The sequence below is a fragment of the Oncorhynchus masou genome, chromosome 11 (genome assembly GCF_036934945.1).
Source record: "Oncorhynchus masou masou isolate Uvic2021 chromosome 11, UVic_Omas_1.1, whole genome shotgun sequence".
Taxonomy (NCBI): Eukaryota; Metazoa; Chordata; class Actinopteri; order Salmoniformes; family Salmonidae; genus Oncorhynchus; species Oncorhynchus masou.
In genome coordinates this window covers 11,709,275-11,781,363 of record NC_088222.1, presented here as the reverse complement: position 1 = coordinate 11,781,363, position 72,089 = coordinate 11,709,275, and the positions used below count along the sequence as shown (strand labels likewise).

Below are 72,089 nucleotides of genomic sequence, written 5' to 3'. Positions count from 1 at the left end.
TACTCATTCTCCAAACCCTCTCTACTCCTTCCCCAAATACAACCAGTCACCCCTCCCATCCCTTTCCCCAAACCCACCCTACCGCTTCCCCAAACCCACTCTACTCATTCTCCAAACCCTCTCTACTCCTTCCCCAAATATACCCAGCCACCCTATCCATCCCTTTCCCCAAACCCACCCTTCCCCAAACCATCAAAACCCCTTCCCAAAACCCTCCCACCCCCTTCCCAAAACCCTCCCACCCCCTTCCCCAAACCCTCCCATCCCCTTCCCCAAACCCTCCCTACCCCTTCCCCAAACCAACCCACCCCAGCACCTAACTCCATGGCCTCATCAGTGGTGGTGTGTGGGCATTGAGTATGAAGGCTAGCTGAGTGAAGTGGAGGGGTACAGGACAGGCAGGCAGATGCTCTGCAGTGGAGGGGTACAGGACAGGCAGGTAGACCCTCTGCAGTGGAGGGGTACAGGACAGGCAGGTAGACCCTCTACAGTGGAGGGGTACAGGACAGGCAGCAGACCCTCTACAGTGGAGGGGTACAGGACAGGCAGGTAGACACTGCAGTGGAGGGGTACAGGACAGGCAGGCAGACACTGCAGTGGAGGGGTACAGGACAGGCAGGTAGACCCTCTACAGTGGAGGGATACAGGACAGGCAGGTAGACACTGCAGTGGAGGGGTACAGGACAGGCAGGTAGACACTACAGTGGAGGGGTACAGGACAGGCAGCAGACCCTCTACAGTGGAGGGGTACAGGACAGGCAGGTAGACACTGCAGTGGAGGGGTACAGGACAGGCAGGTAGACACTGCAGTGGAGGGGTACAGGACAGGCAGCAGACACTCTACAGTGGAGGGGTACAGGACAGGCAGCAGACACTCTACAGTGGAGGGGTACAGGACAGGCAGGTAGACCCTCTACAGTGGAGGGGTACAGGACAGGCAGGCAGAACCTCTGCAGTGGAGGGGTACAGGACAGGCAGGCAGACGCTCTGCAGTGGAGGGGTACAGGACAGGACAGGCAGGTAGACCCTCTACAGTGGAGGGGTACAGGACAGGCAGGTAGACCCTCTACAGTGGAGGGGTACAGGACAGGCAGGTAGACCCTCTGCAGTGGAGGGGTACAGGACAGGCAGCAGACCCTCTACAGTGGAGGGGTACAGGACAGGCAGGTAGACCCTCTACAGTGGAGGGGTACAGGACAGGCAGCAGACACTCTACAGTGGAGGGGTACAGGACAGGCAGCAGACCCTCTACAGTGGAGGGGTACAGGACAGGCAGGTAGACACTGCAGTGGAGGGGTACAGGACAGGCAGGTAGACCCTCTACAGTGAAGGGGTACAGGACAGGCAGGCAGACGCTCTGCAGTGGAGGGGTACAGGACAGGCAGGTAGACCCTCTGCAGTGGAGGGGTACAGGACAGGCAGCAGACCCTCTACAGTGGAGGGGTACAGGACAGGCAGCAGACACTCTACAGTGGAGGGGTACAGGACAGGCAGCAGACACTCTACAGTGGAGGGGTACAGGACAGGCAGCAGACCCTCTACAGTGGAGGGGTACAGGACAGGCAGGTAGACCCTCTACAGTGGAGGGGTACAGGACAGGCAGGTAGACCCTCTACAGTGGAGGGGTACAGGACAGGCAGGTAGACACTCTACAGTGGAGGGGTACAGGACAGGCAGCAGACACTCTACAGTGGAGGGGTACAGGACAGGCAGCAGACCCTCTACAGTGGAGGGGTACAGGACAGGCAGGTAGACCCTCTACAGTGGAGGGGTACAGGACAGGCAGGTAGACCCTCTACAGTGGAGGGGTACAGGACAGGCAGGTAGACCCTCTACAGTGGAGGGGTACAGGACAGGCAGCAGACCCTCTACAGTGGAGGGGTACAGGACAGGCAGGTAGACCCTCTGCAGTGGAGGGGTACAGGACAGGCAGCAGACACTCTACAGTGGAGGGGTACAGGACAGGCAGCAGACCCTCTACAGTGGAGGGGTACAGGACAGGCAGGTAGACCCTCTGCAGTGGAGGGGTACAGGACAGGCAGGTAGACCCTCTGCAGTGGAGGGGTACAGGACAGGCAGGTAGACCCTCTACAGTGGAGGGATACAGGACAGGCAGGTAGACCCTCTACAGTGGAGGGGTACAGGACAGGCAGCAGACACTCTACAGTGGAGGGGTCCAGGACAGGCAGGTAGACCCTCTACAGTGGAGGGGTACAGGACAGGCAGCAGACCCTCTACAGTGGAGGGGTACAGGACAGGCAGCAGACCCTCTACAGTGGAGGGGTACAGGACAGGCAGCAGACACTCTACAGTGGAGGGGTACAGGACAGGCAGCAGACCCTCTACAGTGGAGGGGTACAGGACAGGCAGGCAGAACCTCTGCAGTGGAGGGGTACAGGACAGGCAGGTAGACCCTCTACAGTGGAGGGGTACAGGACAGGCAGCAGACCCTCTACAGTGGAGGGGTACAGGACAGGCAGGTAGACCCTCTACAGTGGAGGGGTAAAGGACAGGCAGGTAGACCCTCTACAGTGGAGGGGTACAGGACAGGCAGGCAGAACCTCTGCAGTGGAGGGGTACAGGACAGGCAGGTAGACCCTCTACAGTGGAGGGGTACAGGACAGGCAGGTAGACCCTCTGCAGTGGCTGGATAAGACTCAGCGTGAAGGGTGGGATGGGCTCTCAGATCCTCAAAAAGTTTATAAAGATGCACCATTGAAAGCATCTTTGACTGGCTGCATCGGTGTAGCAAATGCACCACCCTCGACCGCAAAGCGCTACAGAGGGTGGTGCGGATGGGCCAGTACATCACTGGGGCCTAGCTGCCTTCCATCCAGAAGCTCTATATCATGCAGTGTTAGAGGAAGGCCCGAAAAATTGCCAAAGACTTCAGCCACCCAAGCCGAGTTCACCCAAGTTCACTCGCTACCATTCGGCAAATGGTACCAGAGCATCGGCTCTCAGACCAACAGGCTCCGAGACAGCTTCCAACTGACCATATCTTGCACACACACAAGACTATATATACACACTATATACACACACACACTCAATCACACACACACACGACACCGACACTCTCACACAAAACCCAGACACATTCACGACACACACACACACACACACACACACACACACACACACACACACACACACACACACACACACACACACACACACCCCACACACACACACACACACACACACACACACACACACACACACACACACACACACACACACACGCACACACGCACACACACACTCTCTCTCATGGTAGACGTGATGAAGGCAACACGTAGACCAGGGAAACCATGGTGAGTTGTGGTGAGGCGAGATACTCTGGTGGTCTACACCATGGAACCACAGAGAGACAGCCAACTTTGAAACAGTCCCCCAACACCAACCCCACTGTTTGACTGGGGAAAACACACACAGCTTCAGTTTGTCTTGGAGACAAAACCACTAATGTCACTCGGTTTGTGTGAACAATAAGTCCTGCTGCTATTCTGTTGTTTATTTTATTCTTATTCTTATCTATACTGTTGCGTAGTCACTAAACCATGGCTTCATGTACATATCTACTTCAAATACCTTATTATTATCTATCCTGATGTCTAGTCACTTTACCCTGCCTTCATGTACATATCTACCTCAAATACCTTATTATTATCTATCCTGATTCCTAGTCACTTTACCCTGCCTTCATGTACATATCTACTTCAAATACCTTATTATTATCTATCCTGATTCCTAGTCACTATACCATGGCTTCATGTACATATCTACCTCAAATACCTTATTATTATCTATCCTGTTGCCTAGTCACTTTACCCTGCCTTCATGTACATATCTACTTCAAATACCTTATTATTATCTATCCTGATGTCTAGTCACTTTACCCTGCCTTCATGTACATATCTACCTCAAATACCTTATTATTATCTATCCTGTTGCCTAGTCACTTTACCCTGCCTTCATGTACATATCTACTTCAAATACCTTATTACTATCTATCCTGATGCCTAGTCACTTTACCCTGCCTTCATGTACATATCTACTTCAAATACCTTATTATTATCTATCCTGATGCCTAGTCACTTTACCCTGCCTTCATGTACATATCTACCTCAAATACCTTATTACTATCTATCCTGATACCTAGTCACTTTACCCTGCCTTCATGTACATATCTACTTCAAATACCTTATTATTATCTATCCTGATGCCTAGTCACTTTACCCTGCCTTCATGTACATATCTACTTCAAATACCTTATTATTATCTATCCTGATGCCTAGTCACTTTACCCTGTCTTCATGTACATATCTACTTCAAATACCTTATTATTATCTATCCTGATGCCTAGTCACTTTACCCTGCCTTCATGTACATATCTACTTCAAATACCTTATTATTATCTATCCTGATGTCTAGTCACTTTACCCTGCCTTCATGTACATATCTACTTCAAATACCTTATTATTATCTATCCTGATTCCTAGTCACTATACCCTGCCTTCATGTACATATCTACTTCAAATACCTTATTACTATCTATCCTGATGCCTAGTCACTTTGCCCTGCCTTCATGTACATATCTACTTCAAATACCTTATTACTATCTATCCTGATGTCTAGTCACTTTACCCTGCCTTCATGTACATATCTACTTCAAATACCTTATTACTATCTATCCTGATGCCTAGTCACTTTGCCCTGCCTTCATGTACATATCTACTTCAAATACCTTATTACTATCTATCCTGATGCCTAGTCACTTTACCCTGCCTTCATGTACATATCTACTTCAAATACCTTATTATTATCTATCCTGATGTCTAGTCACTTTACCCTGCCTTCATGTACATATCTACTTCAAATACCTTATTATTATCTATCCTGATGCCGAGTCACTATACCCTGGCTTTATGTACAGTACTTGTCTACCTCAAATACCTTATTATTATCTATCCTGATTCCTAGTCACTAAACCATGGCTTCATGTACATATCTACCTCAAATACCTTATCATTATCTATCCTGATGCCTAATCACTATCCTGATGGCTAATCACTGTACCCTGGCTTTATGTACAGTACTTGTCTACCTCAAATATCTTGTACCCCTGCACATTGATCTGGTACTGGTACTCCCTGTATATAGCCCCACATTGATCCGGTACTGGTACTCCCTGTATATAGCTCCACATTGATCTGATACTCCCTGTATATAGCTCCACATTGATCTGGTACTGGTACTCCCTGTATATAGCTCCACATTGATCTGGTACTGGTACTCCCTGTATATAACTCCACATTGATCTGGTACTGGTACTCCCTGTATATAGCTCCAAATTGATCTGGTACTGGTTCTCCCTGTATATAGCTCCACATTGATCTGGTACTCCCTGAATATAGCTCCACATTGATCTGGTACTGGTACTCCCTGTATATAGCTTCATTCTTGTGTATTTCATTCCTTGTGTATATTGTTTAACTCTGCGACATTGGGAATGGCTCGTAAGAAAGCATTTCACAGTAAAGTCTACACCCATTGTATTTGGAGCATGTGACAAACACAATTTTATAAGTATGTAGAGACGTTTTCACAGGTAATGAATGTCATTCCACATGGCAGTAAATCCAATATGACAGAATTATTCCCAGAGACTATGTTTATAACCCTAGGTTTAATTAGAGAGAGACAAGCGTAAGCCCGGGTGGAATCCGCAATAGCTCGAATGCTTTCAGATGAAAGCAATTTTGTTAATCAAAAAAGGTCCTATAAAATGTGCCTACTGTCTTTCACTCTATATACTACATTCTGTAATGTGAATTGGAAACTTTAGTTATGTAATGTACGTTACAAATATATAGCTGTATGGTTATAGTTCAATTGCAATGCTTGAAAATCCCACTGAACTACTAACGGTGCTTTCGGAAAGTATTCAGACCCCTTGACTCTTTCTACATTTTGTTACGTTACAGCCTTTTTCTAAAAATTGATTAAAAAAATATTGTTTTCACTCATCAGTCTACAACCAATACACCATAATGACAAAGCAAAAACAAGCTTTTAGACATTTTTGCTAATTTATAAAATAAGAAAAAACAAAAATTTACATATACATAATTATTTAGACCCTTTACTCAGTACTTTTGTTGAAGCACTTTTGGCAGCAATAACAGCATCGAGTCTTATTTGGGTGTGACGCTACAAGCTTGGTACAGCTGTATTTGGGGAGTTTCTCCCATTCTTCTCTGCAGACCCTCTCAAGTTCTGTCAGGTTGGATGGGGAGTGTCGCTGCACAGCTATTTTCAGGTCTTTCTAGAGATGTTCGATTGGCTTCAAGTCCGGGCTCTGGCTGGGCCACTCAAGGACATCCAGAGACTTGTCCCGAAGCCACTCCTGCGTTGTCTTGGCTGTGTGTTTAGGGTCGTTGTCCTGTAGGAAGTCGAACCTTCACCCTAGTCTGAGGTCCTGAGCGCTCTGGAGCAGGTTTTCATCATGGATCTCTCTGTACTTTGCTCCGTTCATCTTTGCCTCGATCCTGACTAGTCTCCCAGGCCCTGCCAATGAAAACATCCCCACAGCATGATGCTGCCACCACCATGCTTCACTGTAGGGATGGTGCCTGGTTTCCTCCAGACGTGACACCTGGCTTTCAAGTGAAAGAGTTCAATCTTGGTTTCATCAGACCAGAGAATCTTGGTCTGAGAGTCTTTAGGTGCCTTTTGGCAAACTCCAAGAGGGCTGTCATGTACCTTTTCACCGAGAAGTGGCTTCCATCTGGCCACTCTACTATAAAGTTCTGATTGATGGACTGCTGCAGAGATGGTTGTCCTTCTGGAAGGTTCTCTCATCTCCACAGAGGAACTCCAGAGCTCTGTCAAAATTACCATCGGGTTCTTGGCTCACCTCCCTGACCAAGTCCCTTCTCCCTCGATTACTCAGTTTGGCCGGGCGGCCAGCTCTAGTAAGAGCCTTGGTGATTCCACACTTGTTCCATTTAAGAACGATGGAGGACACCGTGTTCTTGAGGACCTTCATTGTTTTGGAACCTTTCCCCAGATCTGTTTCCAATTCATGTCCAATCAATTGAATATACTACAAGATGGACTCCAATCAAGTTGTAGAAATATCTCAAGGATCATCCATTTTGAGTCTCATAGCATAGGGTCTGAATACTTCTGTAAATAAGGTATTTCTGTTTCTTATTTTTAATACATTTGTAAAAAAAATAATAATCTTAAAACCTGTTTTTGCTTTGTCATTATTGCTTTGTTATTTTTCTTTGTCATTTCTTCTGTGTCACAGAATTATGTGTAGGTTGCTGAGGATTCATCTTATTTAATCCACTTTAAAATAAGTCTGTAACGTGACAAAACGTGGAAAAGTCAAGGGGTCTGAATACTTTCCAAAGTCACTGCATGTACTGTAGACCTACTACAGTACATACACAGCACTGTAGGTAGGAGGGGTTGAACAGGCTGGAGATTTCGGGGTCTTTGGGCGCCCTCTAGTGAAAACAATATCCACTGTTTAATTAACACCTACTCGGGCATCCAGGCACTTTGAAATGTACCATAACCCAAAACAGTTAGACTGTAGGGCTCAATATTAGTAATATAAGGTAATGTCTTGATTGATTCCTCTTTAACTCTTTGTAAACAAAAGAGCCTCAAGAGGACTTCTCCAACAAAACCTGTTTTGGCCCAGTTTTTTCAACATAATTCAGGTTATTCCTGCCTTCTCTAACTCTTCATTGCTTGTGTATTTTTTTGTACATTTACAGTGAACTTGTCCCCCAGTTACACCTCACACTATTCTCTAAATATTGTTTCCAGTCCAGCTGCGCCCACGGTTAGGTTATTATAAAGTGCACCAACCAACGCCCTAGCCATGACTAACTGTCCCCCACTCCTTAGAGCCAAGTGACCAATGATGATTCATATGCAAGTTGCCCAGCCGGATGGGATGATAACCAGGCACAGGAGCCAACCCGTGGGGGAGGAATGTATCATAATGGGCCCGGTCTGATCATAAGGGAGTGACTGGTGACTGGAATTAATCCATTAAATCAACTTTGCAAATGTATTTTACAGGTCAACATATTTCATTTGTTTCATCTGCAATGTTTTGGTCTCTCAGAAAAGATGGTAGCCTAACATTGCTGAGAGTACCAGACAGTTGATGTGCAAGTACACCATGATGATATGACACTACTACATTTCAACAGGCTTAACTGAATGAACAGAGATGGAATGCAATATGACATTTTACTAAATCGTTTGGAGAATGGCCTTGTCTCCAAGGAAGACACTCGGAGCCAGATGATGTGATCGAATCAACACAATATTAGGCACTTTCAATGCAACATACCAAAACAAAACAAACTATGCATGACTTAGTATGCAAAACTAACTATGCAAGAGATTTTGTTGTAGGCAGAGTGCATCAGAGTAGGATTCTATTGCATTGACAGGCAATACTCAGGCCTGTACTCTACACAGACCTGTGCCCATAACCAATCAGAGCTGCAGTAGGCCAATATGCAAATAGACCACTGCCATTTATGGATCTGTGCCATTCACTTTGAACTGGACTGTGTTTACAGCATGAGCCGTCGTGAATAGATGAGCTTGTTTTGAGATCAAAGCAAGAGCTACATGTAGCAACTTGTGTACATTTGTTCATATCCTTTGCTAGTTAGTGAGTTATTGGCCCAGATATAGATCCTTTGTAGTCAGCAATGGGGAAGTGATTGCTTCCTACAAGAACACAAAATGTGTACATTTCTAGACATCTTTGAAAAGCAAGTCAGGTAACTGTCACGTCCTGACCTTAGTTCCTTTTTTATGTCTCTGTTTTAGTTTGGTCAGGGCGTGAGTTGGGGTGGGCATTCTATTTTTTGATTTCTATGTTTGTATTTCTGTGTTTGGCCTGGTATGGTTCCCATTCAGAGGTAGCTGTCGATCGTTGTCTCTGATTGAGAACCATACTTATGTAGCCTGTTTTTCCCATTTTGAGTTGTGGGTGATTGTTTTCTGTTGTGTGTCTGCACCAGCCAGAACTGTTTCGGTCGTTCTCTTTGTTATTTTTGTTATTTCCATGTTAATTTAATAAATATGGACACCTACCACGCTGCACCTTGGTCCTCTCCTTCCAACAGCCGTTACAGAACCACTGACCACAACTGGACCAAGCAGCGTGGTACCCAGGAGCAGAGGGTTCTGGACTCCTGGACATGGGGGGAGATTTTGGACGGTAAGGGACCCTGGGCACAGGCTGGGGAATATCACCGCCCCAGGGAAGAGCTGGAGGCAGCCAAAGCCGAGCGGCGGCATTATGAGGAATTAGCACGGCAGCGCAACAGGCACGAGACGCAGCCCCAAAAATGTATTGGAGGAGGCACACGGGGAGTGTGGCTAAGTCAGGTAGGAGACCTGAGCCAACTCCCCGTGCTTACCATGGAGAGAGGTTGACCAGGCAGGCACCGTGTTATGCCGTGAAGCACACAGTGTCCCCAGTGCGCAGACATAGCCCGGTGCGCTACATCGCAGCTCCTCGCATCGGCCGGGCTAGAGTGGGCATCGAGCCAGGAGGGATGAGGCCGGCTCAGCACATCTGGTCTCCAGTGCGTCTCCTCGGCCCGAGTTATATGGCACCAGCCCTACGCACGGTGTCCCCGGATCACCAGCACAGCCCAGTGGGGTCTGTTCCACCCCGCGCACTTGCCGGGCTACGGGGAGTATACAGCCAGGACAGGTTGTGCAGGCTTGGTGCTCGAGACCTCCAGTGCGCCTCCACGGTCCGGTCCATCCAGGGCCTCCTCCACGCACCAGGCCTCCTGTGGCAGCCCCACGCACCAGGCTGTCTCTCCGTCTCCTCCCTCCAGGTGCCCCCTCCTGTCCGGCGCTTCCGGAGTCTCCCTCCTGTCCGGCGCTTCCGGAGTCTCCCTCCTGCCCGGCACTTCCGGAGTCGCCCGTCAGTCAGGAGCTGTCGGAGCCGCCCTTCACTCCGGCGCTGCCGAAATCTCCCATCTATTCGGGGCCCGCTGCAAGGGTCCCCAGTCCGAGGTCGGCGGCGAGGGTTGCCGCTCCAAAGGCGTCACCAAGACTAAGGTGGAGGTGGAGTGGGGTCCACGTCCCGCGCCAGAGCCGCCTCCGCGGACAGATGCTCACCCAGACCCTCCACTATGGGTTTAGGTTCTGCGGCCGGAGTCCGCACCTTTGGAGGGGGGGTGTCACATCCTGACCTTAGTTCCTTTTGTATGTCTCTATTTTAGGTTGGTCAGGGCGTGAGTTGGGGTGGGCATTCTATGTTTTGTTCTTGTGTTTATATTTCTATGTGTTTGGCCTGGTATGGTTCCCAATCAGAGGCAGCTGTAAATCGTTGTCTCTGATTGAGAACCATACTTAGGTAGCCTGTTTTCCCACTCTTGTTTGTGGGTGGTTATTTTCCGTTTCAGTGTTTTCACCATACGGGACTGTTTCGGTTTTCCTTTATTCGCTTGTTCGTTTGTTTTCTGTGTTCAGTGGAATAAATATGACGAACACTTAGCACGCTGCGCCTTGGTCCTCTCCTTCCAACAGCCGTTACAGTAACAAGCTTTTCTTTTGTCTTAAAGGGCCAGATTCTTTTTTATTTTGAGAAATGCTTGAATAAGCTAAGTAGCCAATAGGCAGAGGGTAGCATAACATGTCTGACTCTCTGTAATAATGGTGTGGGAATAATTATGCATTTTATTTTGTAATGTGGTTTATTGCTTCATACAACACAGCAACATTTTCAGTCACCTCATTGTGTGAAGGACAAGTGGATAAACAGGTTCATGTTTTTTCGAAAGTCTCATGGAATGTAGGCCAACATCGAACACGACACATTGGCTGCTACTGTAGGCTGAACGATAGAACAGCTATTTCCATGTTAAAATATAATGGGATGCATTTTCTCCGTTGTTTTTGATGGTAGGCGGCTGTGGTAGGCCAATATTATGATCAAATAGCCACAGTAGCCTACCTGACCACTGTTTAAAATAACTTAAAGGAGGTACAGCCAAAGTGTTCACAGTAAACGAGCACCGGAAGTTGCACAGAATTTTCACACCTTCAAGTTTGTGCTAAGCAGACCTGAAATTTGCTCAGTGACCCAAAAAATTTGAGGGAACATTGACTGTGAAACCAACCATTGTTAGTTGGGTAGGATGTTTTGCATAGAGAAGCATTTCCCCAAATCATTTCAGGCAAGATGTAACATGATGAGTGAATAAGATTGCCACCAGTAAGCATTTCATTGAACTGTGAATCCTACACCACTAGCCTGTACTTGATGTGTGCACAATAACCACTACAATGAAGGCTGCAGTATATTATAATAGCCAAGCCTATGCATTGTATGCAGAACATATACTGTCTGAACATGTCCAATAAGAAAGGCTTGTTTTTGTTTTCCTTAATGAACTATGACTCAGTAGAAGAAGGTTTCAGAGCAATCTGGGTTCTCCACCAGAACAGGTTTCAGAGCAATTTGGGTTCTCCACCAGAACAGGTTTCAGAGCAATCTGGGTTCTCCACCAGAACAGGTTTCAGAGCAATCTGGGTTCTCCACCAGAACAGGTTTCAGAGCAATCTGGGTTCTCCACCAGAACAGGTTTCAGAGCAATTTGGGTTCTCCACCAGAACAGGTTTCAGGGCAATCTGCGTTCTCCACCAGAACAGGTTTCAGAGCAATTTGGGTTCTCCACCAGAACAGGTTTCAGAGCAATCTGGGTTCTCCACCAGAACAGGTTTCAGAGCAATCTGGGTTCTCCACCAGAACAGGTTTCAGAGCAATCTGGGTTCTCCACCAGAACAGGTTTCAGGGCAATCTGGGTTCTCCACTAGAACAGGTTTCAGAGCACTCTGGGTTCTCCACCAGAACAGGTTTCAGAGCAATCTGGGTTCTCCACCAGAACAGGTTTCAGGGCAATCTGGGTTCTCCACTAGAACAGGTTTCAGAGCACTCTGGGTTCTCCACCAGAACAGGTTTCAGAGCACTCTGGGTTCTCCACCAGAACAGAGCAACTACATGACAGGACAATAGGTGGCACTGCATCACCAGACATGAACTTCCACCAGGGCTGCTCACGACTATAATGACAACATCCATAATGACGGGGAAATGGGTAAATGTGCCCTCACAGACACAACATAAATCCTAAAGCACAAAATAAAATGTTTTTCACAGTATGTTTAGCATTTAATATGTACATTTTAAGTGTAAACTATTACTGTTAGATGCATAGCCACTGATATGAACTGGAACAATCGTATGTATAGAGAATAAAATATGCAACATCATTCCACCTCCTCATTCCACTAGGTCTGTCTAGTGGAATGAGGAGGTCAGAGACTTTGAAGCTTTAGTTTGAACTCCCAAACCATTTAAAGCTGCAATATGTACATTTTTTGGGCAAAGCAACCAAATGCACATAGAATTTGTTCTTAAACTGACTTGCCTAGTTAAATAATGGTTCACTTTTTTTTTAACATGGACATTTTAGTTATAGATCTGTCATCTGTCTAAGAAGCGATATATCTGTGCTATGTGCTCTGTCTTCCCGTGATTAAGTTACATTTTTGCATCTTTTACTTTCAGTATTATACACCAGCTTCAAACAGCTGAAAATACTATTTTTTTAGTTATGGAAAATATATTTTACAGCGGTTTATATGGTACATTGATTCTATACACTCTACTTGCTTGTTTTGTCACAAGCTGAAATTAGACAAACTATTAGAATTTTAGCGACCAGGAAATGGTGGAGCGATTTTTGCATAGTGCGTCTTTAGGATGGTAACTTTAACATTAGATTTAACTGCCCTCTGCTCTGTCCTCCAATATAAAGACAATGTATCTATAATGACAACAGACCAGATCAGACAGAAGGACTGTGGAATTTCTTTCACCAATGAAAAGTTATCTTCTCTCTCTCTCTCTCTCTCTCTCTCTTTCTCTCTCTCTCTCTCTCTCTCTCTCATTCTCTCGTTCTTCTACCTGATTCCCCCTCGCTTCACATACCAATTACTGCGTCTGTGTCTGTTACTGGAGATGGCAGAGAGAGACAACCTGTGTGTGTGTGTGTGTGTGTGTGTGTGTGTGTGTGTGTGTGTGTGTGTGTGTGTGTGTGTGTGTGTGTGTGTGTGTGTGTGTGTGTGTGTGTGTGTGTGTGTGTGTGTGTGTGTGTGTGTGTGTGTGTGTGTGTGTGTGTGTGTGTGTGTGTGTGTGTGTGTGTGTGTGTGTGTGTGTGTGTGTGTGTGTGTGTGTGTGTGTGTGTGCCACAGCTCACTGTCACGTCATGTTTAATGTCTCTCCATCCATAATTACTTGTTCTTTATGCTTCACTAACCACACGTTTGTTTCTCTACCTTTTCACTCTCCAATCTCATGATATTGCTAATGATATATTTTATGGGTGTACATTTGCAAACCTGAATTGTTTTGTGACCGAGGCACTCGGGTGTAATATGAACAATAAGTATTGGACATTCTGTGGTTCTTTAATGTCCAATACCAAGTTTGGACACCCAGTCCTTGCATCCATAACTCCATCTATGAATTTGAGAGTGGTTTCATTTATCCAGCCCCATCCTTCAGCTTTCCAGCAAAAAAAGTGGCAGCACTACTCTTTGACTGAAAAACAAATGAAGGATTGTACCTGGGGCATTCTCACGTAATTCTCATCGACAATGACACAGATAAGAATGATTGTCCATTAAACACCTATTTCTTTCCTTGTTCTGTAGACATACCATTTATAACATTAGTGTCAATAACCCTAATGATCTCTCTGCACACCTCCCAGTTACGAGTCTGCTTCAGAATAATGACTATCTGGTGACATCGCAGGCTACCCAGTTCCAAACACATTCCTTGGTGAAAAACATGTCACAGCGCCTGAGAAATGTCTTTACACATGCAGACCAATTCTGATATTATTATTTTTTTTACTAATTGGTCTTTAGAACAATCAGTTCTTAAAAAGAAGGTGTAATTAAAGGTGACTATTGGGTGATTTGTCACAAAACCCAGACAAAACATCCTTTCGAGGAAGAATTGTTGACATACAGTGCCTTTCCACGTTTTGTTCCGTTACAGCCTTATTCTATAATTGATAAAATTTTGTTTTTTTCTTATCAATCTACACACAATACCCCATAATGACAAAAAAAAAAAAATTTTTGCTAATTCATAAAATGAATGAAATATCACATTTACATAAGTATTATGTAATTGTAAGTATTTAAGTATTTACTCAGTACTTTGTTGAAGCACTTTTGGCAGTGATTACAGCATTGAGTCTTCTTGGCTATGACGCTACAAGCTTTGTGAGGTTGGAAGGGGAGGAGCATTGCTGCACAGCTATTTTCAGGTCTCTCCAGAGATGTTCAATTGGGTTCAAGTCCAGCCTTTGGCCTTTCTCAGGACATTCAGAGGCTTGTCCCGAAGCCACTTTCTTGTTGTCTTGGCTGTATGCTTAGGGTCGTTGTCCTGTTGGAACGTGAACCTTCGCCCAAGTCTGAGGTCCTGAGTGCTCTGGAGCAGGCTTTTATCAAGGATCTCTCTGTACTTTGCTCCGTTCATCTTTGCCTCGATTGATTCTCGTCTCCTGGTCCCTGCCACTGAAAAATATCCCTACAGCATGATGCTGCCACCATCATGCTTCACCATAGGGGTGTCGCCAGTTTTCCTCCAGATGTGACACCTGGCATTCAGGCCAAATAGTTTAATCTTGGTTTCATCAGACCAGAGAATCTTCTGGTTGCAATGGCGGGTAGTATATGGGGTTTTGGTGACAACGGATGGCACTGTGATAGACTGCATCCAATTTGTTGAGTAGGGTATTGGAGGCTATTTTGTAAATGACATCGCCAAAGTCAAGGATTGGTAGGATGGTCCGTTTTACAAGGGTATGTTTGGCAGCATGAGTGAAGGATGCTTTGTTGAGAAATAGGAAGCCAATTCTAGATTTAACTTTGGATTGGAGATGTTTGATGTGGGTCTGGAAGGAGAGTTTACAGTCTAAACAGACACCTAGGTATTTGTAGTTGTCCACATATTCTAAGTCAGAGCCGTCCAGAGTAGTGATGTTGGACAGGCGGGCAGGTCCAGGCAGCGATCAGTTGAAGAGCTTGCATTTAGTTTTACTTGTATTTAAGAGCAATTGGAGGCCACGGAAGGAGAGTTGTATGGCATTGAAGCTTGCCTGGAGGGTTGTTAACACAGTGTCCAAAGAAGGGCCAGAAGTATACAGAATGGTTTCGTCTGCGTAGAGGTGGATCAGAGACTCACCAGCAGCAAGAGCGACATCATTGATGTATACAGAGAAGAGAGTCGGTCCAAGAATTGAACCCTGTGGCACCCCCATAGAGACTGCCAGAGGTCCGGACAACAGACCCTCCGATTTGACACACCAAACTCTATCAGAGAAGTAGTTGGTGAACCAGGCGAGGCAATCATTTGAGAAACCAAGGCTGTCGAGTCTGCAGATGAGGATGTGGTGATTGACAGAGTCGAAAGCCTTGGCCTGATCAATGCATACGGCTGCACAGTAATGTTACTTATCGATGGCAGTTAAGATATCGTGTAGGACCTTGAGCGTGGCTGAGACCAGCTCTGAAACCAGATTGCATAGCAGAGAGGGTATGGTGAGATTCGAAATGGTCTGTAATCTGGGCGCACACTGAGCAGGAAGAGGAAACATAAACCCTCACGTCCTTAGCTAAAGTGGGCCACCAGTACCTCCCATCAAGACAGCTCACCTTCCAGCTTCGGATGCGTCCACCTCCACTATGAACGGCAAAGAGGGATCCGGATGAGCCAACACAGGAGCCGAGGTAAACAGAACCTTCGGGTGCCTAAAAGCCCTGTTCGCCTCAGCTGACCACTGCAAGCACACCGGGCCGCTCTTTAGCAGTGAGGTAATGGGAGCAGCAACCTGACCAAAACCCGGATAAACCTCCGGTAGTAGTTGGCAAACCCTAAGAATTGCTGCACCTCCTTTACCGTGGTGGGAGTCGGACAATTACGCACGGCTGCAATGCGGTCACTCTCCATCTCCATTCCTGACGTGGAAATCCGATGCCCTAGGAAGGAGACGGACTGTTGGAAGAACAGGCCTTGACGTACAGGTCATGCTCCAACAGGCGACCAAGCACTCTGCGCACCAGAGACTCATGCTCGGCGCGTGTAGCGGAGTATATCAGAATGTCATCGATATACACCACTACACCCTGCCCGTGCAGGTCTCTGAAAATCTTGTCTACAAAGGATTGGAAGACTGATGGAGCATTCATCAACCCATAAGGCATGACAAGGTACTCATAATGCCCTGAGGTGGTACTAAATGCCGTCTTCCACTCGTCTCCCTTTCGGATACGCACCAGGTTGTACGAACTCCTGAGATCCAGTTTAGTGAAGAAGCACGCCCGTGCATTGACTCAATCACCGTAGCGATAAGAGGTAGCGGGGTACCTCACCGTGATTTGATTGAGACCTCGATAATCAATGCACGGGCGCAAATCTCCATCCTTCTTCTTCACAAAAATTAAACTCGAGGAGAGGGGTGAAATGGAGGGCCGAATGTACCCCTGAAGCAGGGATTCGAAGACATATGTCTCCATAGCCACCGTCTCCGCTTGCGACAGGGGATACACATGACTCCTGGGAAGTACAGCATCTACCAGGAGATTTATCTCACAATCTCCCAGTCGATGGGGTGGTAATTGAGTCGCCTTCTTTTTACAGAAAGCGAGAGCCAAATCGGCATATTCTGGGGGAATGCGCAAGGTGGAGACCTGGTCTGGACTTTCCACCGTAGTAGCACCAACGGAAACCCCTAACCACCTACCTGAGCACTCTCGCGACCACCCCGTGAGAGCCCTCTGTGGCCAAGAAACAGTGGGGTTATGACAAGCTAACCAGGGTAGGCCCAGTAACACGGGATACGCAGGAGAATCAATAAGAACAAGACTAATCTTTTCCCTGTGACCCCCCTGCGGTACCATACTCAAAGGAACTTTGGTCTCCCTGATAAACCCTGACCCTAATGGTCGACTATCTAAGGCGTGAACGGGGAAAGGCACAGCTACAGGAACAATGGGGATCCCTAAACTATGAGCTAATACTTTTACTATTAATGAAATTCCCAGCCATGCCTGAATCTACTAGCGCCTTAAGCTGGGAACGTGGGGAAAATTCAGGAAAAGTGACAGAGACAAACATATGTGCAACAGAGGGCTCTGGATGAGAATGGTGCCTACTCACCTGGGGTGACGCCAGAGTGCCCTGCCTGCCACCTCGATTCCCAGAGGAACCAATCCGGCACCTACCAGCAGTGTGACCTCTGCAACCACATATGGTGCACGAGAGGGAACCCCCTCCGGTCTCCCTGCGCACCATCCCTCCTAGCTCCATGGGTATTGGAGAGGATGTGCGGGAGGATGGAACAACCAGACCCCGATCTAGACGTCCGCGAGTAGCCAGCAGGTTGTCCAGCCGGATGGACATGTCCACCAGCTGGTCGAAGGTGAGGGTGGTTTCTCTACAGGCCAGCTCCCGATGGACGTCCTCGCGTAGACTACAGCAGTAATGGTCGATCAGGCCCCTGTTGCTCCATCCAGCGCTGGTAGCCAGGGTCCTAAACTCCAGCGCAAACTCCTGAGCGCTCCTCGTCTTCTGCCTCAGATGGTAGAGGCGTTCACCCGCCACTCTGCCCTCTGGTGGACGGTCGAATACTGCCCGGAAACGGCGGGTGAACTCCTCAAAATGGTCCAACGCCGCATCTCCCCCTCCACACTCAGCGCTGGCCCACTCCAGAGCTTTCCCGGTGAGGCACGAAACCAGGGCAAACCCTTCTCACGGTCCGATGGAGCTGGGTGGACCGTGGCCAGGTACAGGCTTAGTTTGAGGAGGTAACCCTGGCAGCCGGCAGCATCTCAGTTGTACCCCTGTGGCATGGATAGATGGATCCTGCTGGGTTCAGGCAGGAAAGGGGCGCTCAGGGGAGACCCCGGTTGTGCTGGTGGAGGCGCTGGGAAAACTCCCTGTGTCTCCCAGCGGTCCATATTCTGGACAACGCGATCCATGGCGGCGCTCAGATTGTAAATCATCTCCGTATGTTCCATGACGCGCACCTCCACCTCCATGGCCGGGGTACCTTCTCCTGCTGACTTCATGTTGGGTCAGAGATTCTGTCAGAGTCATGTGTATAGGTGGCAGGGAAGTCAGGCGCAGGAGAATCAAACATTAATATTATATAGTATCTGCACATTAATATTATATAGTATCTGCACATTATTATATAGTATATGCACATTAATAGTATATAGTATCTCCACATTATTATATAGTATCTGCACATTCGTATTATTATATAGTATCATCACATTAATATTATATAGTATCTGCACATTATTATTATATAGTATCTGCACGTTATTATTATATAGTATAATCACATTACTATTATAAAGTATCTGCATGTTATTATTATTATATAGTATCTGCACATCAATATTATATAGTATCTGCACATTAATATTATATAGTATCTGCACATTAATATTATATAGTATCTGCACATTATTATTATATAGTGTCAGCACATTATTATTATATAGTATCTGCACATTATTATTATATAGTATCTGTACATCAATATTATATAGTATCTGCACATTAATATTATATAGTATCTGCACATTAATATTATATAGTATCTGCACATTATTATTATATAGTGTCAGCACATTATTATTATATAGTATCTGCACATTATTATTATATAGTATCTGCACATCAATATTATATAGTATCTGCACATTAATATTATATAGTATCTGCACATTAATATTATATAGTATCTGCACATTATTATTATATAGTGTCAGCACATTATTATTATATAGTATCTGCACATTATTATTATATAGTATCTGCACATTAATATTATATAGTATCTGCACATTATTATATAGTATATGCCCATTAATATTATATAGTATCTGCACTTTAATATTATTATATAATATCATCACATTAATATTATTATATAGTATCTGCACATTATTATTATATAGTATCATCACATTAATATTATTATATAGTATCAGCACATTAATATTATATAGTGTCAGCACGTTATTATTACAACTCAGTGGCCTAGTGATTAGTGTCCGCCCTGAAATTGCAAGGTTGGGAGTTCGTTCTCCGGTCGTGTCTGCTTGACACTCCGCATTAAGGAGGTAGATTGTGGGTAAGACCCTGTGATGGACTAGCGTCCTGTCCGGGGAGTGTAATTGTGCATCAAGCTGCCTCATGCTACAGGAACAGGAGATAGGCTCCTGCTCATATGAGCTGTTCTAGCTACTTACATTATTATATACAGTAGTATCTGCACGTTAATTGAAGTATCGCCTCCAGAGGAGGGCAGGGAGATCAGATCACAATGCATGTTTTATTTGTCTACTGTCTTAAAATGTGGACCCAATCAGAATGTGAACAAGATAAGGACATCTGATGCCTCCATGCACCTCTAACTGGCCCCTTGACACCAGCTCAAAAAATCCCTCTGTTTGCGACTGAACCCAAATACACAAAGTCAGGAAATATGAAAACACTGGATAACTTTCAAGGAGAGGAGAGAGAAGAAGTGATGAGAAGAGGAGGAGAGAGAAGAAGAGAGGAGAGGAGAGGAGAGGAGAGGAGAGGAGAGGAGAGGAGAGGAGAGGAGAGGAGAGGAGAGGAGAGGAGAGGAGAGGAGAGGAGAGGAGAGGAGAGGAGAGGAGAGGAGAGGAGGAGAGAGAAGAAGTGATGAGAGGAGAGAAGGGGAAGAGGGAGAAGAAGTCATGAAAGGAGAGGAGAGGAGGAGAGCGAAGAAGTGATGAGAGGAGGACAGAGAAGAAGTTGATGAGAGGAGAGAGTAGAAGGGATGAGAGGAGAGGCATACTGAATGATACACAGTCAGATATCCAGGGATTCAGTGGGAGAATAGAGTGGAGATTTGGGGAGCCAGTGCATAACTTTGATGAATGTACCATATATTCTAGCATAACTCACATCTTCCTACCTTACTTCCATATATTACTAATTAATATATCACTAATACCAGTCAAAGACAAGAGGAGCTGCTCCAAGATGAGGAAGTACGTCCCAGACTGTCCTCCCTCCATTATTCCTACTGGGCAAAGATGAATCCGCATGCCTGCCTCGTTGAGATGGAGAACAGAAAGTAACGCCAGCCAGGCTCACAACTAGCTGGCTAGATGGCTGATGGGAAAACCAATCCAGACATCAAACAGCTTCGCCTCGCTGACCTTGAAGGTTGCTGCGTCATCGTCCTCTACCGTGTTTCCAACCCAGAGGGATTCTACCTCAGTTTCAGATCTTCAGAGCTCCCCCTCATCAGACCCGAGAGGGTGTCTTGGACTCCGGCCCCTTTTGTCAGCCACAATGGATTCTACAGCTGGCTCGGTCCATCGGGCCCCACCTCCCGTCAGTCCTCAAGGGGTCTCCTATACCGTTCATGGTGGAAAAAACCTCCTCGGCCATTTCACCATCTGTCATCATTGGCAGCTCCATGGTGAGAAACAGCTTGGTTCCCATAGGCAAAAACCCTCTGTTGTCCTGGAACACGAGTACAGGACATTACAAGGCTAGCGGTGAAAGTCGGCGATGAGGGCCGGGTCCCCGATGTCTTTAGTGGAGACACAGCACCTCTCCTCTGGGCCATAATCCTCCCAGTCAACCAGGTACTGGAAATCCCTGCCCCGTGGTCGAACACTCAGGAGGCGTCTCACTGTGTACGTTGGATGACCATCGATGACACAGGGAGGAGGGGTGGGCCAGGAAACCGAAAACAAAGGGCTGTGAGACATGGGCTTAATTCTGGGCACATGGAAAGTAGGGTGAATATGGAGGGTACAGGGTAATTGAAGACGAACAGCAGTGGGGCTAAATACTCTAGAGATGGGGAACGGGCCAATGAAATGGGGGAAAGTCTACGGGACTCCACCCGGAGGGGCAGGTGTAGAGCCATACACTCTGTCCGAGCCGATAGCGTGGGGTCTGGTGGCGATCCGCTTGTTGCCTAAACCTGGATGTGGTCTTTAACAGAGCGGCCCAGGCTCTCTTCCAGGTAAGGCGACAGAGGCGGATGAACATCTGGGCAAAGGGATTGCTGACTTCCTCCTTTTGCTCGGGGAAGAGCAAAGGCTGATATCCCAACACTCAAAGGGCGAGAGACCCGTGGCAGAGCAAGGAAGGGAGTTGCGAGCACACTCAACCCATACCAGTTGCTGACTCCAGGTGGTAGGGTTGGCAGAGACTAGGCAGCGAAGGGTAGTCTCCAGATCCTTGCTGGCTCACTCCGACTGGCTGTTGGACTGGGGGTGGAATCGGGAGGACAGGCTGGCAGACAACCCAATGAGGGTGCAGAACCCCTTCCAGAAGCGAGACGAGAACTGAGGGCCCCTGTCAGAGACCATGTCGACTGGCAGTCCATGGATCCGAAAGATGTTCTGCACCATGAGCTGGGCCGTCTCCTTGGCAGAGGATATTTTGGGGAGAGGAATGAAGTAGGCAGCCTTGGAAAACCGATCCACCACAGTCGGGATGGCGGGGTTCCATCAGATAGGGGAAGACCTTTGACAGGGAGATGTGGGAGCAGAGACGGTGAGGGTCAGGCAGTGGTTGAAGGAGACTCCTCGACAAGTCATGTTTTGTGCACACTGTGCAAGCAGCAACGAATGCAGAGACGTCAGGGACCATGGTGGGCCACCAAAAGTGCCGTCGCACAAAAGCCATGGTCCGGCGGGAGCCCGGGTGGCAGGCCAGTCTGGAGGAGTGGGCCCACAGAGCGGCCCGCGTCAGGCACAAACATCCGATTATCAGGACCCCCCCCCCCCCCCTGGGACCGCTCTGCCTCCTGGACCTGTTTCCCTATACCCCAGCTAAGTGCCGTCACCAGGCACGAGGTGGGTAGGATGGTTTCGGGCTCCGGGGTAATAGCCGTGGGGCTATAACGACAAGACAGACCGTCCAGCTTGACATTCTTGGATCCCAACCAAAATTAGAGTGTCATGACGTGGCCATTTCTGGGTATAGATCGTGGCTTCCCCCTCTCTCACTCTCTCCTACACCCAGGATCTGTTATCTCAGGTCGAACATTTCTGGCAGAGACCCTCACCCCCTGGCCATGCAGAAAGAGAGACCACAGAGTGAACAAAGGATTTCACGTGGCCGAACTCCTAAATTCCCAAAATGGGAAAATGAAACCATATGTCCACTTGTGAGAATGTGGGAAGGGTCCGTGGACACTTAAGGGACAGTTATGTTGAGTGTGTTTCATTTGGTGATCTCACGAAGGATAGGAAACACACATAACTATTTCTCTGAATGTGTACATTTCTCAATTATGGTGTTTGCATCTAATTCTTGTATAAAATTAATGAGTAAAGATTAAACTATTTGTGAAATAATGTAATATGATGTCAAACCATTAATGTGAGAGAATTGTATTCCCTGTAAAGTTTAACTAAGTTATTGGCACTCCCCCGTGAGCACAGACATGATCTGGAGTCATGGAACAGCGCTTTCCTATTGTTACGAATAAAATCCCGTCCTGAGGAAATCCTCTTCAGACCACGCATACCGCGGTGTAAGCTGAGGTGGTACAGGTTTGAGTACCAAAACTAGAAAATTATACCACATGGAGCATTGGTTACACGGCTGGAAATTGTTCAACTCTGAGACTATCGATCCCTACAGAATTAGAGCAAATCTTAGATAATAATTACTAGTCTGCAGCTAGAAATGATGTAAACCTAGGACGAGAATACAGACAACCGCCGAAACATCTATTCTATGAGAACATTTCTGAATGGTACTCTGAAGTATCCATTCTATCCACAAAATACTTTGATCTTCATTGAAACAGAAAGAAAGAAAGAGAGAGACTCAGATGAACTCTCCAGCAGACGGACCAGATTCCAACAAAGAAGATCACAACGACATATGGGCGTAAATATATATTGATTGCAATTCTTCCCAAATGAGTGAGCGTTCAAGTGCAAAGGATTAGCATTTCAATGAATATAATTATGTGTGTAGTGATCCCTTTTGTCTTTCCCGCTTCTTTCTCCGTCCACACCTACTTCCCTTTGTCCACACCCCCTTCTCAGTCCACACCTACTTCCCTTTGTCCACCAAGCCGTCATATATCGGCTTAGCCCACCAGGGAATCTTCCCTATCCTTGTTAGTAACCAATATCTACGGTTTGTTTGTTTATGCATTTCTGTGATTATTTAGTTAGTTAGTAAATAAATGATTAAGCCAATTGCTGTATGGATGATTCATAGTTTAGGCTGGGTTTGTACAGATAACCAACAATTTACGATGTTTGGAATGAGACTGACATGAGGTAAACAATAATTCATTAATAGAAGACTAATTGATCAGATATTAAAATATCCAAAGAGTTATATTCGGAAAATTTTAACTTTGTAATCTGGAGATTTTCCGTGGTGTCCGACTTCCTAGTTAATTACATTTACATGATTAGTTAAATCATGTAATAATAATTACAGAGAATTGATTTGATAAAATAAGTCTTCATTTTTAATGATGCCAAAGACACAACAAGCGGGAGAAGCTCAACTGTGTGAACAACAGGGCCCATCTCGCTTGCCTGGACTTGAGGCGTTTGGTGGTGTGGAGATACTCCAGATTTTTGTGGTCGATCCATACGATGCCAGTGCCTCCGTTCCTCCAAAGCCATTGTCAGGACCCGGTTACGAACCTGGGTCTCCGGAGTGAGAAACAGTCACTTAACCAACTGAGCCATGAATAGTCAGCAGAACCCAGAAGATGAGGCAGACACAGCAGTACTTAAGACGGTGTATTTAATAAAGTAAAAAGGAGAAGTCCTTCAATACAAAAATAGTAAATCCAAAAGGTGGTAGGAATAGCACAAAAAAACCTTAAGAGATACTCAAAAACAAAAACAGAATTCCACAAGAGCATCCACCGGAATCGACAAGAATACACAGAACACTAGGGCTGGGTGCTAACATACAAACACAGAGCACAGAACTGAGGGAAACTAAGGGTTTAAATACAATCAGGGGAAACGAGGCACAGGTGCAAATAATAATGGGGAACAAGGGAAAAAACATAAGGTCAAAAAGCACAATGGGGGCATCTAGTGACCAAAACCCGGAACAACCCTGGCCAAATCCTGACAGAATCCCCCCTAGGAACGGCTCCTGACGTTCCTACCAGCTCTCTCAGGGTGGAGGGCCCTGAACTGACGAATGAGGTCAGGGTCCAGGATGTCTTTGGCAGGAACCCAGGAGCGCTCCTCGGGACCGTAGCCTTCCCAGTCCACCAGATACTGCCAGGACCGCTGCACCCGGCGGGAATCTAGTATCCGATGGACGGTATAAGCCGGCTGGCCTCCAATGACACGAGGCGGAGGGGGAGGTCTGTCTGCCGGGACAAGGGGAGAAAAAACAACAGGTTTTAACAATGAAATGTGAAATGTGGGATTAATCTTAAGGGATCTGGGTAAGTGTAGGCAATAAGAAACTGGGTTAACTCTCCTGGCAACCTTGAAGGGACCGATGTATTTTTGGGACAGCTTGCGAGACTCCACCCGTAGAGGTAAGTCTCTTGTGGAGAGCCAGACTCTCTGGCCGGGGGCGCAGGGTAGGCCCGGGACGGCGACGTCTGTGGGCTTGTTGTTGGTACCTCTGTGAGGAACGCATAAGATTAAGACGGGTCTTCCTCCACATAAGCCGACAGCGTCTGACGAACTTCAAGGCTGAAGGCACTCTGACTTCTGCCTCCTGGTCCGGGAACAATGGAGGAGCATAGCCAAACTGACACTCGTGCGGGAACATACCAGTGGAGGAGGAGCGCAAGGTGTTGTGCGCGTATTCGGCCCAAACAATAAAGGATGACCATGTGGACGGGTTGTCACGAGTCATACATCGGAGGGTGGTTTCCAGCTCTTGATTCATCCTCTCTGTTTGGCCGTTGGACTCCGGATGGTACCCTGAAGATAGACTGGCAGAAGCCCCCATGAGTTGGCAGAAGGCCTTCCAAAACCTTGAGGCGAACTGGGGACCTCTGTCAGAAACCATATCTTGAGGAATGCCGAAGACTCGGAACACATGATTAATTACCAACTCAGCCGTTTCCTTGGCAGAAGGTAACTTAGTCAGAGGGACGAACCTGGCCGCCTTTGAAAACCTGTCGATTATGACTAGGATAGTAGTATTGCCATGGGATGGAGGAAGTCCAGTAATAATGTCCAATGAGATATGGGACCAGGGTCTGTGGGGAACAGGTAAAGGGTGAAGGAGTCCTTGAGGGCGGAGGTGAGAAGATTTGCCCTGGCAGCACACGGGGCAGGCATTGACGAAAGTGGCAACGTCTTCTCTTATGGTAGGCCACCAGAACTTACGCTGGATGAACTCCAAGGTGCGACCTACGCCCGGATGACAGGTGAGGCGAGAGGAGTGCCCCCACAGAAGGACCTGAGTCCTCACTGCCTTGGGGACAAACAACCGATTGGCAGGACCTCCTTTCGGGTCCGGTTCGCTAGCTTGAGCACGTCTCACGGTATCCTCAACTTGCCACGAGATCGGAGCCACAATCTTAGCAGCAGGAAGGACAGGCATGTCCGTGTCATCTCGAATGGCAGGAGCGTAGACTCGGGACAGGGCATCCGGTTTGAGATTCTTCGACCCGGGCCGATAGGTGAGGATAAACTGGAATCGATTGAAGAAAAGAGACCATCTAGCTTGTCTAGAGTTCAACCGCTTCGCCTGCTGGATATACTCCAGATTTTTGTGGTCCGTAAGCACTTGAAACGGGTGAGAAGCCCCCTCGAGCCAGTGTCTCCATTCCTTCAATGCCATCTTAACCGCTAGGAGTTCACGATCCCCCACATCGTAGTTCCTCTCAGTCGGAGTAAGCCGGTGTGAGAAGAAAGCGCACGGATGAAGCTTCTTGTCTTCACCCCTCTGAGACAGGACAGCTCCAACACCAACCTCTGATGCGTCTACCTCCACCACAAATGGTTCATCCGTAGTCGGTAGTATCAGGATGGGAGCAGAGAGAACGCGCTGCTTGAGTCCTTGGAAGGCCGTCTCAGCTTCTCTTCCCCACAAAAACCTTGCATTGCCACCCTTGGTTAAAGCTGAGAGAGGGGCTGCCACCAAGCTGAAGTTCTTGATGAACTTGCGGTAAAAGTTTGTGAAGCCCAGGAAACGCTGAACTTCCTTAACGGATTTGGGGGTGGGCCAATCCGCTACCGCCCTACCTTCCTGGGGTCCATTTGGACTCGACCGGGTTCCACTACAAATCCCAGGAATTGTACTCGGGATGAATGGAATTCACATTTTCCGGCTTAACGTACAGATGGCTGTCCAGGAGGCGTTTGAGTACTTGTCTGACATGCTTAGTGTGTTCTTGAAGGGAGCTCGAAAAGATGAGGATGTCATCCAAGTAAACGAACACAAATATGTTAAGCATATCCCTAAGCACATCGTTTATGAGCGCTTGGAACACCGCTGGGGCGTTGGTCAGGCCGAAGGGCATCACCAAGTATTCATAGTGACCAGTAGGTGTGTTGAAAGCGGTCTTCCACTCGTCACCAGGTCTGATCCGCACAAGATGGTATGCGTTCCGCAGGTCAAGCTTAGTGAAAACAACTGCTTCCTGGAGCAGCTCGAAGGCTGTGGCCATAAGGGGTAGCGGGTAACGGTTACGGGCGGTTATGGCATTGAGTCCCCGGTAGTCGATGCAAGGAATTAATCCACCGTCTTTCTTGGCCACAAAGAAAAACCCTGCTCCCGCCGGGGAGGTGGATGGACGCATGAGGCCTGCTTCCAGAGCGTCCTTGATGTAGGTATCCATAGCAGCTCGTTCGGGTGGAGATAGGGAAAAGATCCGACCCCTGGGGGGGCAAGTGCCCGGAAACAGGTCGATGGGGCAATCGTAAGGTCTATGGGGTGGTAGCATGGTGGCCCTCTGTTTGCTAAACACCAGTTTGAGGTCATGGTAACACTCGGGAACTCGGGTCAGGTCGATGGATTCTAAAGACTCGGGAGTAGAACTCGGGGAATTCTGGAAAATACAAGTAGCTTGGCACGTAGGACCCCACTGCTTGATAGTGCCCACAGACCAATCGATGTGAGGGTTATGGCTGTGAAGCCAGGGGTATCCAAGGACGAGAGGGAACTCGGAACAGGAGATCAAATGGAAGTTCATCAATTCCTGGTGTTGTGAAACTAAAAGTCGCAAGGAGGTAGTGACATGAGTGACAAGTCCAGATCCCAAAGGGCTTCCATCCAATGTAGTGACCCTCATGGGTTCACTTAGAGGTTCAGAGGGAACGCCATTCTCCTTCGCCCAGACACCATCCATGAAGTTACCTGCGGCTCCAGAGTCTACCAAGGCTTGAAGGTGAAGCTTGTGGTTGTCCCAGGAGAGGGTGACTGGAATGAGCAGACGGGAGTTGGACGGATGGGAGGAGGTTATGTTTCCCGTTACAGTTCCCCCGGTCTGTACGGGACAGAGCGTTTCCCTGGAGCCCGGGACACGTGGAACGGAAATGGCCCGGTTTGCCGCAATATAGACAGCGTCGCTCCCTCATCCGGCGGTCTCTCTCAGCCTGGGAGATGCGTCCAATCTGCATGGGTTCCGATGGAGCCAGCGAGGATAAAGGTGGGGACTCGAGAGCTGGGACTGATAGGGGCTAGAGGTCTACGGTTGAGTTCTCTCTCTCTCAGACGCTGGTCAATGCGTGAGGCCAACTTGATCAGGGACTCGAGATTGTCCGGTGGTTCCCGAGTGGCCAGTTCATCTTGGATAGTGTCGGAAAGGCCTTTCAGAAAGCACACCGTGAGCGCCTCGTTGTTCCAGCCACTTGCTGCTGCCACCGTGCGGAACTGGATGGCATAGTCCGTCACGCTGCGCCAACCTTGGTGGAGAGTCAGGAGCTGTTTGGCTGAGTCAGAATCACTGCTTGGGCTTTGAAACTCTCATTTGAATTCCTCAGCAAAGGCAGAGTAGCTGGCACAGCAGGAACTATGGGCATCCCACACAGCAGTAGCCCAGGCCAGGGCTTTTTCCGACAGCAGGGTGATGATATAAGCGATCTTAGACCGGTCGGTGGGAAACGACGAGGGTTGTAGCTCAAAGGAGAGAGAACATTGGGTGAGAAACCCTTTACAAGCACTTGGATCACCTGAGAACCGTTGGGGAGGTGGAAGACGAGGTTCAGCCAGGGGGTTAACTGCCATGGGTACGTGAATCTGAGGTACTGGGACGGGAACTGTTGCCGGGGTAAGACGATCAGATATTTGCTTAATGGAAGTCAGCATCTCCGACAGAAGATGAGAATGTCTAGCCATTAAGGCCTCTTGCTGAACCAGGGCGGCTTCGTGGCGTTGGACAGTCTCCTGGTGGTGGGACAGCATGGCAAAAAGGTCCTGGGAACTGGCTGCCTCTGGGTTCATTTATGGCTCTGTGTTTCTGTCAGGACCCGGTTACGAACCTGGGTCTCCGGAGTGAGAAACAGTCACTTAACCAACTGAGCCACGAATAGTCAGCAGAACCCAGAAGATGAGGCAGACACAGCAGTACTTAAGACGGTGTATTTAATAAAGTAAAAAGGAGAAGTCCTTCAATACAAAAATAGTAAATCCAAAAGGTGGTAGGAATAGCACAAAAAAACCTTAAGAGATACTCAAAAACAAAAACAGAATTCCACAAGAGCATCCACCGGAATCGACAAGAATACACAGAACACTAGGGCTGGGTGCTAACATACAAACACAGAGCACAGAACTGAGGGAAACTAAGGGTTTAAATACAATCAGGGAAAACGAGGCACAGGTGCAAATAATAATGGGGAACAAGGGAAAAAACATAAGGTCAAAAAGCACAATGGGCACAATCTAGTGACCAAAACCCGGAACAACCCTGGCCAAATCCTGACAGCCATCTTCACTGCAAGAAGTTCACGATTTCCCACATCGTAGTTCCTCTCTGTGGCGTTGAGGCAATGGGAGAAGAAGGCGCAGGGATGTAGCTTCAGATCCAGGGCAGAATGCTGGGACAGGACCTCGCCCACTCCTACATCCGACACATCGGCCTCCACCACGAACTGACGGGAAGGTTCAGGATGAACTAGGATGGGAGCAGTGGTGAAGCGGTGTTTGAGGTCCCGGTCCGCAGCAGGGGACCATGTGAACAGAACCTTGGGAGAGGTGAGTGCAGACAGGGGGGAAGCCAGGGTGCTGTAACCCCAGATGAAGCAGCGACAGAAGTTGGCGAACCCCAGGAAACGTTGCAGCTGCACCCTGGACGAAGGCTGAGGCCAATCCACCACCGCTCTCACCTTCCCGGGATCCATCTGGACACTCCCAGCGGAGATGATGTACCCCAGAAAGGGGATGGTGGAGTGATGGAACTCTTACTTCTCTGCCTTAACAAACAGCTGGTTCAGCCAGGAGGTGTTGAAGAACCTGTAGGATGTGGAGCACATGTTCTTGGGCGGAGCGAGAGAAGATGAGGATGTCATTAATGTAGATGAAGACGAACCGGTTCAACATGTCTTGGAGAACATCATTCACCAGTGCATGGAACACAGCAGGGGTGTTGGTGAGACCAAATGGCATGACCAAATACTCATAGTGGCTGCTGGCCATGTTGAAGGCGGTCTTCCGCTCATCCCCCTCCCGTATCCGCACCAGGTGGTAGGCGTTCCGTAGATCCAGCCCCTGGAGCGGCTCAAAGGCAGAGGAGATGAATGGTAGTGGGTAGCGGTTCTTCACCATCATGTCATTGAGACCCTGTTAGTCAATGCACGGGCACAGCGTCTTGTCCTTCTTCTCCACAAAGAAGAACCCTGCACCGGTGGGAGAGGATGAAGGACGTTTAAATCCTGCTGCTAGGGAGTCCCAAATGTAGGTGTCCATAGCCTTGGTCTCCGGTCCCAACAGCGAGTACAGTCGACCCTGGGGCGGAGTGGTGCTAGCGAGAAGGTCAATCCCGCAGTCACATGGAAGCGAAGTAGCCCGGGCCTTGTTGAAAACCTCCCAAAGGTCCTGGTACTCCGCGGGAATGCCGGAAAGATCCCGGGCACCTTCCAAGCCCCCAGGAAGATGTCCTGGGGCAGGATGCACTGACTTCAGACACTGGGAGTGGCAGAACAGACTCCAGCCCATGATGGCACCAGTAGACCAGTTGATTAGGGGATTGTGTTGCTGGAGCCAAGAGAATCCCAATACCACAAGAATCTGAAGAGACTTGATGAGCAGGAATTGAATAGTCTCGCAGGAATTGAATAGTTTCAGCTTGGAAGCCAAGGTAGCTGGACCTGGAGAGATTTAGACTGGCTTCCCCACAGTACAATTGCATGAACAGGGGTGCGAGCAAGGGAAGCAGGAAAGTTCTCCGTATGGCCCAACAGAGTACTTCCGGGATGACTTGGAGGCAATGTGGAAACCCTGGACGTGCGAGGGAAGTCGAATGTCCTCTCCCTCTGTTGTTCCCGTAGTCGCCCATCGATTTGGGTGGTCAAAGCGATGAGGGAATTGAAATCCATAGGTAACTCCCGAGCAGCAAGCTTGTCCTTGACCGCCTCCGAGATGCCGTGCAGGAACATATCGAACAGTGCTTCCTGGTTCCAAGCACTCTCCACTGACAACGTGCAGAAATCCACCACATAGTCGGCCACACTGCAGGAGTCCTGCCGAAGCTGGATTAGCTTCCGGGCAGCTTCTCTCCTGGAGAACGGGGTGTAAAAAACCTTCTTCACCTCTCTCACGAACACCTCCAGACTAACACATATGGCTATCTGCTGTTCCCATACAACAGTAGCCCAGGTGAGAGCCTGAAGTTTGAAAATGAGGGCACACTGAGACAGAAATGCCCAACAGGTGTTCGACTCTCCATTGAAGTGTTCTGGGGGGTAAACAGGGCTCCCGAGAAGGTGGATTGGCCAATGAGATGACGCTGCTAACCGCTGGGTTACTGAGGGGCTGTTACCACTGTCTTAGGCTGCCTCCCAGACAACCCGCGGAATTGCTCCAGCAAACTGTCCAATGCCGGTCATGGTGTTCAGCCAACGTTTGCACCCCCTCCATGAGGCCACAAAACAGTTCCTCGTGCCTCCCGATGGTGGCTCCTTGGGAGGAGATGGCGTCACGCAGCTGGCCCGGGTCTGCTGGGTCAGTCATGGCCAGTTTGTACTATCAGGATAAAGGTAAGACCCAGATGCAGACCGTGTCAAAGTAACAATGTTTATTACGGCAACAGGGGCAGAGGTACAGGACGGCAGGCAGGCTCAGGGTCAGGTCAGGCAGAGGTACAGGACGGCAGGCAGGCTCAGGGTCAGGTCAGGCAGAGGTCAGTAATCCAGAGGTGGGGCAAAGGTACAGGACGGCAGGCAGGCTCGGGGTCAGGGGCAGGCAGAGTGGTCAGGCGGGTGGGCTCAGGGTCAGGACAGGCAAGGGTCAAAGCCAGGAGGACGAGAAAAGAGAGACTGGGGAAAAGCAGGAGCTGATACAAAAAACACTGGTTGACTTGACAAACAAGACGAACTGGCAACAAACAAACAGAGAACACAGTTATAAATACACAGGGGATAATGGGGAAGATGGGCGACACCTGGAGGGGGGTGGACAGGAGAAACAGATCAGGGCGTGACAGTCCCAGGGGTGTTGGAAGTCATAATGTAAGTAACTTTATGCTCCTCTAAGTCCCCTGAACGCCTGTCAATCCAACAGCTACTATCAGTTATATTGTTGGCACTGAGGCGGTTTGCCCTAGTAGGAAGCCCACTGTGTGCAGTTCATCCTGCACTATCAGCTCAAAAATAAATATCACTGTCATGTCTATCTCTTATAAGCCACCCAGTAAAGCAATAAAAGCAATCAAGAATCGCAGAAAAGCACTAAACATAGCTCACATTAACATATGTAGCCTGAGAAACAAGGTTCATGAAATTGATAACTTGTTAGTAACAAATAACATTGATATACTGACTATCTCTGAAAGAGATACCTTTGATGATACAGTGGTAGCAATACATGGTTTCAACATCTTCAGAAGAGACAGGAATGTCAATAGTAGAGATGTTGCCGTTTATATTGCAGAAATCTGCTCTAAAGCAGTATCCAGATCCATCAGATGTAGTGATCATAATTTAGTAGCCATATCCAGGAAAACCAAAGTTCCAAAGGCTGGGCCTAATATAGAGATCATACAAGAGGTTTTGTAGTGATTCCTATGTTGAAGATGTAAGTGATATTTGCCCGGTCTGTTGTGTGAAATGAAGAGCAACCAAAAGCTACACTTGACACATTTGTGAAATTGCTTATTCCAGTTACTAATAAGCACCAGGTAGGAATACGACTGTAAAAACTGTTAAAACCTTGTGGATTGATGATGCATTGAACAACTGCATGGTTGAGAGTGATGAGGCAAAAGGAATGGCAAATAAGTCTGGCTGCACAGCTGATCGTCAAACGTACTGTAAATTGAGAAATGATGTGACTAAACTTAACAAACAAAAAGAAGAAACTGTACTATTAAATAAAGAATGATAGTTAAAAGCTTCGGAGCACCTTAAATTAAATTTGGGGCAAAAAGGAAAACTCAGCTCCATCCTTCGTTGAATCAGATGGTTCATTCATCACAAAACCCCTGATATTGCCAACTACTATAATGATTTTTTTATTGGCAAGATTAGCAAACGTAGGCATGACATGACAACAACAAACTCTGAACCTACTCGTCCATTCATAACTGATTCATAACTGCCAAATTATGAAAGACAAGCATTGTAATATTGAAGGTGAAATAATTATTGTTGTCTATCAACACTGACAAGCCACATGGGCCTGACAACATGGAAATTACTGAGTATGATAGCAGACAATATTGCCACTCCTATTTGTCATCTCTTCATTCTAAGCCTACAGGAACATATGTGCCCTCAGGCCTGGATGGAAGCAAAAGTAATTCCGCTACCCAATAGCAAAGGGCCCTTTACTGGCTCAAACAGCCGACCAATCAGCCTGCTACCAACCCATAGTAAACTTTTGGAAAAAGTGCTGCTTCCTTGGCAGCAGCTAATAGGGATCCTATCACGCCTTGACCTTAGAGATCCTTTTTAGTCAGGGTGTGACGAGGGTGGGCAATCTAGTTTTCCTATTTCTTTGTTTGGCCTGGTATGGTTCCCAATCAAAGGCAGCTGTCTATCGTTGTCTCTGATTGGGGATCATACTACGGCAGCCTTTTTCCCACCTTAGTTTGTGGGATCTTGATTTTGTATAGTTGCTGTGTAGCCTGCAGAACTGTACGGTCGTTTTGTATTTTGTTGTTTTTCGGTGTTCATTTTAATAAAAGTAAGATGTTCGCCTACCACGCTGCACCTTGGTCTCCTCATTCAAACGACGAGCGTAACAGATCCATAATAAATACAAATGTCTGAGATGTGTACTCTGAGTAACTTTACGTTTTTGACCTCCTCCCAGTTGATGAGGATGGGAGCTTGCCCAGCCTGGTTCCCCCTAAAGTTCACAATCAGCTCCTTTGATTTGCTGATGTTGAGGGAGGGGTTGTATACTGGGCACCACACCGTCAGAGTGCTTACCTACTCCCTGTCGGCTGTCTCGTCGCTGTTGGTAATCAGGCCTACTACTATCGTGTCATCAGCGAACTTGATGATGGAGTTGGAACTGTGTGAGGGCATGCAGTCATGGGTATACAGGTAGTACAGGAGGGGACTGAGTATGCACCCTTGTGGGGACACCGTGTTGAACATCAGTGTGGAGGAAGGTAATGTTGCCTACCTTCACCACCTAGATGTAACAATGGCGCCGGAGAAGAAAAAAGGGTCCGGAGGACGGGCTGCCTTCTGCGAATCGATCGAACAAACGCCCACTTCCTTCCATTCTGCTAGCAAACGTGCAATGTTTGGATAATAAAATCGATGACCTACGCGGCAGATTCAACTACCATCGGGACATTCAAAACTGCAATATCGTAGGCTTCACGGAGTTGTGGCTGAACGACGACACTATCAACATACAGCTGGCTGGTTATATGCTGCACCGGCAGGATAGAACAGCGGAGCTGGTAAGACAAGGGGCGGCGGACTAAGTCTTTTTGTAAATAACAGCTGTGCACGATATCTAAGGAAGTCTCGAGCTATTGCTCGCCAGAGGTAGAGTATCCCATGAAAGCTGTAGACCACACCATCTACCTAGAGGGTTTTTATCTGTATTTTTCATAGCTGTTTACATACCACCATAGACTGAGGCTGGCACTAAGACAGCATTGAATGAGCTGTATTCCGTCATAAGCAAACAAGAAAACACTCACCCAGAGGCGGCGCTCCTAGTAGCCAGGGACTTCAATGCAGGGAAACTTAAATCTGTTTAAAAAAAAATTCTATCAGCATGTTAAATGTGCAACCAGAGGGGAAAAAACTCTGGACCACCATTACTCCATATACAGAGATGCATACAAAGCTTTCCCTCGCCCTCCATTTGGCAAATCTGACCATAATTCTATCCTCCTGATTCCTGCTTACAAGCGAAAATTAAAACAGGAAGCACAAGTGACTAGATCAATAAAAAAGTGGTCAGATGAAGCAGATGCTAAGCTACAGGACTGTTTTGCTAATACAGACTGGAATATGTTCCGGGGTTCTTCCAAACCCATTGGGGAGTCCACCACATCAGTCATTGGCTTCATCAATAAGTGCATCGATGATGTCGTCCCCACAGTGACCGTACGTACATACCCCAACCAGAAGCCATGGATTACAGGAAACATCCACATTGAGCTAAAGGCTGGAGCTGCCGCTTTCAAGGAGTGGGACTCTAACCCAGAAGCTTATAAGAAATATTGCTATGCCCTCAGACGAACCATCAAACATGCAAATACAGGACTAAGATCAAATCGTACTACACCAGCTCTGACGCTTGTCGGATGTGGCAGGACTTGCAAACCATTACAGACCACAAGGGAAGCACAGCCGAGGGCTGCCCAGTGACACAAGCCTACCAGATGAGCTAAACTACTTCGATGCTCGCTTCGAGGCAAATAACACTGAACATGCATGAGAGCAACAGCTGTTCCTGAAGACTGTGTGATCACACTCTCGCAGCCGATGTCATAGCAATTATATTCTGCTATTGTAATTAATGTTCTCTTTTACTTCATTATCCTTCCATTTAGATGTAATAGCAGCCTATTAAAACATATATACCATCAGGATTGGATTCTCTTCAGTATTCACTTCTGCGTAAAGCCTTGTTTCATTATGTTTACATTGCATATTCAAAAAAATGAAAATGTATGCACTCACTACTCTGGATAAGAGCGTCTGCTGAAATTACTCAAATGTAAAAATGTAAATATTCTAGTAAACCAAGTTGATCCAGCCTTTGTGTTGTATGCATCTTACAGTCATAATTGCATATCATTGTGTACTATAATATGTTCTCTCTTTTCTACCTATGTAAAACCACTATCTACAGTTACTCATTAATAAAGCACCCTAAAGATCTCCAGTGTGTTGGTTGATGGTGATGTATGTGACAAGTCAGTCAAGACAGCATCCATACCAGCCTTGTGGCGATTCAGTATCCAACCCAGCAAACGGGGCAGCAGGGTAGCCTAGTGGTTAGAGCGTTGGACTAGTAACCGAAAGGTTGCAAGTTCAAACCCCCGACCTGACAAGGTACAAATCTGTCGTTCTGCCCCTGAACAGGCAGTTAACCCACTGTTTCCGTCATTGAAAATAAGAAGTTGTTCTTAACTGACTTGCCTAGTTAAATAAAGGTAAAAAAAACTAGTTTGGTCCTTCCTCAGAGGGACAGGTTTTCCTCAGAGGCACTGATCTTCACAGTCATTGTCTTGCATGTCTTAGAAAGGCATGGAAGAATTAGTATAATTATTATTATTTATTTTTTAATTTTACCTTTATTTAACCAGGCAAGTCAGTTAAGAACAAATTATGAGAAAGATTGAAATTCAAATACAGTTAAAGGTGGATGTAGTTACTGTAAAACAAACACAGCAAGATTTTCTGTTGGAAAACTGTGTTACACTACAAACATGCACAGTTACAAGAGTCAATATTTATCTGGCCAAAGCCCTAACCCAGAAAATAAACACTGTAATTAGGCCTATATAGATTTACATATAGTACCCGTTGTCAAGTAAACATTTCAAACAGTGCTATTGTAATGAGCAAGATATCACACCACATTTTGTCATTATGATTTTGACAAAAAAATACAAAATTTGGCATCTCGAACCCAAAAGATTTTGGAGGATACGCTGTAACTGTAACTATCAGCTTGAAACAGAGAGATGAAACAGAGAAAGAGAGAGAGAGAGTGAGAGAGACAGGGTAAGAGAGCGATATAGAGGGCGCAGAGAGAGATAGATGGTGCAGAGAGAGAGAGCGAGAGAGAGAGCGAGAGAGAGAGAGAGAGAGAAAGAGAGAGAGAGAGAGAGAGAGAGAGAGAGAGAGAGAGAGAGAGAGAGGGAAAAAGAGAGGATGCAGAGAGAGAGAGAGAGAGAGACTGACTGGGCCCCCAGGGTGGTCCACAGGATGTGACAAGACGAGAGAGGGGATGGGACGGCAGGGGGTAGGAGGAAGAGGGCGTGGAGGCAGAGGGAAAGAGGGGGAAGAGGGGGAAGAGGGTGAGGGTGGTGACGAGGCAGGAGAAGATGGCAGGAAACACAGAGGGGGATGATGGTGGAGAATGGAGGGGGAAGAAGGAAGGAGGTGGGTAGGTGATCAGATACAAAGATGCTATTTGTCATTACAGTGTGTGACATCATCTGTTTGTGTTCTTCCGGTCATCATCTCTCCCATGATGCTTGTTATCCAATCATGACCACCCACCACAACCATAGCAAACTGTCATCCAATCACGACCACCTACCTACCACAACCATAGCAAACTGTCATCCAAACACAACCACCCACTATAACCACCCACCATGACCACCCACCACGACCATAACCACCCACCATGACCATAACCACCCACCATGACCGCCCATCACGCCACCCACCAGAATTTACTATATTGGCTAGAACTGTTTGATTAATGATGAATGACGGCATGTGTAGGATAATCAACTGCATTATCTCACCAAGCCGAAGCCTATAGGGCCTATAGAAGCATTAAGTCAAGAGTAGCTCAGCGAACTCTTTTAAACTCCATTCCAAACAAGCTGTACAGGCCTAATCAAATGCTCTTCATTTTTCTTGAGCATGTAAGATTAACTTTTTTCCTTTGGGAGCCCACAATGATAGGCTCTACATGCTATAGGAGGGGGACTTTAGTGTAAAGTAGAATCATGTTCTAGGCTAGATGTTTTGCTGTATGTTAAGCCTATACTTTGAATATCAGACCATAGATGATCAAGCCATCACGTAGTCAAATCGATTGTGATTTATTATCTCATTGTCTGACGATGTGAAATGTTCATGATATGGTGGATGGATGTTCAAGCACGCATGTATAATCGGTTTCGGTAATGTATCATATACTTTCCTTCAAATGATTGATGACTAACTAGCGTGGATGGACAACGCAAGGTTAACCTTCCACGCACAGGAGAATAGTGGTGGTCAGTTTGGGCTGCCACGTAATCAACGCTCCTATGGGAGGGGGATTGGGGAGCGCGTGTGTTTGTGTGTGTGGGGGGGAGGCACGAGGTTGTGGGATGCAGACGGTAAAGCAACCATTCTGTCTCGAGCTCTCCCAGCATCAGCACCACACGGTTACATGCGCTCTCTGGTTCCAAAGCGGAGAAGACTGTCGGTGTCAAACCTGCAAGACGAAATCGATCCGTTCTACAACACAAGGCAACAGGTTTTTCTCGAACTCTAGGACATAAGGGCTGAATTGTCTTTCAAATTCAGCGTCGAAAGGGAAGTTGGAAGACAAATACTGGTGTGAGAACAATCCACAGGTTTGTAGAAAATCGAATGCCATTTTTTTCAACACCAGTCGAGAATATCTCGATATATTTTGTTTTATAATTGATTATTTCCATTAAAAAAATTGGTAATATGATTTCCTTTCTCTATTTAAAAATGTAAGACTGGGTATCGGAAATTGTTCATCACAAAAATAGGCTGAGTTGTAGTGACATAATGTAACTATAATACAATTCTTCAAATGGAGAGGCAACGTGTCTGGAGAACAGATGTGATATGTGCTGCCAACAGGTGTTCTAGGTTAGACTGGCTAGTCTAGTCTAGTCGGCATCATCAAGGCTTCAAACGGGAATTAGGCTACCTGCCTTTTGTTTCTCTATAACGTCTGTCCATAGCCATGCATGTGTAAGCGAATTTTAATACGTGTTAAAGGCCCAGTGCAGTCAAAATTCCGATGTTTCCTATGTTCTGTATCACATTGTACAACATCTGATCAAACTAACACTATAAAAGTGAGAAAACATTTGATCAGTGTTATTTCCATATAGTTGCTGGTTGAAAATATAATTTCCACAAGACCTTAACATCAACATGGTTTCATAGGCAGGAATTTCGGCTTTCCATGGTGACATCACCATGCGGTAAATTCAAAGAAAGTTCCAAACCCCCCCCACCCCCACCCCGAAAAAAGCAAGGTAATTAAATGTTACCCAGCAAGGATTTGATATTGATATAAAAATGACTGCATTTGGTCTTTAAGCCAGACCTGGCTGTCAGAAGAAACACAAAGGTGACTGGTGACTAGACCCTAAGCTCCTCCTCCCTCCCACTCCATTACACCACTTGTTACCGAGAAGTTCTTCACAGCACTGAATGCACGTTTTGACATCTCCACAGCTGTTTCTGTTTCATTTGGACAGTCATGGACGCGCTAATGAAGGGGTTCTCAAAAGCCAAGGATGGGGTCGCGGCAGCGGCAGAGAAGACCAAGCAGGGCGTGACTGGGGCGGCAGAGATGACAAAAGGTGGTGTTATCTTTGTCGGTAGGTGTGGACAATAGTAGCTTACATGCTGTTTTTTTTACTACTTCCTGTTGAATCATTGCTGCAACGTTGAATGTTAGAAATTCTGTATGACAATGGTTTTGATCAGCCAACATAAAGTGATAATTATATTGAATGACAGTGCTTTGTCAGATCAATAAATGGGATGTTAATTATTTGTCACCTGTCTTTCACCTGTGTTTGTTCATTTCATAGGCAACAAAACAAAAGATGGAGTCACAACAGGTAGGTTGGATGTCACCATTACCAGCATTTAATCTATTTTATAAAATATAATCTACTGTACACACTTAGTTTATTGCCTGATTTTTACAATACACACACACACACACCCGCACATACACACACACACACACACACACACACACACACACACACACACACACACACACACACTAAACAACTAACAGAAAACCAGCAGAGATCATATTGTCATGAAAATCAAGGATATGGTCTATATGGTTTGTGACACACCAATGCCAGCATTGGTGTAATAATACCAGTAATAATACCAGTAATAATACCAGTGATAATACCAGTAATAATACCAGTGATAATACCAGTGATAATACCAGTGATAATACCAGTGATAATACCAGTAATAATACCAGTAATAATACCAGTAATAATACCAGTGATAATACCAGTAATAATACCAGTAATAATACCAGTGATAATACCAGTGATAATACCAGTGATAATACCAGTAATAATACCAGTAATAATACCAGTGATAATACCAGTAATAATACCAGTAATAATACCAGTAATAATACCAGTAATAATACCAGTGATAATACCAGTAATAATACCAGTAATAATACCAGTGATAATACCAGTGATAATACCAGTGATAATACCAGTGATAATACCAGTGATAATACCAGTAATAATACCAGTAATAATACCAGTGATAATACCAGTGATAATACCAGTAATAATACCAGTAATAATACCAGTAATAATACCAGTAATAATACCAGTGATAATACCAGTAATAATACCAGTAATAATACCAGTAATAATACCAGTAATAATACCAGTAATAATACCAGTGATAATACCAGTAATAATACCAGTAATAATACCAGTGATATCATACAACTCACCTTAACAGCCTATACACTCTATCTTAGAGTCACTGCTCACAGAATTCATTATGTTCCATTGAATTGAAAGAGACACCGTATACTCTGTCTTGGAGTCACTGTTCAGCTGTTCACATTTGCCGTTGAATTGAAAGATAGGCTGCATGTTGAATGTCCTCAGTACCTGAATTGTCTTATGATTGGAGTGAATGATGTGTGTGTGTGTGTGTGTGTGTGTGTGTGTGTGTGTGTGTGTGTGTGTGTGTGTGTGTGTGTGTGTGTGTGTGTGTGTGTGTGTGTGTGTGTGTGTGTGTGTGTGTGTGTGTGTGTGTGTGTGTGTGTGTGTGTGTGCCTGGCTGCGTCCTCCTTTGAGTCATGTCTTGTTGCTGTCATGGCCACCACTCACTGGATTAATCAGGTTTTGTGGTTATAGCCTTGCGTAAGCCATCCATGCCTAGCCTAGAGCAGAGCAGAGTAGAGGTTACAATGGTTAATATATACAGAGAGAATTTAGTTCCTTATACCTTAATATGAGAATGGGAATCCATTATCTATAGGGGAATACCCATCTATCCTGGTCCCCGATATGTTTGTGCTGTATTGTAAACAATCCAGACCATAGGATTTGGCTTTATCAAACAGATCTGAGACCAGGCTATTGGGTAACCAATAGCTCGACTACTGTGTGTCTAGGGGTCTTAGACCTAGCTACCTGGTCTGTAACCTGATTTTTAAGATGTGCATTTTGTTATTTTTATCTCTTACTTTTTTGTTTTGTTATTTTCTTATAACTGCATTGTTGGTTAAGGGCTTGTAAGTACGCATTTCACGGTAAGGTCTACACCTGTGACAAATCAAATTTGATTTGAATCTGTGTGAGAAATGAGCGTATGCCTCTAGGTGTTGAATGTACATGTGACAAGGGAGTCAGCAACCTTGATCCAAGGCCAGCTCTCTCCAGACCAGGTACATTATTATATATTCATATAGTCACAAAACATAAATATGTGACCGACCGCCTTGATTCTATCTTATGTAGCAAAAACACATTTTCATTGGATAAAAGCAGAGACACAGAGATATAAAATGGTAGATCACACACTGCATTTGTAGGAACAATGGGAAAGCAATCCTGCTTTGAAAGTTGATAGACTTGTAACTCCACTTTTGAGAAAATGGCCTTTAAACGTTTTGGTACACGTACTGGAGAGCTCTTCTTTGTCTACACCCAATCAGCATTGTTCACACGCTCTTAAGCCAGCCCCACCCATCTCTTTAAGGATTCACATGTGAGGCCATGTGCTAAACAATGAGTAGTGTAGTAAAGATTAAGACTAAGTGGTAAAAGTAGTAGCCTACAATAAGTAAAAAATCCAGGTAAACAGAAATTGTCCAGATAAAAAAGATTTTATAAATATTAGATCACACACTTGACTAAATGATTGGGTCATGTGAAATAAATGCTATAAGTGTATGGGTCTCTACAGAAGGTGTAAACGGCCCAGCGAAATGGTTACTTGCATTGTCGCAATATCAAAAATAGATAGTGTCAATAGAAAGGAAAAATTAACATGTGTCAATGCCAGTAGAGAAAGAACAAAATAATATACTGTATGTATAAGAACAATATCACTAACCATATCAGTGATAGATGAGGTAGTTATATGCATACGATCAGGGGTAAAGTGGCTGAGCAGCAGGCAAAAAAAAATAATAGTAGCAGCAACGTACAATTGCAGTCAAAAGTTTGGACACACCTACTCATTCAAGGGTCTTTCTTTATTTTTACTATTTTCTACATTGTAGAATAATAGTGAAGACATCAACACTATGGAAATAACACATATGGAATCATGTAGTAACCAAAAAAAGTGTTAAACAAATTCAAATATATTTTTTATTTAAGATTCTTAAAAGTAGCCACCTTGCCTTGATGACAGCTTTCCACACTCTTGGAATTCTCTCTCTGACAGGTACTGTATAGTGTGTGTGTTGGAGAGAGTCATGTGACTAGCAGCACTGCAGATAGTGCTGGTGACTGGGAACTCACCCCAGTGATGATCTGGTCCGTCCGAAACACGTGTGAACAAGGGAATCTATATTCGGGGAGCCTGTTTTTGTCCTGCCCTTGACTTTTGTGCAGGACATGTGATGTCCATAGCCTCTTCGTCGCAAAATTCCCTGATCTTCTCAAAAAGATGCGTTTGTCTAGATGTATCCAGGTGATGCTTGTACTGGCAGACCATCTATGGGACGAAGGATGGCAGCATTGCACAGCAGCTGAAACCTGGTCCCGACTGAGTCTGAACGCTACTTGGAAACAACGACACCAGGCTCCAGAGTATCAAAGCTGTAAAACAGGAAATAACTAACAAAAATTGAGAAGACATAACAACCTTCCACAATATCAATTCACCTCCCAAGTTTAGATAAGAAGAATAACCTCATACAATGCAATGAAAATGATGTTCACCTGAAGTGCTGGTACTGCTGGATCTGTGGCAGCGGCCTGAAGTACAAAGTCAGCTGTTGTTGTCAGCCATAGCTTTCCACCAGCACCGTACCATCCTCCTGTCCAACCAGCTGTGGGATGTTGACCCCTGTCACAGTGCTGTCCTTCACAATACCAGTAATCTCAGGCAGTGTTCACTGTGGTCTTTCTGAAGCGCTGCTTGATGAGGCCGAAGCACCAGTCAGGGGTAAACGTGGTGTGGCCTGTGATCAGGAAGTGAAGGTCCAGACTGGTGGATGTTGTGCACAGTCCGCCAGGCACAATACCAGAGCACAAACTTGTTATTGTTTTGGCTACTGCAATTATCACAATTCAGGTCCACACGTGTTTCCCCAACTCCATAGTTGATGACTGCGCTGCTGCCTTTGCTGGATGACATGACTTCATCAACCAAGTAGTTGACTTGTTGTGGTATTCCTTCACAGCAGACACCAAACAAGCCACACTTGCGAGGAGTTAAAAGGTAGATGGGACCTGGCTACATAGGGTCAGAAGGATAGTAGATGGGACCTGGCTGCATGGGGTCAGAAGGATAGTAGATGGGATCTGGCTGCATTGGGTCAGAAGGATAGTAGATGGGATCTGGCTACATAGGGTCAGGAGGATAGTAGATGGGACCTGGGTCAGGAGGATAGTAGATGGGACCTGGCTACATAGGGTCAGGAGGATAGTAGATGGGACTTGGCTACATTGGGTCAGAAGGATAGTAGATGGGACCTGGTTACATAGGGTCAGTAGGATAGTAGATGGGACCTGGTTACATTGGGTCAGAAGGATAGTAGATGGGACCTGGCTACATTGGGTCAGAAGGATAGTGCACCTGTAAACAACAAAAGAACATTAAGATAAATTAAAATTAATTGTCTCACTCTTTGTCAATCTGTCTTTACACAGCTCAGTGAAACGTATTTGACTGCTTAACATATATACAGTATATTATATATTTTGTGTGTGTGTATCTGACTATATGTCCTTAATCAGTATAAAGGAGGAAATGTTTCTTACTTGTTGAGTAAAGTCAAAGCTGTAATGTATCCTGATGTCTTTGCTTGCTGGTTCAGTAGGGGCCCCCAGAGACAACTGCAGGTCTTGACAGGAAGTCTTGCAGTCAGCAACCATCTTCTGGTACACAGACCACTCACTCTGAACAAGTGCTTGCTTTGAGCAGCTCTCTTTTTGATGGGGAGGCATTAGACCATTCTCCTTGAATGTCTGGTGGAGGAGAGTCGGGCGTGTTCTACTGATGCTGAAAGACAAATTCCAGAAACAAATATTCTTGCATTATTATAATAGATAGCCGTAATCACCGTCAAACACGCCTGGCTAACTTGATGGGTCATGTAATCATCTGGCGAAGTGGAGTCTTTTGTTTAGACATGTAGCTAGCTACTAGCTAAAGAATGAACCATAATACCAACCCATACAGTACTAGCAATATAAACGGATTGACATAGCTAGCTACTAGCTAAACAATGAACCATAATCCCAATTCACAGAGTACTAGCAATACAAAGTGATCATCATAGCTAATCATCTGGCGAAGTGGAGTCTTTTGTTTAGACATGTAGCTAACCACTAGCTAAACAATGAACCATAATACCAACCCATACAGTACTAGCAATACAAAGTGATTGTCATAGCTAGCTTAAGTTAACCAAATAGGTTTAATGTTAGCTAGTTTGATAGCTAACATTAGGCTATAACTAGCAATGCAAATGGCTTTCTGCTATATTACTCCACAGATCATACACGTACTGTTAGCTAGTGAGCCAGCCATCTAACGTCAGCTAGCTAACCGTACACTTTAACTTGCAATGAAAACAACTTTCTGACAAAATTAGAAACGTATAATATCTGAAACTGTAGCTAGACTCTTACCCATATACATGGATTAACGCTTCATGGCAGACTGCAACCCCTTTCATTAAATAAGACTTCCTGTGTCATTTCTGTTTTGTTTGTACAGCTTGCTTGACCCGTTCTGTCAAGTCACTCTGGTTCACATCGTCTGCCTTTTTCTTTGGCTCATAATTTAACAACTTTATTCATATTTTCAGATGGTATACAAGTTTGTTATTAAGGCATATGAAAGTTAAAATGTTCAAGAAGGCATTTCCGCTCAAACGCCTCTCCTGTGAAGTCATGACTTGCAACATATGGCTAGTTTCCTGAAACGAGTCACATATGTTCAATATATATATATTTTTAAACACAGGCATGCCCAAAATAAAGACTCAAAAACAAAGGAAAGGCCTCATGGTCACCAAACAAACCCAGCAGCCTCACGGCTTTGCCAGCTGGGACACTGACTGACCGTCACCTTAAATGACATCACCTTATGTGCTTATCAAGGCTTAGTTCAGCACCTAGACCCTGTTGGTGCTGCCACCTGGGGGTGGCGTGTGGAAGTGTATTCTGGTAGTGTGTTTGCCTGTGTCCTAACACTAACTGTCCTCCATATCACAACAGTATCTTCTCTAACCATGAGATACAGTATTTACCTCTGGGTGGTAACCTCTTCATATTCTCTCTGTGTCTCTGTCTCTGTCTCTGTCTCTCTCTCTCTCTCTCTGTCTCTCTCTCTGTCTCTCTCTCTCTCTCTCTCTCTCTCTCTCTCTCTCTCTCTCTCTCCCTCTGACTCTCTCCTCTCTCTCACTCTCTCTCTTTTCTCTCTCTCTCTCTCTCTCTCTCTCTCTCTCTCTCTCTCTCTCCCTCTGACTCTCTCCTCTCTCTCACTCTCTCCACAGTTGCAGGTAAAACGGTGTCTGGGGTGTCCCAGGTGGGCGGTGCCATGGTGACAGGTGTCACAGCAGTGTGCAACAAGACTGTGGAGGGGGCGGGGAATATCGCTGCTGCGACCGGATTGGTCAAGAAAGACCCAGCCAAACAGGTGAGAATGATACCTGAGAGTGATGCCTTTCTTGCTTTCCCTCAGGCACACACTTTCCACCTCTCTCTCTCATCATTCACAACAACCTATTGAATTGAGATGAATGACAAACAGGTGGCTTACTTTTTCTTCTTCAGCACAAATGTGTTTTCAGGGGGAACTTATTTTCTATCTCAGCTATGGTCTCTGTCTCACCATCACATTAGCAGTGAATTGGTTGTGGTTCTCTGTAGCTAAACTTTCTCATAAGGAGAAAGTATTGGTGTGTAATTTATGGTTGTCTGACTGAATACATGTTTGTCAGGGAATAAACTTTAACATCACATGCTAGGAAAGAAAACAGAGGCGACCATTGCTATTCGTTTTTGTACTGAAACATCATCAGAACGGACCTGTTGTGTTTCAATGCTGTCCTCCATTTTCAATGAAACATTTTCGATCCATTTTATATGACAGCTATTCACTGGCTGCTCCTGTCTGTGTCAAAATGGACCCTGACCTTCAGTCCTCTACAGCTAGCTTCTTCTTCTCCTCTTATAGTCTCTGACATTCTTAGTTCTCAGTCATAAAAAAACAGGATGGATTCTCCATCGTCTGTTTGAAAGTCTGTTTTGAAAAAGGAAGAGAGAGAGAGAGAGAGAGAGAGAGAGAGAGAGAGAGAGAGAGAGGTGAGGTCCAATATCCTGAAAGACTGAGACAATTTGCAGCCCTGACGGTCTCTGAAGATGAAAAATGATTGTCTCTCTTTCAAAACAAAACCCAACAGAGTCTCAGATAGATAAAAGGAAAGCCTTGTGGTCGTAGTGATGATTCATCTTCAAACCAACAGCAGAGCAACAGGGTTTCTTCAGGCTGCTCTTACATGTTCTCTCAGTCAAAGGGACAATGTGCAATATTTACTGCTGTTCAACGGTCAATTCAATTAATAACAAACACCCATTGGTTATTGAAGGGATATAACTTGCCTAATGAGCTTAGTACAACTCAACTCCATCTATACATTTGAGAATGGTTACATACTCCAGACCCATCCCTCAGCTTTATAGCAAAACAGGTGGAGGGGCTGTCAACTGTAAAAAACAAAAACAAATGACACTGTGGCTTTAACCTTGTTAATCTGCCAGGTGAATTAGCCCCCCAAAGCATACAGCTGATGTCTCTGGTACTCAACAATCACTGCATTCATTATCTGTAAACTGCCCTTATTCACACACACACACACACACACACACACACACACACACACACACACACACACACACACACACACACACACACACACACACACACACACACACACACACACACACACACACACACACACACACACACACACACACACACACACACACACACACACACACACACACACACACACACACACACACACACACACACAGTGGCCTGTACAGTGGCCTTATCGTAAAAACAAATCAACAACATCAATCAGAGAGAAAATCTCACTAATTAGAAAAAACATGTTTAGCTCCCTTCCTCCTTTGTTTATGACTAGAGGGGTTACATGACACAGACACTCACAGATTAATTTAGTGTTTAGTGGGACATCATTCTAGAGGATTACACAATTATCCTGTGATTATGCTACTGAGAGGAAATGATAAACAAAATCTGGGCCTGAAAATCAAGAACTTCATAACGATAATTACTGACACACACGCCCGCACGCACACACGCACACACACACACACACACACACGCACGCGCACGCACGCACGCACGCACGCACACACACACGCACGCACGCGCACGCACGCACGCACGCACGCACACACACACACACACACACACACACACACACACACACACACACACACACACACACACACAAATGCCACTGATGAATAACATAAAGTAGCGAAATGTAAATAAATAAATATTTGGGTGTGGACAGTAAACAACGCCTTGTAACCACTCTGGTCATCAGCAGTTGAATAATGTCCTCAGCATTTTAAAGTGCGTTCGGAAAGTATTCTGACCCCTTGACTTTTTTTCCTACATTTTGTTACGTCCATTTGATTTGTTTTGAAAGAGGTTTGATTGTGGTATTTCCTGTGTCCATTGATTGGCCACCTAGCTCTTTATCTCCAAACCCTGTGTAACGCTTTATCATGTCCTCCGTGTAACGCCTAATTGTGTCCTCCGGGTGTCAGAGTGAAAACACAGAGACTGCTTCCCTAATTCTCTACATGGGTCCTGGTCAAAAGTAGTGCACTATCGGCCCTGGTCAAAAGTAGTGCACTATGTAGGGAATAGAGTGCCATTTGGGGCGAAGCCAGAGACTGTGCACAGAATTGGATTGATCTCATTTGGAGGTAGCCTTAGTGCCTGTCTGTTCCCTGTTTGTGTTCTGAGCGCCAGTCATTACAGTGCCATTGCTATCGATCAAATTAAAAAGGTCCAATCGACCGACCGACCCCATGTTAGAGCCCATCAAAGGGGCTTCTCTGCCTAGGGGTCTCCGACCCAGGCTCCATCTCTCGTTACCGTTATTTATACCTCTATCTGTCTCTCTCATCCCTCCTTCCTAAAGCAAGCAAGGGAACAGCAGGCGAGGGAGCTGAGTGATCCACTTTCATGTGGTTGTCCACAGCAGCCAGCCACCAGCCATCAATTAGACAGTGTGAGAGATGGGCTGTCTGACGACGAAGGAGGAAGAGTGAGGATGTTACTTGTTTGTTTGTGTGCTGGATAGAACACACACACCAGGGTTTCCATTAGCTGGTAATAGGCCGGCTTTTGTCAGATTAAAAAATAGAAAAGCTGATAAATAAAATTGTCCGGGAAAAGAAGAAAAAACACCACTGTGAAGTAACGCTTTTTAGCCTCTTCATTGATGGAAATACATTTGACTGGCCATGTTTATGGGTCTATAGGTTCATATGAATCATTTATATTTGTATATTCTTTATGTATCTTTGTTGTGTTTATATTGGTTATGTATCTTATTTTTCCTAGTCGGAGCTCGTATTTTGCCCAGGAATCTTGAACCCGCTGAAGTTGAAACTCAGAGATTTCCGAGTTCCCAGTTGTTTTGAAAACGGCATCAAACGGCAACTGAAGGCAGGCTTCATCAGAGTGTCACACACCACTTGCAATGAGCTGGAGGCAGTATGCATGTGCAGTGCCCGTTTGACAACAGTGTTTACTCGCTAATTGCATTATGGATGAACATTCACATCTAGCCTACTGCCTTGTGGGGCGTCAGGTAGCCTACCACCTTTGTGGGGCGGCAGGTAGCCTATTTCCTTGTGGGGCCCCTTGTGGGGCGACAGGTATATTACCGCCTTGTGGGGCGACAGGTAGATTACCGCCTTGTGGGGCGTCAGGTAGCCTACTGTCTTGTGGGGCGCCAGGTAGCCTATTGCCTTGTGGGGCGGCAGGTAGTCTATTGTCTTGTGGGGCGCCAGGTAGCCTATTGTCTTGTGGGGCGGCAGGTAGCCTATTGCCTTGTGGGGCGGCAGGTAGCCTATTGCCTTGTGGGGCGGCAGGTAGCCTATTGCCTTGTGGGGCGGCAGGTAGCCTATTGCCTTGTAGGGCGGCAGGTAACCTATTGCCTTGTGGGGCGGCATGTAGCCTATTGCCTTGTGGGGCGGCAGGTAGCCTATTGCCTTGTGGGGCGGCAGGTAGCATATTGCCTTGTGGGGCGTCAGGTAGCCTACTGTCTTGTGGGGCGCCAGGTAGCCTATTGCAGGGGGCGCCAGGTAGCCTATTGCCTTGTGGGGCGCCAGGTGTTGCGGGGCGCCAGGTAGCCTATTGTCTTGTGGGGCGGCAGGTAGCATATTGCCTTGTGGGGCGGCAGGTAGCATATTGCCTTGTGGGGCGGCAGGTAGCCTATTGCCTTGTGGGGCGCCAGGTAGCCTATTGCCTTGTGGGGCGCCAGGTAGCGTTGCGGGGCGCCAGGTAGCCTATTGTCTTGTGGGGCGCCAGGTAGCCTATTGCCTTGTGGGGCGCCAGGTAGCCTTGCGGGGCGCCAGGTAGCCTATTGCCTTGTGGGGCGCCAGGTAGCCTATTGTCTTGTGGGGCGCCAGGTAGCCTATTGTCTTGTGGGGCGGCAGGTAGCCTATTGCCTTGTGGGGCGGCAGGTAGCCTATTGTCTTGTGGGGCGCCTGGTAGTCTATGGTCTTGTGGGGCGCCTGGTAGTCTATTGTCTTGTGGGGCGCCTGGTAGTCTATTGTCTTGTGGGGCGGCAGGTAGTCTATTGTCTTGTGGGGCGGCAGGTAGTCTATTGTCTTGTGGGGCGCTTGGTAGTCTATTGTCTTGTGGGGCGCCAGGTAGTCTATTGTCTTATGGGGCGGCAGGTAGTCTATTGTCTTGTGGGGCGCCAGGTAGTCTATTGTCTTATGGGGCGGCAGGTAGTCTATTGTCTTGTGGGGCGCCAGGTAGTCTATTGTCTTGTGGGGCGCCAGGTAGTCTATTGTCTTGTGGGGCGCCAGGTAGTCTATTGTCTTATGGGGCGGCAGGTAGTCTATTGTCTTGTGGGGCGCCAGGTAGTCTATTGTCTTATGGGGCGGCAGGTAGTCTATTGTCTTGTGGGGCGCCAGGTAGTCTATTGTCTTATGGGGCGGCAGGTAGTCTATTGTCTTGTGGGGCGGCAGGTAGCATATTGCCTTGTGGGGCGCCAGGTGGCCTATTGCCTTGTGGGAGCCAGGTAGCCTTGCGGGGCGCCAGGTGCCTTTCGGGGCGCCAGGTAGCCTATTGTCTTGTGGGGCGGCAGGTAGCCTATTGCCTTGTGGGGCGGCAGGTAGCCTATTGTCTTGTGGGGCGCCAGGTAGCCTATTGTCTTGTGGGGCGCCAGGTAGTCTATTGTCTTATGGGGCGGCAGGTAGTCTATTGTCTTGTGGGGCGCCAGGTAGTCTATTGTCTTGTGGGGCGCCAGGTAGTCTATTGTCTTATGGGGCGGCAGGTAGTCTATTGTCTTGTGGGGCGGCAGGTAGCATATTGCCTTGTGGGGCGCCAGGTGGCCTATTGCCTTGTGGGAGCCAGGTAGCCTTGCGGGGCGCCAGGTAGCCTTTCGGGCGCCAGGGAGCCTATTGTCTTGTGGGGCGGCAGGTAGCCTATTGCCTTGTGGGGCGCCAGGTAGCCTATTGTCTTGTGGGGCGCCAGGTAGCCTATTGTCTTGTGGGGCGGCAGGTAGTCTATTGTCTTGTGGGGCGGCAGGTAGCATATTGCCTTGTGGGGCGCCAGGTAGCCTATTGTCTTGTGGGGCAGCAGGTAACCTATTGCCTTTTGGGGCGGCAGGTAGCATATTGCCTTGTGGGGCGCCAGGTAGTCTATTGTCTTGTGGGGCGGCAGGTAGCCTATTGTCTTGTGGGGCGCCAGGTAGTCTATTGTCTTGTGGGGCGCCAGGTAGTCTATTGTCTTATGGGGCGGCAGGTAGTCTATTGTCTTGTGGGGCGGCAGGTAGCATATTGCTTTGTGGGGCGCCAGGTGGCCTATTGCCTTGTGGGAGCCAGGTAGCCTTGCGGGGCGCCAGGTAGCCTTTCGGGGCGCCAGGGAGCCTATTGTCTTGTGGGGCGGCAGGTATATTACCACCTTGTGGGGTGGCAGGTAGTCTATTGTCTTGTGAGGCGGCAGGTAGTCTATTGCCTTGTGGGGCGCCAGGTAGCCTATTGCCTTGTGGGGCGCCAGGTAGCCTATTGCCTTGTGGGGCGCCAGGTAGCCTTGCGGGGCACCAGGTAGCCTATTGTCTTGTGGGGCGGCAGGTAGCCTATTGCCTTGTGGGGCGCCAGGTAGCCTATTGTCTTGTGGGGCGCCAGGTAGCGTTGCGGGGCACCAGGTAGCCTATTGTCTTGTGGGGCGGCAGGTAGCATATTGCCTTGTGGGGCGCCAGGTAGCCTATTGTCTTGTGGGGCGGCAGGTATCCTATTGCCTTTTGGGGCGGCAGGTAGCATATTGCCTTGTGGGGCGCCAGGTAGTCTATTGTCTTGTGGGGCGGCAGGTAGTCTATTGTCTTGTGGGGCGGCAGGTAGTCTATTGTCTTGTGGGGGCGCCAGGTAGCCTATTGTCTTGTGGGGCGCCAGGTAGCCTATTGTCTTGTGGGGCGGCAGGTAGTCTATTGTCTTGTGGGGCGCCAGGTAGCCTATTGTCTTGTGGGGCGGCAGGTAGCCTATTGTCTTGTGGGGCGGCAGGTAGCCTATTTTCTTGTGGGGCGCCAGGTAGCCTATTGTCTTGTGGGGCGGCAGGTAGTCTATTGTCTTGTGGGGCGGCAGGTAGCCTATTGTCTTGTGGGGCAGCAGGTAGCCTATTGCCTTTTGGGGCGCCAGGTAGCCTATTGTCTTGTGGGGCGGCAGGTAGTCTATTGTCTTGTGGGGCGCCAGTTAGCCTATTGCCTTGTGGGGCGCCAGGTAGTCTATTGCCTTGTGGGGCGCCAGGTAGTCTATTGTCTTGTGGGGCGGCAGGTAGCCTATTGTCTTGTGGGGCGCCAGGTAGCCTATTGTCTTGTGGGGCGGCAGGTAGCCTATTGCCTTGTGGGGCGGCAGGTAGTCTATTGTCTTGTGGGGCGGCAGGTAGTCTATTGTCTTGTGGGGCGGCAGGTAGTCTATTGTCTTGTGGGGCGCCAGGTAGTCTATTGTCTTGTGGGGCGGCAGGTAGTCTATTGTCTTGTGGGGCGGCAGGTAGTCTATTGTCTTGTGGGGCGCCAGGTGGCCTATTGCCTTGTGGGAGCCAGGTAGCCTTGCAGGTAGCCTTTCGGGGCGCCAGGGAGCCTATTGTCTTGTGGGGCGGCAGGTAGCCTATTGCCTTGTGGGGCGCCAGGTAGCCTATTGTCTTGTGGGGCGGCAGGTAGCATATTGCCTTGTGGGGCGCCAGGTGGCCTATTGCCTTGTGGGAGCCAGGTAGCCTTGCGGGGCGCCAGGTAGCCTTTCGGGCGCCAGGGAGCCTATTGTCTTGTGGGGCGGCAGGTAGCCTATTGCCTTGTGGGGCGCCAGGTAGCCTATTGTCTTGTGGTGCGCCAGGTAGCCTATTGTCTTGTGGGGCGCCATGTAGTCTATTGTCTTATGGGGCGGCAGGTAGTCTATTGTCTTGTGGGGCGCCAGGTAGTCTATTGTCTTATGGGGCGGCAGGTAGTCTATTGTCTTGTGGGGCGGCAGGTAGCATATTGCCTTGTGGGGCGCCAGGTGGCCTATTGCCTTGTGGGACGCCAGGTAGCCTTGCGGGGCGCCAGGTAGCCTTGCGGGGCGCCAGGTAGCCTATTGTCTTGTGGGGCGGCAGGTAGCCTATTGCCTTGTGGGGCGCCAGGTAGCCTATTGTCTTGTGGGGCGCCAGGTAGCCTATTGTCTTGTGGGGCGGCAGGTAGTCTATTGTCTTGTGGGGCGGCAGGTAGCATATTGCCTTGTGGGGCGCCAGGTAGCCTATTGTCTTGTGGGGCGGCAGGTAGCATATTGCCTTGTGGGGCGGCAGGTAGCCTATTGCCTTGTGGGGCGCCAGGTAGTCTATTGTCTTGTGGGGCGGCAGGTAGCCTATTGTCTTGTGGGGCGCCAGGTAGTCTATTGTCTTGTGGGGCGGCAGGTAGTCTATTGTCTTGTGGGGCGCCAGGTAGCCTATTGTCTTGTGGGGCGCCAGGTAGCCTATTGTCTTGTGGGGCGGCAGGTAGTCTATTGTCTTGTGGGGCGCCAGGTAGCCTATTGTCTTGTGGGGCGGCAGGTAGCCTATTGTCTTGTGGGGCGGCAGGTAGCCTATTTTCTTGTGGGGCGCCAGGTAGCCTATTGTCTTGTGGGGCGGCAGGTAGTCTATTGTCTTGTGGGGCGGCAGGTAGCCTATTGTCTTGTGGGGCAGCAGGTAGCCTATTGCCTTTTGGGGCGCCAGGTAGCCTATTGTCTTGTGGGGCGGCAGGTAGTCTATTGTCTTGTGGGGCGCCAGTTAGCCTATTGCCTTGTGGGGCGCCAGGTAGTCTATTGCCTTGTGGGGCGCCAGGTAGTCTATTGTCTTGTGGGGCGGCAGGTAGCCTATTGTCTTGTGGGGCGCCAGGTAGCCTATTGTCTTGTGGGGCGGCAGGTAGCCTATTGCCTTGTGGGGCGGCAGGTAGTCTATTGTCTTGTGGGGCGGCAGGTAGTCTATTGTCTTGTGGGGCGGCAGGTAGTCTATTGTCTTGTGGGGCGCCAGGTAGTCTATTGTCTTGTGGGGCGGCAGGTAGTCTATTGTCTTGTGGGGCGGCAGGTAGTCTATTGTCTTGTGGGGCGCCAGATAGCCTATTGCCTTGTGGGGTGCCAGGTAGCCTTGCGGGGCGCCAGGTATTCTTGTGGGGCGCCAGATAGCCTATTGCCTTGTGGGGCGCCAGGTAGCCTTGTGGGGCGCCAGGTAGCCTATTGCCTTGCGGGGCGGCAGGTAGCCTATTGCCTTGTGGGGCGCCAGGTAGCCTTGTGGGGCGCGCCAATAGCCTATTGCCTTGTGGGGCGCCAGGTAGCTTGTGGGGCGCCAGGTAGCCTATTGCCTTGTGGGGCGCAAGGTAGCCTTGCGGGGCGCCAGGTAGCCTTGTGGGGCGCCAGGTAGCTTGTGGGGCGCCAGGTAGCCTATTGCCTTGAGGGGCGCCAGGCAGCCTTGCGGGGCGCCAGGTAGCCTTGTGGGGCGCCAGGTAGCTTGTGGGGCGCCAGGTTATTGCCTTGTGGGGCGCCAGGTAGCCTATTGCCTTGTGGGGCGCCAGGTAGCCTTGCAGGGCGCCAGGTAGCCTTGCCTTGTGGGGCGCCAGGTAGCCTTGCGGGGCGCCAGGTAGCCTATTGCCTTGTGGGGCGGCAGGTAGCATATTGCCTTGTGGGGCGCCAGGTAGCCTATTGCCTTGTGGGGCGGCAGGTAGCATATTGCCTTGTGGGGCGCCAGGTAGCCTATTGCCTTGTGGGGCGCCAGGTAGCCTTGCAGGGCGTCAGGTAGCCTTGTGGGGCGCCAGGTAGCCTATTGCCTTGTGGGGCGCCAGGCAGCTTTGCGGGGCGCCAGGTAGCCTATTGCCTTGTGGGGCGCCAGGTAGCCTATTGTCTTGTGGGGCGGCAGGTAGCCTATTGTCTTGTGGGGCGGCAGGTAGCCTATTGCCTTGTGGGGCGGCAGGTAGCCTATTGTCTTGTGGGGCGCCTGGTAGTCTATGGTCTTGTGGGGCGCCTGGTAGTCTATTGTCTTGTGGGGCGCCTGGTAGTCTATTGTCTTGTGGGGCGGCAGGTAGTCTATTGTCTTGTGGGGCGGCAGGTAGTCTATTGTCTTGTGGGGCGCCTGGTAGTCTATTGTCTTGTGGGGCGCCAGGTAGTCTATTGTCTTATGGGGCGGCAGGTAGTCTATTGTCTTGTGGGGCGCCAGGTAGTCTATTGTCTTATGGGGCGGCAGGTAGTCTATTGTCTTGTGGGGCGCCAGGTAGTCTATTGTCTTGTGGGGCGCCAGGTAGTCTATTGTCTTGTGGGGCGCCAGGTAGTCTATTGTCTTATGGGGCGGCAGGTAGTCTATTGTCTTGTGGGGCGCCAGGTAGTCTATTGTCTTATGGGGCGGCAGGTAGTCTATTGTCTTGTGGGGCGCCAGGTAGTCTATTGTCTTATGGGGCGGCAGGTAGTCTATTGTCTTGTGGGGCGGCAGGTAGCATATTGCCTTGTGGGGCGCCAGGTGGCCTATTGCCTTGTGGGAGCCAGGTAGCCTTGCGGGGCGCCAGGTAGCCTTTCGGGCGCCTGGTAGTCTATTGTCTTGTGGGGCGCCAGGTAGTCTATTGTCTTATGGGGCGCCAGGTAGCCTATTGTCTTGTGGGGCGCCAGGTAGTCTATTGTCTTATGGGGCGGCAGGTAGTCTATTGTCTTGTGGGGCGCCAGGTAGTCTATTGTCTTGTGGGGCGCCAGGTAGTCTATTGTCTTATGGGGCGGCAGGTAGTCTATTGTCTTGTGGGGCGGCAGGTAGCATATTGCCTTGTGGGGCGCCAGGTGGCCTATTGCCTTGTGGGACGCCAGGTAGCCTTGCGGGCGCCAGGTAGCCTTGCGGGGCGCCAGGTAGCCTATTGTCTTGTGGGGCGGCAGGTAGCCTATTGCCTTGTGGGGCGCCAGGTAGCCTATTGTCTTGTGGGGCGCCAGGTAGCCTATTGTCTTGTGGGGCGGCAGGTAGTCTATTGTCTTGTGGGGCGGCAGGTAGCATATTGCCTTGTGGGGCGCCAGGTAGCCTATTGTCTTGTGGGGCGGCAGGTAGCCTATTGCCTTGTGGGGCGGCAGGTAGCATATTGCCTTGTGGGGCGGCAGGTAGTCTATTGTCTTGTGGGGCGGCAGGTAGCCTATTGTCTTGTGGGGCGCCAGGTAGTCTATTGTCTTGTGGGGCCTATTGTCTTATGGGGCGGCAGGTAGTCTATTGTCTTGTGGGGCGGCAGGTTATTGCCTTGTGGGGCGCCAGGTGGCCTATTGCCTTGTGGGAGCCAGGTAGCCTTGCGGGGCGCCAGGTAGCCTTTCGGGGCGCCAGGGGCCTATTGTCTTGTGGGGCGGCAGGTAGCCTATTGCCTTGTGGGGCGCCAGGTAGCCTTGTGGGTCGCCAGGTAGCCTGTTGGGGCGGCAGGTAGGTGGGGCGCCAGGTAGCCTTGGGGCGGCAGGTAGCCTATTGCCTTGTGGGGCGCCAGGTAGCCTTGTGGGGCGCCAGATTTTATTGCCTTGTGGGGCGCCAGGTAGCCGCCAGGTATAGCCTTGTGGGGCGCCAGGTGTGGGGGCGCCAGGTTATTGCCTTGTGGGGCGCCAGGCAGCCTTGCGGGGCGCCAGGTAGCCTTGTGGGCGCCAGGTTGTGGGGCGCCAGGTTATTGCCTTGTGGGCGCCAGGTAGCCTATTGTGGGGCGCCAGGTAGGGGGCGCCAGGTAGCCTATTGCCTTGTGGGGCGCCAGGTAGCCTTGCGGGGCGCCAGGTAGCATTGCCTTGTGGGGCGGCAGGTAGCATATTGCCTTGTGGGGCGGCAGGTAGCATATTGCCTTGTGGGGCGGCAGGTAGCATATTGCCTTGTGGGGCGCCAGGTAGCCTATTGCCTTGTGGGGCGCCAGGTAGCCTTGCAGGGCGCCAGTGGGGCGCCAGGTAGCCTATTGCCTTGTGGGGCGCCAGGTAGCCTATTGCCTTGTGGGGCGCCAGGTAGCCTATTGTCTTGTGGGGCGGCAGGTAGCCTATTGTCTTGTGGGGCGGCAGGTAGCCTATTGCCTTGTGGGGCGGCAGGTAGCCTATTGTCTTGTGGGGCGGCAGGTAGCCTATTGCCTTGTGGGGGGCGCCAGCAGTAGCTATTGTCTTGTGGGGCGCCAGGTAGCCTATTGTCTTGTGGGGCGGCAGGTAGCCTATTGTCTTGTGGGGCGGCAGGTAGTCGCCAGGTAGTCTATTGTCTTGTGGGGCGCCAGGTAGTCTATTGTCTTGTGGGGCGGCAGGTAGTCTATTGTCTTGTGGGGCGCCAGGTAGTCTATTGTCTTGTGGGGCGGCAGGTAGTCTATTGTCTTGTGGGGCGCCAGGTAGTCTATTGTCTTGTGGGGCGCCAGGTAGTCTATTGTCTTGTGGGGCGCCAGGTAGTCTATTGTCTTATGGGGCGGCAGGTAGTCTATTGTCTTGTGGGGCGCCAGGTAGCCTATTGTCTTGTGGGGCGCCAGGTAGTCTATTGTCTTGTGGGGCGCCAGGTAGCCTATTGTCTTGTGGGGCGCCAGGTAGCCTATTGTCTTGTGGGGCGCCAGGTAGCTATTGTCTTGTGGGGCGCCAGGTAGTCTATTGTCTTGTGGGGCGCCAGGTAGCTATTGTCTTGTGGGGCGGCAGGTAGCCTATTGCTTGTGGGGCGCCAGGTAGCCTATTGTGCCTTGTGGGCGCCAGGCCTTGTGGGGCGGCCTTGTGGGGCGCCAGGTAGCCTATTGTCTTGTGGGGCGCCAGGTAGCCTATTGTCTTGTGGGGCGCCAGGTAGCCTATTGTCTTGTGGGGCGCCAGGTAGCCTATTGTCTTGTGGGGCCTATTGCTTGTGGGGCCAGGTAGTATTGTCTTGCCTTGTGGGGCGCCAGGTAGCTATTGTCTTGGGGGCGCCTATTGCCTTGTGGGGCGGCAGGTAGTCTATTGCCTTGTGGGGCGCCAGGTAGCCTATTGCCTTGTGGGGCGCCAGGTAGCCTATTGTCTTGTGGGGCGCCAGGTAGCCTATTGTCTTGTGGGGCGCCAGGTAGCCTATTGTCTTGTGGGGCGGCAGGTAGCCTATTGTCTTGTGGGGGGGCGCCAGGTAGCCTATTGTCTTGTGGGGCGCCAGGTAGCCTATTGTCTTGTGGGGCGGCAGGTAGCCTATTGCCTTGTGGGGCGCCAGGTAGCCTATTGTCTTGTGGGGCGGCAGGTAGCCTATTGCCTTGTGGGGCGCCAGGTAGCCTTGTGGGGCGCCAGGTAGCTTGTGGGGCGCCAGGTAGCCTATTGCCTTGTGGGGCGCCAGGTAGCCTATTGTCTTGGGGGCGCCAGGTAGCCTTGTGGGGGCGCCAGGTAGCCTATTGCCTTGTGGGGCGCCAGGTAGCCTATTGTCTTGTGGGGCGCCAGGTAGTCTATTGCTTGTGGGGCGCCAGGTAGCCTATTGCCTTGTGGGGCGCCAGGTAGCCCTTGTGGGGCGCAGGTAGCCTATTGTCCTTGTGGGGCGCCAGGTAGCCTATTGTCTTGGGGCGCCAGGTAGCCTATTGTCTTGTGGGGCGGCAGGTAGCCTTGTTGGGGCGGCCAGGTAGCCTATTGTCTTGGGGGCGCCAGGTAGCCTATTGTCTTGTGGGGCCAGGTAGCCTTGTGGGGCGCCAGGTAGCCTATTGTCTTGTGGGGCGCCAGGTAGCCTATTGTCTTGTGGGGCGCCAGGTAGTCTATGTCTTGGGGCGCCAGGTAGCCTTGTGGGGCGCCAGGTAGCCTTGTGGGGCACCAGGTATCCTTGTGGGGCTCCAGTTAGCCTTGTGGGGCTCCAGGTAGCCTTGTGGGGCGCCAGGTAGCCTTGTGGGGCGCCCGTTAGCCTTGTGGGGCTCCAGGTAGCCTTGTGGGGCGCCAGGTAGCCTTGTGGGGCTCCAGGAAGCCTTGTGGGGCGCCAGGTAGCCTTGTGGGGCTCCAGGTAGCCTTGTGGGGCGCCAGGTAGCCTTGTGGGGCGCCAGGTAGCCTTGTGGGGCGCCAGGTAGCCTTGTGGGGCGCCAGGTAGCCTTGTGGGGCGCCAGGTAGCCTTGTGGGGCGCCAGGTAGCCTTGTGGGGCGCCAGGTAGCCTATTGCCTTGTGGGGCTCCAGGTAGCCTTTGTCTTGGGGCGCCAGGTAGCCTATGTTCTTGGGGCGCCAGGTAGCCTATTGCTTGTGGGGCGCCAGGTAGTCCTTGCGGGGCGCCAGGTAGCCTATTGTCTTGTGGGGCTTGTCTTGGGGCGCCAGGTAGCCTTGCGGGGCGCCAGGTAGCCTTGTGGGGCGCCAGGTAGCCTTGTGGGGCTCCAGTTAGCCTTGTGGGGCGCCAGGTAGCCTTGCGGGGCGCCAGGTAGCCTTGTGGGGCTCCAGGTAGCCTTGTGGGCCTCCAGTTAGCCTTGCGGGGCGCCAGGTAGCCTTGCGAGGCGCCAGGTAGCCTTGTGGGGCTCCAGGTAGCCTTGTGGGGCTCCAGTTAGCCTTGTGGGTCGCCAGGTAGCCTTGTGGGGCGCCAGGTAGCCTTGTGGGGCGCCAGGTAGCCTTGTGGGGCTCCAGTTAGCCTACTGCCTTATGGGCATTGTTGCACTCATAATGTGAAGAAATAGTAGTTTATCAACATTTTAAGATAAACGTTCTGATCTGTTGCATCAGACTCATTGTTTTTTAATGTTTATTTTGAATGTTTATGTAGCTTAGGCTAACTGGTTCTATGAATTAAGGATCCATATTCATATTCTATATCCATATTATGTTTGAAATAAGCTATTTAGTTCAAAATGTTGGCTGTCAAAAGTTCTGCTCTTACATTTTCCTAACGGAAACCCTGACAGACAGACAGACAGACAGACAGACAGACAGACAGACAGACAGACAGACAGACAGACAGACAGACAGACAGACAGACACAGACACACACACACACACACACACACACACACACACACACACACACACACACACACACACACACACACACACACACACACACACACACACACACACACACACACACACACACAGGCCTGCTGGTTATTGTCTGTGTGAGAAGGAGACGGCTCAGGCTGGTAAATGGATTTGTGCTGGTAAGATAGAGCAGAGAACCCACCTCATCAGCTCCCATAGACTGACTCACTGACTCAAGTCACAGATGCTGTTCTGTTTATGTCCTGTTGATGAGCCACTAGACAAGAGGAACCCAATCAATATCTCGTCAATGTTTCATATGGGAAATTAAAGGCTCAAGAAATTGTGAAGAATGAACGTATTACTTAGTTACAAGTTAATACTTAGCTGGATAAGATATTATCTTTATAGGATAAGTAGTATCATGTACAGAACTAACTGTATAAGTCACTGAGCTCTTCAGTATGGTCCATTCTACTGCCACTGTTTGTCTATGGAGATTGCATGGTTGTGTGCTCTATTTTATACACTTGTCAGCAACGAGTGTGGCTGAAACAGCCAAATCCACAAATTTGAAGTGTCCACATACTCTTCATGTCTTTTGGTTTCTTGAGTTGACTAGTAAAATAGAAAGAAGAACAGTAGAAACCGTATTTATTTGCCATGGTGAGTGTTGGGAGATGACGTGTGGTGTGTGTCTGTGCGTGTCTGTGTGTGTGTGTGTGTGTGTCTGGCTCTTCTGTGTGAACAGATGGAGACACGGTGGGCGGTGTTAAATGGAATGGCAGGAGGAGAGAGAGTGAGAGAGATAGCGGGAGAGAGGGAGGGGATAGGGAGTGGGGAGGGAGGGGATGGGGAGGGAGGGGATAGGGAGTGGGGAGAGATTTGGAGGGGGCGGGAGAGAGAGAGAAAGGGAGGGGAGGGAGAGAGAGAGAGCAGGAGAGAGGGAGGGGGAGGGAGGGAGGGAGAGAGAGAGGGATAGGGAGGGGAGAGAGAGAGAGAGATAGGGAGGGGAGAGAGAGGGGGAGAGAGAGAGAGAGAGAGAGAGAGAGAGAGAGAGAGAAAGGGAGAGAGAGGGATAAGGAGGGGTGGGAGAGGGAGAGAGAGGATAGGGAGAGAGAGGGATAATGAGGGGGAGGGGAGGGAGAGAGAGAGAGATGAGGAGGGGGATAAGGAGGGGGAGGGAGAGAGAGGGAGAGGGAGGGGGAGAGAGAGAGAGAGAGAGAGAGAGAGAGAGAGAGAGAGAGGGGGGGGGGGAGAGCACCTGGGTCTGCACTACCCTGTAACTCTCAGGTTGTGTCAGCTGGTAGCCTGGGAGTGGATATGTGTGTATCACCTGTGTATCTTATTAGAGAAGGTCATACCAATGCCAAGCACCAATCAAGCTCGTGTGTGTGTGTGTGAGTGTGAGTGTGAGTGTGAGTGTGAGTGTGAGTGTGAGTGTGCGTGTGAGGGTGTGCGTGTGCGTGTGTGCGTGTGTGTGTGTGTGTGTGTTTATATGTGTGTGTATATGTGTGTTGTGTTAGTATGGTTGTCATTACCAACAAGAGGAAAATACTGCAGCAGCAACCAACTAACACAAGGTAATTGTCTTACAGGGTTATTTGGGACACTTGTCCATTGTTGACCTGGTCAGTGAATGTGTTATTATTGCAGGATGAAGATGCTATGTCTAAAGACCTGCCCATCAACGAGTCTCCAGTGGACCCAGAGGGCGATGATGCTGCAGAGGTGCGACATTTAACGTCACGCTTAACATCTTCTAGATCATTATTTCAACAGGCTTTCTGTAGATGGAACCTCAGGGTCCGAGGCTGTAGACCAAGGCTCTCCAACCCTGTTCCTGGAGAGTTACTGTACCGTGCTGTAGGTTCTCTCTCCAACCCTGTTCCTGGAGAGTTACCCTCCTGTAGGTTCTCTCTCCAACCCTGTTCCTGGAGAGTTACCCTCCTGTAGGTTCTCTCTCCAACCCTGTTCCTGGAGAGTTACCCTCCTGTAGGTTCTCTCTCCAACCCTGTTCCTGGAGAGTTACTGTACCATCCTGTAGGTTCTCTCTCCAACCCTGTTCCTGGAGATTTACCCTCCTGTAGGTTCTCTCTCCAACCCTGTTCCTGGAGAGTTACTGTACCATCCTGTAGGTTCTCTCTCCAACCCTGTTCCTGGAGAGTTACTGTACCATCCTGTAGGTTCTCTCTCCAACCCTAACCTAGCGCACCTGACTCTTGTAATTAGCTGGTTAATAAGTTGAATCAGGTTAGTTACAACTGGAATTGGATTGAAAATCTACTGTAGGGTATCTCTCTGGGCACAGGGTTGGAGTTAAAACCTATAGGAGGGTATCTCTCCAGGAACAGGGTTGGAATGAAAACCTACATGAGGGTTGGAATGAAAACTTACAGGACGGTAGCTCTCCAGGAACAGGGTTGGAGTTAAAACCTACAGGAGGGTAGCTCTCCAGGAACAGGGTTAGAGTTAAAACCTACAGGAGGGTAGCTCTCCAGGAACAGGGTTGGAATGAAAACCTACAGGAGGGTAGCTCTCCAGGAAAAGGGTTGGAGAGAGAACCTACAGGAGGGTACTGTAACTCTCCAGGAACAGGGTTGGAGAGCCCTGATTTCTGAGATTACAGAGGCTCAAACTGAGTCATTGAATCAGTGATTAATGGTTAACTCCTCATCATTCTCCCGTTTTTACTGAGTCATCATCCTCCATGTTTCATTCATCAGATTGCTTTACATAGTTTTTGTTTGTGTTTAATTGTTTCTTTTGTTGTGGATTTCCATTCAGAAGGGTGAGGTTCCTGTTTCTTCACAGTAATGTTTTTGGGTTTCATCCACCATCATCACCCTCCGTCTATGGTATGTTTGTGATTCACTTTGTGATCATTTGTTATCAGTTATTACACAAATAGGAACATAATGTAATACTAATAATTCCTGAAATAACTTTTCCCTCTCTGTCCTTGCAGGAGGATTCTGATGGCTATTAGAGTACACTGCATTATCTCACAACGAGCATTATCCTGAACTACTGTAACCATCCAGAATCAATGATTAAAACATTCCATGTCGCACTGCCAAGTCCCGTCGTGCCTCGTTGTGGTCCTCAATGGAGTCTGTGCTGTGTGTGTGTGTGTGTGTGTGTGTGACGATATGTGTGTATGTATAGCCTACGTCAGTGTGTGTGAGAGTGTGTATGTTTGTTTCTGTACGTCAGTGAGTGTGTGTACTTCAGTGTGTATGTGTTCTGGTGTCTTCGTCAGTCAGTCCTGAGGGCGGTCTATATGCCCTTCTGGTCCAGCTGTCACCTTCAGTGAAAAGCTGTTTGTGAATACTGTATACAGTATACTCTGTGAATAGTGAATACTGTATACACCACTCTGCTAATAGTAAATATGGTATACAGTACACTCTGCAAATAGTGAATACTGTATACAGTACACTCTGTGAATAGTGAATACTGTATACAGTATACTCTGCTAATAGTGAATACTGTATACAGTATACTCTGTTAATAGTGAATACTGTATACAGTACACTCTGCTAATAGTGAATACTGTATACAGTATACTCTGCGAATAGTGAATACTGTATACACCACTCTGCTAATAGTAAATATGGTATACAGTACACTCTGCAAATAGTGAATACTGTATACAGTACACTCTGTGAATAGTGAATACTGTATACAGTATACTCTGCTAATAGTGAATACTGTATACAGTACACTCTGTGAATAGTGAATATTGTATACAGTACACTCTGCGAATAGTGAATACTGTATATAGTATACTCTGCTAATAGTGAATACTGTATACACCACTCTGCTAATCGTGAATACTGTATACAGTATACTCTGCTAATAGTGAATACTGTATACAGTACACTCTGCTAATAGTGAATAATGTATACAGTTGACTCTGCGAATAGTGAATACTGTATACATAACTCTGCTAATAGTGAATACTGTATACAGTATACTCTGCTAATAGTGAATACTGTATACACCACTCTGCTAATAGTGAATACTGTATACAGTACACTCTGTGAATAGTGAATACTGTATACAGTATACTCTGCTAATAGTAAATACTGTATACAGTATACTCTGCTAATAGTGAATATTGTATACACCACTCTGTTAATAGTGAGTACTGTACAGAGTACACACTGCTAATAGTGAATACTGTATACAGTACACTCTGCTAATAGTGAATACTGTATACCCCACTCTGCTAATAGTGCATACTGTATACAGTACACTCTGCAAATAGTGAATACTGTACACACCACTCTGCTAATAGTGAATACTGTATACAGTATACTCTACTGATAGTGAACACTGTACACCACTCTGTTAATAGTGAATACTGTATACAGTATACTCTGCTAATAGTGAATACTGTATACAGTATACTCTGCTAATAGTGAATGCTGTATACAGTACACTCTGCTAATAGTGAATACTGTATACACCACTATGCTAATAGTGAATACTGTATACAGTATACTCTGTTAATAGTGAATACTGTATACAGTATACTCTGTTAATAGTGAATACTGTATAAACCACTCTGCTAATAGTGAATACTGTATAAACCACTCTGTTAATAGTGAATACTGTATACACCACTCTGTTAAGAGTGAATACTGTATACAGTATACTCTGTTAATAGTAAATACTGTATACAGTATACTCTGTTAATAGTGAATACTGTATACAGTATACTCTGTTAATAGTGAATACTGTATACACCACTCTTTTACTAGTGAATACTGTATACAGTACACTCTGTGAATAGTGAGTACTGTATACAGTACACTCTGCTAATAGTGAATACTGTATACAGTACACTCTGCTAATAGTGAATATTGTAAACACCACTCTGTTAATAGTGAGTACTGTATAGAGTACACTCTGCTAATAGTGAATACTGTATACAGTACACTCTGCTAATAGTGAATACTGTACACACCACTCTGCTAATAGTGAATACTGTATATAGTATACTCTGCTAATAGTGAATACTGTATACAGTATACTCTGCTAATAGTGAATACTGTATACAGTATACTCTGCTAATAGTGAATACTGTATACAGTACACTCTGCTAATAGTGAATACTGTATACACCACTCTGCTAATAGTGAATACTGTATACAGTATACTCTGTTAATAGTGAATACTGTATAAACCACTCTGCTAATAGTGAATACTGTATACACCACTCTGTTAATAGTGAATACTGTATACACCACTCTGTTAATAGTGAATACTGTATACAGTGTACTCTGTTAATAGTGAATACTGTATACAGTATACTCTGTTAATAGTGAATACTGTATACACCACTCTTTTACTAGTGAATACTGTATACAGTACACTCTGCTAATAGTGAATACTGTATAAACCACTGCTAATAGTGAATACTGTATAAACCACTCTGTTAATAGTGAATACTGTATACGCCACTCTGTTAATAGTGAATACTGTATACAGTATACTCTGCTAATAGTGAATATTGTATACAGTACACTCTGCTAATAGTGAATACTGTATACAGTACAATCTGCTAATAGTGAATACTGTATACACCACTCTGCTAATAGTGAATACTGTATACACCACTCTGCTAATAGTGAATACTGTATACACCACTCTGCTAATAGTGAATACTATATACACCACTCTGTTAGTGAATACTGTATACACCACACTGCTAATAGTGAATACTGTATACACCACTCTGTTAGTGAATACTGTATACACCACACTGCTAATAGTGAATACTGTATACACCACTCTGTTAGTGAATACTGTATACACCACTTTGCTAATAGTGAATACTGTTTACACCACTCTGTTAATAGTGAATACTGTATACACCACTCTGCTGATAGTGAATACTGTATAGTGATCAATCGCTGACAGTCCTGCACAGATTATCACTATATGCGAAGTGCACTGTACTACAGTTTATGAAAAAACACCTAAGTATCCATATAATGATATAACAACTATATGAATTTGAAATGAAGTATACTATACTCTATTTTTGTGTGTAAATCGTCACAGTTGTTTGTGGTGGACTCCAGTGCTATATGAGATATTTATGGATTCCTATTCTGTATTTTTATGTTCTGTGAACGCTCTAAAAGACTCTGGGTTGAGGTCAGTGATAAAGATAAAATATTGGATGGAGTTTGAAACAAACACAAGCATGGAACCAAACAATTCAACTAACTGTAACATGGAGTTTAGTTACATTTGTTAAATGTTGAATAAAGTATAAATAAAACAATTAAGAATATGTCTTATTTCATCTATTCACAACAACTGTGTGTTTGCCTGTTTGCCTTAGAAGGGTTATAGAACCTCTCCCTATGGCTGTGACTGGTGAACTCAAGGGTACACTCAATATGACTGAACTGGTAGAGGATTTCCATTCTAGAGATTATATTTCTATGGTTAGCCTGCTTTCTCACAGTACAAGATTAGTATGTGACAGGCGAGCCGACTGAGAGATGACGAGCAGCAGACGATCGATAAGAGGTCCTGTTTAGAAGACTTACCACCATCATCCAATACCATTACAATAAATCCTATCTGTCATACTGTTGTCAGGAAGAGGAGAAGTTAAGCTCTGAACAGGAGAGAGGGAGGGGAAGAGAGAAAGAAAAAGAGAGAGGGACGGAAAGATCAGCCCATTACTGGAGTGGGAGGGAGGGAGGGAGATCAGCCCATTACTGGAGTGGGAGGGAGGGAGGGAGGGAGGGAGGGAGGGAGGGAGGGAGGGAGGGAGGGAGGGAGGGAGGGAGGGAGGGAGGGAGGGAGGGAGGGAGGGAGGGAGGGAGGGAGGGAGGGAGGGAGGGAGGGAGGGGAAGATCAGCCCATTACTGGAGTGGGAGGGAGGGAGGGAGGGAGGGAGGGAGGGAGGGAGGGAGGGAGGGAGGGAGGGAGGGAGGGAGGGAGGGAGGGAGGGAGGGAGGGAGGGAGGGAGGGAGGGAGGGAGGGAGGGAAAGAAAAAGAGAGAGGGACGGAAAGATCAGCCCATTACTGGAGTGGGAGGGAGGGAGGGAGGGAGGGAGGGAGGGAGGGAGGAGGGAGGGAGGGAGGGAGGGAGGGAGGGAGGGAGGGAGGGGAGGGAGGGAGGGAAAGGGAAAGAGAGGGGACGGAAAGATCAGCCCATTACTGGAGTGGGAGGGAGGGAGGGAGGGAGGGAGGGAGGGAGGGAGGGAGGGAGGGAGGGAGGGAGGGAGGGAGGGAGGGAGGGAGGGAGGGAGGGAGGGAGGGAGGGAGGGAGGGAGGGAGGGAGGGAGGGGAAGATCAGCCCATTACTGGAGGGAGGGAGGGAGGGAGGGAGGGAGGGAGGGAGGGGAGGGGAGGGAGGGAGGGAGGGAGGGAGGGAGGGAGGGAGGGAGGGAGGGAGGGAGGGAGGGGAGGGAAAGAAAAAGAGAGAGGGACGGAAAGATCAGCCCATTACTGGAGTGGGAGGGAGGGAGGGAGGGAGGGAGGGAGGGAGGGAGGGAGGGAGGGAGGGAGGGAGGGAGGGAGGGAGGGAGGGAGGGAGGGAGGGAGGGAGGGAGGGAGGGAGGTGTGAAACAGGGAGGAGACTCAGGGTTAGAAAAGGCCCATGAAGTTGGTGGAATAATCCTTTAATTCATTGCCATTTACTCAGCTGGGCCAGGGGCGCTTTAATTAGGTCAGGTGGAAATGTCCGACCAATCTCAACTCCATAAAAGGAGGAAATTGCCATCGCCTGATCTCGCTGCTTTCTCTTCCTTAACACCATCTGATCCAGAAGTTCTGTGCGTCCATGAATCCACGTACGTCCACCGACTCTTACCTTTCATCTGAATTATCTGTGGCGATCGGTAGAGTGGGCCATTCAGTTATTGTTTATAGTTATCACCGCGGAGCGCGGCTTGGAGTGCACGCTTCAAACATATTGTGTAATGTGAATTGTCAATGATTACATCCCTACGGATCGTCATAGGCGAATTATGCAATCGATATATGTGCAATCGAAAGCGAGATATGGTGAGCCACGTCAGCTAGTCCAGAATGAACTAAACAACATCCTGAACACATCTCCAATTAAAATGGGAGACCATGCTGCCTTCCAAGAATTCTCCCTGGCTGTCCAATCCCTGACCTCGATGCTCCAATCCGTTGAAAGAGAAGACGGGAACGAGCTGAAATGTGGCTCCCACGTGGACAGGCTTCTTAGCAAACTTCCAGTGTACCTCAGAGACAGTTTCATTGAACATTGTTTGAATAAGGGCATCCTGAAAGAGGGCTCGAGAGGCACCTATGCTCTTAGAGACCTGGCCGCATGGTTGGAGGTGAAGGCAAAGGCAAAGTGCATCGCTCACCAGGCCACAATCTCAGCCATAGCCACCGGGGGAAGGAAGGAGTTTGAACGCCAGGAGGGACAGAAAAGGCCAAATCCCACTACCATGTACTTAAATAGTGAAGCCGGGGAGGAACCCGGGAAGAAGACCACTCTCAAGAGCAAGAACATCAAATTCCAGCCTTACTGCCCATATTGCAATAGTAAGGGGCACTTCCTTGGCTCATGCCCCAGGGTAAAAAAGCTCACTCAAACACAATTGAAGGCCTGGATCACTTCAGGCGAGCGATGCTACAAGTGTGCCCGTAGCTATAAGGCGGAGACCTGCACATTGAGGAAACCCTGCAACCGCTGTAAAGAAATCCATCTCACCGTGTTGCATGATCTAATTCCCCAAGCACAGAAGGAGCAGAGTATGCTCATGGTAGGAGCTGCAAAGGAGCTGTACCTCGACCAGCAGAACCGGTCTCCAAGGGTCATGTTGAAGGTGGTCAAGGTCACTCTGCAAAGTGAAGGGAGAAGCATTGATACATTCGCCGTTCTATATGATGGGTCAGAAAGAACAATCATTCTCACGGCAGCCACCCGTCAGCTTAACCTGGAGGGGATCCCCGAGACCCTTAATCTCAGAACGGTGCGACATGATGTTATCCAAATGAAAGGCCCTGCTGTAACCTTTAGCATTTCACCTTCAGGAAACAGGGACGTGGCCTATAACATCACCAATGCCTTCACGGCAGATGGCTTGAATCTCGCAGAGCACTCCTGCCCGGTAAGGGTTCTACAGAAACAATATCCTCATCTACGAGGATTACCACTTCCTAACCTGGCCAGAGTAGCGCCACTTATCCTGATTGGGTCAGACCACCCACATCTCGTCACCCCGACTGAGCTGGACCAGAAGGAGGGCCCATTGCTGTCCATACATCCTTGGGTTGGGCTGTGCAAGGTCCATCCCATCTACTTCTCTCCACCCAAGCTGTACAGTCACAGCAAGACCTCTTCACCAGAAGCAATCCAGATGCAGCCAATGACCTCCTTCGGAATGTTGAGATGCGCTGGAAGATGGACACCTTCTCCAACCGGAAGCTACAGGAGGTCACTCGCTCGAAACATGACTCCTATGCATTAGACCTCCTGGAGAAGCGCACCACCACCACTGAAATGGATGGCGTTCACAGGTATGCAACCCCACTGCTACGGGTGCCCAACCATCCTCCTCTGGCAACCACGACACGGGCTGTACTTGCACTACTGCGTGGAACGGAGCGACGCCTGGTGAAGAATCCTGAGCTTGCAGAAGTTCATAACTGAGAGATTCATAACCTTGTGAAGGCAGGCTACGTCACTGAAGTGACAGCAGATGAAGAGGGAAACGCACTCTGTGAATCCTGGTATATCCCTCACCATGTTATCCAGCAACATGGTGGGAAGTATAGACTTGTCTTCAACTGTTCATTCCAAGCTGCTGGTCAAAGCCTGAATGACTGTCTACTCCCTGGACCAACCTTAGGTCCTTCCTTGCTCGGTGTCCTTCTCCGGTTCCGGCAGCACTCTACAGCCATCAGTGGAGACATCAAAGCCATGTTTCATCAGATTTGTTTACTGCCTTCCGACACCACACTGCTCCGGTTCATATGGCGAGATATGGATGAGCTGCAGAGCTCACAATCTATGAATGGCAGGTACTCCCATTTGGCACCACCTGCAGTCCTTGCTGTGCCATATACGCTCTGCAGAGACACGCACGGGAGCATCCAGACAGTGGCCCAGAAGTATTGAATTCAGTGGAAAATGCCTTCTATGTAGATAACTGCTTACAGAGCATCCCATCCACGGCTGAAGCGAAAGCACTCCTTGATAAAGTACGGAATCTCCTGTCCAAAGGGGGATTTGAGGTCCGACAGTGGGCTAGTAACAGAGCGGAGGTCATCCAGCACCTCCCGCCACAAGCTAGGTCCAGTAGCAGTGAACTATGGCTAACGCAGTCGGGTGCTAACCCAGAAGAGCCCACTCTAGGACTGAGGTGGAGCTGCATACCGGATACCCTGGGGTATAAGCACCGCTCATCCCCGAGTACCGAAACCCCCACTCTGCGCACCATCTATCGGACCCTGGCCAGTCAATACGATCCCCTTGGGTATATCCTGCCATACACAACACGGGCCAAAGTCTTAGTCCAGGACCTGTGGCAGACCAAGAGGGACTGGGATGAACCAATCCATCCGGCTGACCTAGTGGAACGATGGATCTGTTGGGAAACGGAGTTAACGGAGCTCTCTGAGGTCCAAATGCCAAGATGTTATGTACCATCCTGTGCTGACCAACCGGGATCATGCCTGGAACTGCATGTGTTCTGTGACGCTTCGGAGCGAGCGTATGGGGCGGTTTCCTATCTTAGAGTGGAGGATAAGGCAGGCCACACCCATGTCTCCTTTGTCATGGCCAGGTCCAGGGTCGCACCCAAGAAGCAGTTGTCAATGCCTAGGCTGGAACTCAGTGCTGCCCTTTCCGGAGCCCAGTTGGCCTCTACCTTGCGAGCCGAGCTCACCTTGTCAATCCAAAGGGTCATCTACTGGAGTGATTCCACCACTGTATTGACCTGGCTCAAGTCTGAGTCCTGCAGGTATAAGGTGTTCGTCGGAACTTGCATTGCGGAAATCCAAGACCTAACAGAAGTCCAGGACTGGAGGTATGTTAATAGCATAAACAATCCTGCTGATGACATTACTAGAGGTAAAACCCTTCAGGAACTGGCTCAACCCCATCGCTGGAGCTTGGGACCACCATTCTTGTCCCAACCAGAGAACGAGTGGCCGACAGCCCCCAGGAGTACGGCCCCTCCGCAACCAACTGAAGCTCATGAGTTAAGGAAGTCCGCCCAATGCTACAGCATTTCTACGGAACCAACAACGGCTCTCCCTGACCTAACACAATGCCAAACACTGCCGGATCTGATCACCGCCACAAACCAGACCTCAGATGGGGTGGCTTCTATACCCACCTCCCTTGCGGCAGAGATGCTACTCCTCCAGCAAGCACAAGCGGTTAGCTTCCCTGAGGAGTTAAAAGCTCTGAAAGCCGGTAGGGAAGTGGCTAAGGACAGCCGTCTTCTCTCTCTTGCCCCAGAATATGATCCAATCCTTGGAGTGATCAGAGTCGGAGGGAGGCTGCGCCAAGCAGAGGTTTTGGACCCAGATGCTATCCACCCAGTTATCCTTGACTCCAGACACCCTCTTACCAGGCTCCTCATGATGAGCGGCTTCTCCACCAAGGGCCAGAGAGGGTCTATGGGGAGATGAGGCGGAAGTACTGGATAATTGGAGGACGAGGAGCCATTCGTAAGCACCAATACGCCTGCATAGAATGTCAGAGATGGCGGGCCGGAGCCACGGTGCCCAAAATGGCAGATTTACCCCCTGCTCGCTTGCGCCTCCTTAAACCACCCTTCTGGTCAACAGGAGTAGATTGCTTTGGCCCCTTGATGATCAAGTTAGGTCGTCGTGTGGAAAAGCGCTGGGGCATTCTATTCAAGTGTTTGACAACCAGATGTGTCCACCTGGACCTACTGGAGAGTTTGGATACGGAAGCCTTTCTCATGGCCCTACGGCGGTTTATCTCCCGACGGTGGAAACCCTATGAGATCCTGGCTGACAGAGGTACGAACTTCAAGGCAGGAGAAGCCAGGTTGGAGGAAGCCTTCCAAGCCATGGAACCCAGCTTCCAGGATCAGCTGATGGACCAACAAATCTCATTCAAATTTAACCCTCCAGGCGCTCCTCATTTTGGAGGAACATGGGAGCGAGAGATCAAATCTGTAAAGACGGCCTTACGAGTCGTACTAGGGGACCAAACTGTCACTGAAACTGTCTTGAGGACCGTCCTGATAGAGGTGGAAGGGATTCTGAACTCCAAACCCTTGGGATATCTCTCTGCAGACATCGCTGACCCCGATCCGGTTACACCGAATATGCTCTTAATGGGACGCCGAGATGCGTCACTTCCTCAAGCCATGTATGCTGATACCAACCTCGTAGGCAGACGCCGGTGGCGACACAGCCAAATCTTAGCTGACCATTTTTGGGCCCGATTCATTCGGGATTACCTACTAAGTCTACAGCACAGAGGGAAACTGGCCAAGTAGTAATGATGGTGGACCCTCAGCTGCC

At 48.2% G+C, this 72,089-nt stretch overlaps 1 protein-coding gene across 2 annotated transcripts; it reads left to right on the top strand.

Annotated features, from left to right (window-relative positions):
• The first annotated feature begins 37,849 nt into the window (after positions 1–37,849).
• LOC135548112 (alpha-synuclein-like) lies at positions 37,850–65,875 on the top strand. Of its 2 annotated transcripts, XM_064977399.1 has the most exons (7): positions 37,850–38,072; positions 38,938–39,083; positions 39,300–39,329; positions 45,452–45,594; positions 61,224–61,298; positions 62,355–62,425; positions 62,536–65,875. In XM_064977399.1, the coding sequence occupies exons 2-6, from the start codon at positions 38,963–38,965 to the stop codon at positions 62,382–62,384; spliced, it is 399 nt and encodes a 132-aa protein (XP_064833471.1). In that variant the 5' UTR covers positions 37,850–38,072; positions 38,938–38,962; the 3' UTR covers positions 62,385–62,425; positions 62,536–65,875. The 2 variants fall into 2 exon arrangements, with proteins under 2 accessions (XP_064833471.1, XP_064833472.1); XM_064977400.1 differs by lacking the exons at positions 37,850–38,072; positions 62,355–62,425 and having other exon boundaries at positions 38,874–39,083.
• Positions 65,876–72,089: the final 6,214 nt, after the last annotated feature.

Excerpts from the sequence above, each read along its gene's own strand:
- LOC135548112 (XM_064977399.1), top strand. The coding sequence starts at position 38,963 with ATGGACGCGCTAATGAAGGGGTTCTCAAAAGCCAAGGATGGGGTCGCG. Across the intron at positions 39,084-39,299 it reads AGGTGGTGTTATCTTTGTCG|GCAACAAAACAAAAGATGGA; the intron begins GTAGGTGTGGAC and ends TTCATTTCATAG. Across the intron at positions 61,299-62,354 it reads AGGGCGATGATGCTGCAGAG|AAGGGTGAGGTTCCTGTTTC; the intron begins GTGCGACATTTA and ends ATTTCCATTCAG.